The sequence below is a fragment of the Notechis scutatus genome, chromosome 12 (assembly GCF_049901735.1).
Source record: "Notechis scutatus isolate UNSWTSFEM ecotype Mainland chromosome 12, rNotScu1.2, whole genome shotgun sequence".
Taxonomy (NCBI): Eukaryota; Metazoa; Chordata; class Lepidosauria; order Squamata; family Elapidae; genus Notechis; species Notechis scutatus.
The window spans coordinates 13,468,150-13,529,373 of record NC_142020.1 but is presented as its reverse complement, the minus strand read 5'-3'; the positions used below and the strand labels follow the sequence as shown (position 1 = coordinate 13,529,373).

At 43.3% G+C, this 61,224-nt stretch overlaps 2 protein-coding genes across 3 annotated transcripts; both read right to left on the bottom strand.

The window, feature by feature from the left end:
• Positions 1-2,957: 2,957 nt before the first annotated feature.
• BHLHA15 (basic helix-loop-helix family member a15) lies at positions 2,958-7,993 on the bottom strand. Of its 2 annotated transcripts, none has more exons than XM_026687372.2 (2): positions 7,873-7,993; positions 2,958-4,787 (listed from the first exon to the last, which is right to left on the bottom strand). In XM_026687372.2, exon 2 carries the CDS (start codon positions 4,585-4,587, stop codon positions 4,075-4,077), a length of 513 nt encoding a protein of 170 aa, XP_026543157.1. In that variant the 5' UTR covers positions 4,588-4,787; positions 7,873-7,993; the 3' UTR covers positions 2,958-4,074. The 2 variants fall into 2 exon arrangements, with proteins under 2 accessions (XP_026543157.1, XP_087798316.1); XM_087942190.1 differs by lacking the exon at positions 7,873-7,993 and adding an exon at positions 6,653-6,717.
• Positions 7,994-9,044: 1,051 nt separating this feature from the next.
• LMTK2 (lemur tail kinase 2) lies at positions 9,045-42,607 on the bottom strand. The gene is made up of 14 exons (XM_026687371.2): positions 42,218-42,607; positions 32,129-32,253; positions 30,494-30,638; positions 29,061-29,134; positions 28,657-28,775; positions 28,190-28,277; positions 23,365-23,498; positions 22,839-22,923; positions 21,738-21,859; positions 21,126-21,275; positions 17,891-20,654; positions 16,002-16,128; positions 15,224-15,472; positions 9,045-13,555 (listed from the first exon to the last, which is right to left on the bottom strand). The coding sequence occupies exons 1-14, from the start codon at positions 42,321-42,323 to the stop codon at positions 13,527-13,529; spliced, it is 4,317 nt and encodes a 1,438-aa protein (XP_026543156.2). The 5' UTR covers positions 42,324-42,607; the 3' UTR covers positions 9,045-13,526.
• Between the last annotated feature and the right edge of the window lie 18,617 nt (positions 42,608-61,224).

The window sequence follows — 61,224 nt, the reverse complement described above, 5'->3', positions numbered from 1 at the left end:
TTACCCCAAGGAACATCTTAAGTGTGTCCCTTAAGTCCTACAGAAAGCTACAGAAAAGGGGTCTTCTAGAGATATACAGATACAGATAATCAGAGTTGGAAGGGACCTTGTAGGTCATCCAGTCCAAGCCCCCCGCCCAAGCGGGAGACCCTACACCATTTCTGACAAATGGTGATTTGTCAACTGGATGCCACCTCTGATGGCTCCACACACCACAGATCCAGACTTCAACTCTGCCTTGAACCCCATCCAGCAGATTGTCGTGGCCCTGCCCAGTGTGACATCTGCGCTCGAAACGGCCAACCGAGAACAATTCCAGGTCTCTGTTAAGTGGGTGAACTTAAAACAATGGCCATTGGAAGCGTGATCAAACTCCGGAGAACAGATTCAAGTTCTCCGCAGCCACCTCCCTTAAATCATCTTGTTCTTGGCAAAGAGGGCATTGTTTTGTGTTGAATAAGTCTTCTCTTCTTCGTCCCAAGTGATGCAGAAGATTCGACTCTGATCAAGGGCACCTCTGCCAAAAGCGGTAAACAACGGTGACCTTTTCCAACCATTCTTTTGTGTACCTTTTCCAGGGCTTTGATCTCCTGCAACGGAGGGGACGTTTTGAATGCCACCAAAGGCAAACCTGGGAGTCTGCACAACCGCTGGGCTGTTGAAATGATCTCACTGGCATCTCACTCCCAGCAATAATACCGGTAGTTCTGCAGAATTTTTAATATATATATTTTTTTTAATGTTAAAAAAAAATGCCGACTGGTTTAGGAGTGTGGCCGATTCAGGACATCCGATTAAAGGCAGCTATTGTTTTTATGTTCCCTCCCCAGAAGGAAACAGAAAAGACCTGACTTGAAATAAAATGTTCTTTAGTCTTAAAAAGAAAAAGAAAAGGGGAGGCAGGGGAAGCACAAACAACTGGTTCCTAAGTAGCTAGTGCAGAGGTCCCCACACTTGGCAACTTTAAGACTTGTGGACTTAAAATTAATTGGCGATGCTGGCTGGAGAATTCTGGGAGTTGAAGTCCACAAGTCTTAAAGTTGCCAAGTTTGGAGACCCCTGAAGTAGTGCTTTGGATTGCAAGAAGAAAAGACACACTATAAAAAATGTTCTTTTTTCAATAATGGAGTCTTTTCTTGTCTAGTTTTTGGCATGGACAGAGTTTGGATCTTGGTGATTTTATCATAGCAGTCACTTTTCACTTTTGTACGTTGCAAAGATAGATTCCCAGGTTTGTGTGTGTGTGTGTGTGTGTGTGTGTTTTGTTTTTACTCAAACTGCTCCAAATCCATGTGCCCATGAATTGGACCGCCTGCTTGCACAAAACAGGCACATCTTAAGTTGCTTCCTCTCTTTTTTGTTGCCCCCAGAATGATGTCTGGTTCGTTGGGCGCCAGCTTTTGATGTTCCTAGGTGCATCTCCACCACTATGGAACTGGATCAGATGTTGATGAGTGTTAGAAGACAGCCATCAATTCACAACCATTGTAGAATAGAATAGAATAGAATAGAATAACAGAGTTGGAAGGGACCTTGGAGGTCTTCTAGTCCAACCCTCTGCCTAGGCAGAAAAGCCTACATCACTTCAGACAAATGGTTATCCAACATTGCTTTAAAAACTTCCAGTGTTGGAGCATTCACAACTTCTGGAGGGCAAGTCGTTCTATTGATTAATTGCTCTAACTATCAGGAAATTTGTCCCTAGTTCTAGGTTGCTTCTCTCCTTGATTAGTTTCCATCCGTTGCTTCTTGTCCTGCCTTCAGGGGCTTTGGAAAATAAATGGACTCCCTCTTCTTTGGGGCAGCTCCTTATATCTTGGAAGACTGCTATCATGCCTCCCCTAGTCCTTCTTTTCATTAGACTACGACATACTCAGTTCCTGCAACCGTTCTTCAAGAGGTCTTCTCTTTTCTCCTACACAGGAGTCACAACTTCCTCTAACACAAGAGATGCTTTTTCTTCTTTCAGGATAGTAGTTGAACTCGGTGTTTGTCAACCGTAGCAACTTTAAAATGTGTGGACTTCCACTCCCAGCATTCTGTGCTGGGTGGGGAATTCTGCGAGGCCCACAGGTCTTAAAGTCGTCAAGGTTGAGAAACTCTGCTTGACCTCTGCTGCAAATAGAGCGCAGCTGACAAGGCTGAAGGACCTCAGGGAGCAGATGACCTCACAGAAATGGATGAAAGAGAACACTGGTGAAAGAGGACATGGTTATCCCGTCTGCCATTACTTCTGCTATGAAGTAATGGAATGGCCTGTCCATCTCCAGCTAGGCTGGGAAGGATTTCATGGTTTATCTTACAGCTAGGGGGTCTTCAAGTGGAGAAGTGTGAGTTCTTGAAAGCCATGGCTGGCTGGGGAATTCTGGAAATTGAAGTCTACCTCTTCCATTTGCCAAGAGATGAAGTCCACCTCTTCAATTTGTCTAGAACATGGCCTAATGAGATGCACAAAGACCCTTTATCCTCCTTTTACAGTGTCTGATCACCTGACATAGTTTGGCAGTGGGGCAAGGGTGGCAGGGGAAGCTGGGAATTGTAGTCCAGCTTATGGGGAGGGATAATCTTCGAGTTAAACATCCAGCCATCTCCAAATGGCCAAGTTTGAGAAACGCTATTCTTGTGGATAGAGCGATTTAACGTAAACAAGTGGGACTCCCTGCTAAACATGGCCAGAGGTGGGCTTTCTGTTGTCATCTCAACATTCTAGAAGAACAAAGGTGTGTTTTCCTTTGGATGTTTCAAGCTAAGGGTAGATCTAGACCCTGTTTCAGTCTTTAGAGTTCCCACCTCCACAAAGAACCCAACTTTGCCAACTCTGTACGTGGAAGTTAGAGAGCTCCAGAGGACTTCCAGAAAGAGGTCAAGGGTTCTGCAATGAACAGCTTGGAAAAATATCTGATGTTTCGTACCAACAGCAGAACTTGAGTCCCAGAATATGGAAATGAAGACCAAAACACTCTTGACTATTTAATTCATTGATTGAAAACATAAATCTTCCTTCAGCATGCAAAATACAGACAGCTAAATGAGAGGGTATTTATGGTTTTTTTTAAAAAATATTAAAACACGAAATGTAGACCTTGTAGATCAAAACACTAAAAACAGGGACAAGGGAATCTTTATTCTCTATCCATAACTGTGGTTCTATCCTGAAGCGCCTATTTCTATTGGAATAAAAACATTATTTTGTCCTGATCCCAAAGGAGTTTATGGTGTTAAAGCCCCTTTTTTGAACAACGCTTAAATGTCATCTAGAGTCTTGCATGCTGATTTATCAATTAAAAACACGTATACAACCGTCATACAAATTCCAACAACTAACATGAGTTTGTCTAGTTTGAGCTTAAAGTCAGAAATGTGGGATCTATCGATCTCCAGATGTGGAGGAGCTAACACTAACATCCCTCCTCAAGGGCTACAACGAATAGGAATTGAAAAACACCCGGGGATCTTCCTGGCATGGGACACCTAACAGCTCGCAACATTTACATTCATTCTAGGAATATTGGATTTTTTCTTTTTTTTAAGATTAAAAAATGCTTACTTTTTAAGAAACTAAACTATTTAAAAAAAACCTGGATGGATTATAACAGAATATCAGCATTGGAAGGGATCTTGGATGTCTTCTAATTCAATCCCCTGCACAATCAGGAGACCCTATATGACCTATAAGACTCTATATACCGTGTTTCCCCGAAAATAGGACTGGGTCTTATATTAATTTTTGCTCCAAAAGATGCATTAGGGCTTATTTTGGGGGGGAAAACAGTACTAAATGTGTCTGTCTGGCTGACAATCTTAACTGGGGCTTATTTTCAGGGTAGGGTTTACATTACGAGCATCCTGAAAAATCATGCTAGGGCTTATTTTCCAGTTGGATCTTATTTTCAAGGAAAAACAGGGTACTTGTGAACCTAAGTTGGGTTCATGCCCAGGTCCTCTCCTAAATCAGAAGTTCAAAACTGGATTTCCATTTTGCAAAACTACGGGGAAAAGTCAGACACGTCCACTTGATGGTTGGGATGTCTTCTTCTTGGGTCCTGGAAGACAACGGCAGATGGACAGCCAGCTTTAGCTGCCTTGTCGGAAGCTATGAATTTGGGTGGAGTACTTCTGAAGCTGCTCCTTCGGTTCATCTCCTTCCTCACACTGCTGTTGATAGTGTTCATAGAGCTTGCACTTGCCTTCAGAGCCCGTGCCTTCAACCACTGGGTGGTGTCCATTGGACATCCTGAGAATGGTGGATGTGAGGGACTTAATGTAGTTCTTGGCCAACGTGAGGGTCTCGATTTTGGAGAGCTTGTTCTCAGCTCGGACGTGGGGGATGACTTCTCTCAACGCTTGGAAGGCATTGTTGAGTTTGTGCATGCGTTGACGCTCGCGTTCGTTGCTCTCCAGCCTCCGCAAGCGCCGATCCTTGCTACTCCAAGGAAGTTTGGAGGTTACCTTTGGGCTTTCCTTGTTCCTCTTTTCCTTGCGCCGTGAATATTTTAGAAGATCATCTCGGCTCTGGGTAGATTCTTGTCCTAAAGTCTCTTCACTGACTGCGTTCCGACACTTGGTTCCTTTGCTCTTGGCCTTCATGGTTGGTAGAACCCAAGATCTAGGAACTAGACTTTCGTCTCCTAGCAGAAGGAATGCCCAACATCAACCCAAGGACGGATCCTTTATTGAACAAAGACATCAACTGGAGGGTTCATCTAGTTACATCTTCATCTTCCTCAGCTGTCAGCTCAACAGGGTCTTGATCTAGACATGCCAGGATCCATGGAAGTTGGGGAATCCTGTGCATAATAATAATAAAAAAGACTAGATCACTTTTGAGAGATTTCTTCAATGAAAAATTCTCTAGAGGTGAAAGACCCACCTAGAACGTTTTCACTCTCAAGCTATATTTTGATTTTTCAAGGAATTTCAAGGAGTTTTACGATAGTTTAAACACAAGAAGACATGACAAGTCTTCTTGTGTTTAAAAGTGGCAATTCACCCAACCACCTTGTTTGACTACATATTTCCATTTATTCTTAAGGGGCACTTATAGATAGTGTGAAAACCTCTTCATCAAACCTACTTCTCTCACATATTAAAATCGCCCAGAAGGATCAGCTTCTGAGATACGTTGAACTTCTACAGAACTTCTACAACAGTATTTCCCAACCTTGGTGACTTGAAGAGGTCTGGACTTCAACTCCCAGAATTCCACAGTCAGCACGTTGCCAACATTGAGAAACACTTGGCACTCAAATAAGAATGAAAACAAATGTACGAAAAAGGGGTGGTCTTTTTTTTCCCCTTCATTTATACACTCCCAGAATTGTGGGTGCTCCATCCTAGTGGTTTTCAAAAATAGGCTGGACAACCATTTGATTGGGATGGTGTAAGATGGAGCAAAGGGTTGGAGTAGAAGACCTCAAATTCCATGTTTATCTTTTGCACCCAAAATTTCAATGTTGTTTCTAAATGGACATGCACACAGCACAGCAAAGGAGAAAAAGAAGCATTCACAGATCCAAATGGTCTGTGTTCTCCCTTTTTGACGACCACGTAGTCCCTAGTAATAATAATTATCTGCTGCTAACTCCACATAGGTGTCAGGAAGGGCACCTGGCCAGTAAATGCTCCGTTCCATCCAGTCACCCCGATTCTACCCCGAATTAAGGGATTACAGGGTGGTAAGAAAAGGGTGTTCCTAGTCATGCCAACATCTTCTATGGGTTAATAAGATCAACAAGGCGTGGGCCACACATTTTGTTGAACTGAACTCCTATCATCAACCTTTATAATTGTGTTACTCTCTTATGCATTGTGGCGGAGAAACCCTTTAAGGCAGAGGTCTCCAACCTTGGCAACTTTAAGCCTGGAGGACTTCAACTCCCAGTATTCCCTTTGCTGGCTGGGGAATTCTGGGAATTGAAGTCCACCAGGTTTAAAGTGGCCAAGATTGGACACCCCTGCTTTAAAGAGAACACAACCCCTGCTTTGACTCCACTGCAAAGAAAGGCCACCCAGAAGTTATTATTCCCAAATGAAGAGAGGAGGTTTGCATGGCAGGCCATCCACCAAAGCCCATTTTCTTGCAAAGCTTTTCCAATCCATATATTTCAAGGCTGGACCTACCTTTAAAAACTCCTCGTTGTTCCTACCGCCCTGCTTTCGAAGGGCGAAATGCCTTAGATATAGAACTTTATCAGGGGTAATTTAGCCAAGGCAGCCAAAATTTGCAAATTCTTGGACGGGATTCAAAGAGGTCTGCAGAGCTGAGAAAACTCCCCAGAACAAAGACCCAAATTAAAAAACAAATCTCAGATGGAAACAAGTTGAATGAAGAAAAAAAAATGTTGAGTGAAACCCACAGCCCACGGGTTGTGTTCACGGAGCAATGCACAAGCTCTGGTGTTCACGGAGCAACGCACAACCTTCCCTCCCCAGCCAAGTGTTGTTATAAGGTAAAGCAATGTACAATGTACCACACAGAACAATCTAATCGCTTGTCCTTGCAACAAAGGTTAATCAGGTGTTCACATCCAAAAAAGAAAAGAGGGGGAGGGGAAGGGAAGGGAATTTGGACGTCATGTAAACTTCTCGGTCCTTTGGATGGAACGGGGGGGGGGGAGAGACATTGAATTATTATTTTCCATTTGCAGCTCACCTTTTGTTGGTGCAAAATGTATTTGGTTCGACACAGGATTCTCCTACGTGGGCCTAAGACATGGGCTCGTCCATTGTAATAAACCCTTTGGTTGGGGTGGTGTAAGATCTCCAACCTGGAGCAAAGGGTTGGACTAAAAGACCTCAAATTCTAGGTTTATCTTTTGCACCCCAAATTTCAATGTTATTTCTACATGGACATACACGCAACACAGCAAAGGAGAGAAGGAAGTCCTGTGTTCTCCCTTTTTTACGACCCTGAAGTCCCTAGTAATAATAATTATCTGCTGCTAACCATTTGCACATCTTTGGGTTGGGCAACCTAGGTCTGTGCCCAGGTATGTGAACTGGTCTTTGAATAATATTCACACTGGGGTGATTTTCTCATCTAGGACTAAAGATCTCAGTTTTCCCAATTTTTTTTTGTTTTTTTTTGTTTTTGGGGGAGGTTCAGAAATCGGTTCCTTGGTGTGCTTTCCCCATATTTGAGACCCAGAAGACGGTGAATGAAAAGGACTAGAGGTGACAAAATAGCGGTGTACCAAAATCTCAGGGGCTGCCCCAAAGAAGAGGGAGTCAAGCTATTCTCCAAAGCACAAGAAGGCAGGACAAGAAGCAACGGGGGGAAACTCATCAAGGAGAGAAAAAGCAACCTGGAATTAAGGAGAAGCTTAATATAGCTGGTTGGACTAGAAGACCTCCAAGGTCCCTTCCAACTCTTGTTATACTGCTACCCTCTTCTTTAAAGCCCCTGAAGGCAGGACAAGAAGCAATGGGTGGAAACTAATCAAGGAGAGAAGCAACCTAGAACTAAGGAGAAATTTCCTGACAGGGAAAACAATTTCGTGGAACAATTTGCCTCCAGGAATTATGGATGTTCCAACATTGGAAGTTTTTAAGAAGAGATTGGACAAAGCTTTGTCTGAAATGATATAAGGTTTCCTGCCTTAGGAGGAGGTTGGACTAGAAGACCTCCAAGGTACCCTTCAAACTCTGTTATTGTTAAGTTAACCATGCAAAGAAAAGTTCCCAACTTTTCCATTTAGGGAAAGAGGATTTTAAGAGACATTTCAAGAGAGATTGGTTGTCGGCCTTGCAGAGTTTTTGTAGACCACCGTGCAAGAGCCACCTATTCAATTTGATAACCCCTTCTTTCAATTCCCCAAATATTTGCCCAGGATGGGTCTGAATTGAAGAGGCCAGAAACGATTCCATGCCTACCTGGAGCAGGGGCCAACAGCATCATCCTTCAACTGTTCCAACCTGGCATGGATCATGAAAGACGCAGACCCGGCCTCAGAAGGAGACGGTGACCATCATCGCCCAGGAAGCAAAGCCGTCTGCCTATCCCCACCTGCTACAGGCTGTTCACCTGGGCTAGGACACGTCACTTTAATGCACTAACAGGTAAGGAGGCGGAGTCTGGCATGGCCAAGTCTATTGCAAATAAGCCAAGAACGACAAAATTACAAGCAGAATGTTTTTCCTGTGTGGTTGCAGCTCAGCTTGGATTCTGGGACCGAGGCCCAGAACTTGGGGTGTTCTTCTTCTGGAATGGTGCAAGGCAGAAAGTTGGGGGTGCTGATGGCCAACGTTGGAGGTCTTAAGCCCTTCAGTCAACTGCAGCTTTTGGTCTCTGTCTCCGGTTGCGCACGTTTCTTTGAGCATGGAAAGGGGAAGTGGCCACTAAAAGCAACCATCATTTCTGAACTTCCTCAGCCTTCCTTAAGCTGCTTGCGTTTCCTAGATGCATTCGCTTACAACTCTGGGACCCTCAGGTGGGGCAGCTGTGGTTGGGGACAAGGGCCAACCCGGGACACAGCCGAAACCAGGAGTGCGACATTTGGTCCTCAAAAGCTGATGTTCTGATCTATATTTTTGTGGTGGCAAAAGCCCTCTGGCTCGAATAAGAAGAACTATGGAAGATCCAAGAGAAAAATCAAGAGATTGAAAGAAAGGGAGGACTGTACTTTAATGTTCTCTTTGGGTGCAGGCCAAGCTACAAACTGGTTCACCTAGTTGCTTATTTCTGATTCCCCCCCCCCCCCACCAGCACACACAGACACACAACCACACACACACACACACTCTGGCCAATATCAGATATCATATCTACTTAAGAATTCATTTATTCAACCTCCAAACGTTATGCTTTTTTAACTTTGGCAAACATTATTGTAGAACAAAGTTATCACAGATCTTCTCAGGCCAAGAAGCCAAAGTTGAAGAAGACGATACAGTCTACAGGGATATTTTGCCCTCTTTAAATGGCAGCTTTTAGGGAGAAAATCTATCTATGTGGTCGCTAGGAAAGAGACCTGATGACACATAATCAATCAATCAATCAATCAATCAATCAATGTCATGTGCATCAAAACAGAAGGAACATCAGATTCCAGGCTTATAAATATATAGCTTTATTTTTATTTTGAATATTAAATAAGGTTCTTTAAATTACAAGCAGCCTTGGATCACACTATGCATGATCAATATACAGTAGAAATCTTAACAGATTTAAAATTTACACACAGTTTAAAGATAAATTCGACCTGGAATTTAATTAGCTAGCATATTGCCACGAACCTCATAGCTGTATTAAACCCCCAATCGGAAAATTTCTCCCCTATGATTTTTGTTACATAAATTTCCTGATGTACAAATAGAATAAAACGTCGTATATACACAGAATTGAAACGGCTTTACCATTATACCCACCACTGTGCAAGTTCAGACAAATGGCTAAACAGAACCGGACGTCTTAAATTCATTCAAGTTTTAACTGAATAATAATAATAAAATAAGATAAAAACCAGGCTGTGGAACAGAACATTTTGTTACCTGCTCTTCATGAAATGTTTCTCCTCTAGCATATTTCCTGAAAGACATTTTAATTTTCTTTTCTTTTTCTTCAGAAGTGAGTATTTTATACAGATTAATGCTGAGGCTATATGCTCTCTCTGTTTTTATTATTCGGGCTATTCCTTCCAAAGCAGTCTACATTTTCTACTTCCAACCTAAATAGCCCCTTTGCCCCCCGTAAAATATTAGCCAATTGTTTTTCTCTACCAAAACCCCCAGAGTTCTCTCTCTCTCTCTCTCTCTCTGTCTCAAACAAGGAAAAACAAAATCTGCATACAAATTAAGCTAAAACAGTGTTTAAAATGTACACACAGGCAGCTTTCATTAGTGTCATTTTTTTTTTAAAAAGAAAACTTTCATTTCCTCCCTCCTCCAAAAAAAGAAAAAGAAAAAAAGGCAGCAGCGTTTCATTTATAAAGGACGGAACTCGGAAAGGATTTAGCCATTAAAAGCCTAACTACAAATATTACTACTACTGGTCTATTTCCCCCCCGCCAACCCCAACAAAGGTTGACAGACTGGCTTATCTTGGGAGCTTATGAGGCTTCCTGAAATTGCGTTCTTAGGGATCGTTCTAAGAGCAGCTCCACCGTAAACAAGGCATTCTCCTATATAAGAGAACTGTGTCAAGACACCCAGGTCTGACGTATCTTCTTTTCAAGTTACTCCAACTAAAAACCTGGTTGCAATGCTTCTGGGCTCCTCATCCCATCTACATTGTAGTGCAAACAGCCTCCATCAGCACCTGCTCCCTGAATAACCTCTTAGTTATCCTGCAGAACCTCAGAAACTAGAAGAGGATGGTTGGGGCTACTGAAAACATCTGGCGAGGCTCAGCTGCCTTCAAAAGCTCCACCATGGGTTGGATGACCCAACTGAAAGTTTCCTTGGTCAATCATCTCCACACTGGCACAATGTACACGGATATATGTAGATGCTCAGGGGATTTCTGCTAAGTTGTTTCAAAGGAACAGGTCACAGGCTGAAGGTGGGCTGAGGCTGGGGTGACAGGGAGAGGACAGAGAAGTAACCACTCTTAAGACCAGAACAGGAGGACGACCCTGGTTGACCAAACAGGAGGACCCTCGCGGTCACTTCTGGACATCTGCTAGCTTTGATGTCCTGCAGAAAACAGAAATAATGCTAAACGGAACTGCTTCTTCTAACCAAATACACCAAACTCGAACCTGCTCCAATTCTCCAAACATGGCCAGATCATCAGGGAAATTATAGTGCAAAATAACAATAATAATAATAATAATTCAGGAGCCTCAACTCAAGGAAAAAGATATAATCTGGCCATGATGATATGTAAGTCGATCTTTCAGAGATCTATTAAGGAACTTGGACAAGCTGGGATGGATTTGGGAAGCTGAGGATACCACCTCAGCTAAAAAAAACAACGAAAAGCTAATGTCGGATGTTTAATGGTTCATACTTTAATTTTAAAGGCTCGAAAACCTAAAGAGATGCATGTATATTTCAACCAGAAGGAAAGGATTTCTGGCGCAGCCCAGGGCACAGTATACCTGGAACTCTACCTTTCCAAGGAAATAGAATTGCCCTGGGCTTATCCAAATATGGGCATTTGCCATCGGTGTTAAAATTTAGACTTGGAATTAAAGTGAAGTGAAGTGGAGGTGATGTGAAGTGAGGGGCAAGGCAACAAAGAAAGACACTCCAAGAATCTGGAGAAAACCCCTGTGATGGAGGATGCGTGTTTGGCCCAAGTCGGATTCCAATACTCAACTGAAAGACTCCAAAATGAAGGGAATGCTGCTAACATCCACTTCACTCAACTTTACCAAATGGTGTTACACCATGAAGGTGTTACACCTTCTGCACTGAAGGGTGTTGATCTAAGGTGTTTGAAGGGTGTCCATGAGGACAGCTGCCACAAACAACGTCCCAATTCCTACCACACAAGGCCAAGGCAGCTCTGGGACCCATCACAGAGTCGAGAAGGCTCACTTTTGAGTTCCCTACGTATCATCGTCTAACAGAAGAGGTCTCACTTCAGGCTGCAACTTCCTCAAAGGGTGGAGAAGGCCAGATCCAAGGCTGTCAGTTAAGGGGGAATTCAGTGCCTGGAGAGGTTGGATCTGTCAAGGACCACCATGTCAACAGCAGAGCTCTCTAAGGCAGGGGTCTCCAACCTTGGCAACTTTAAGACTTCTGGGAGTTGAAGTCCACAAGTCTTAAATTGGCCAAGGTGGGAGACCCCTGATCTAAGGCATGTTGGCAAGTGCTGAAGTTAAACCCAAGAAACAAAAACATTTCTCAAAGTGCTGCTGTTGTTTTTTTTTTTTTTTTGGGGGAGTTCTTTAGATGCTTACACACGTCAACACTCTACCACTCCCTGGCATGTTTCACGCATGACCGTTTCTACCCTTCACATAGCTTCCAAGAATTAAGACAGGTGAAGGGTTAAAAGCACGCGTGTTTCTTTCCAATCCTTCCCACGTTATTTTTTTTTTTCCACTCTATCTAGTTCTTCTCAAAAATTCATCCTTTCAGCAGCTCATTTTGTCGGACGACCCAACAGCTTTACAAATGGGAAGCAAGCATGTTCTTCCCCTACCAAACTATGGGTGCAAATTATACAAAACAGCACATATGCTTCTTTTTAGAATGAGAAATACATTTTAAGATGAGAGAGAACTGTTCTACTGAGAATCAAAGCTGCTTGCCCACATAAGGTGTAACTAAAGCTGTGCTTGTCACCATCAGGGCCTTCTCCTGTTTTGGGAATGTTCAGGATACATCTATACAAAGTGGCCTGGAGCTCAGAAAAGATCCTTTAAGCCGAGGCAGAACCTCTGGGTTGAATGCTGCCTGTTAGCCCATAGGTTGCAACTTGCACCCTGAAAGACCTTGTGACAATTAAGTTTCAGGGACTCATGCGTCAGTCATGGAACAGCCAATGACCTACTGAAGATTGTTGTGATCCATGCTCAGGATCAAGACCCAACAAGCCCAAATTTATTAAAACTTCCTTTTTTTATTTTTTTACAGGTACTTGACTTCAAAAAAAAGATAACTGATGGTAGAAGGGAAACAATCTTCTATCAGACTGTGACCAGAACCGTGGACGGATCCTTAAAAGTTGACATGGACAATGTCAACAGTTGACATGGACAATGTCAACAGTTGACATGGACAATGTCAACCTAGAAGTTGTCCAGTAACCAAGAAGATCATTTGGACACACACACACACACACATCCAACAAAAACGCAGACAATTTGCCTTACGAAAAACCAAGGAAAACCCCAAAACCAGTTCACCATCACCATTTTTAGCCAACCACAAATAAGTCAACCCACTGCCCCCCATTAATTGCAAGTGAGAATTATCTTCCTGTCTGTTTCCAAGTGAGTGACCCTTTCAGAAAGACGAGCAGCATGTAAAAGTGGCAGAAATCCTTTAAAAAGAAAACAATGGGACAACTCAAGTTCTGAGACACAGGAATAAAATAAAACCGATTTAAATATGCCAGTACTACAATTCCCATTGGTCCAGAATGCTTTTGTACAGTGCAAAGGGACTTGGCAAGGACACAACTAGCACGCCTACAGCTAAGCAATGAGTGAAACCTGCAAAATATGGCTTGCTACACAACAGCTCTCAGCTTGATCAAGGAATGTAGTATATCTGCAGCTCAACTATATACAATTTTACACGTTCATACAGATAATACAACATGGCTCTACCCCCCTCAAAAAAAAAAGTATATTACAATCCTATATATAAACCAGAACGTCACTGTGGTACAAATCATCTGGAGGATTATTTCAAGTACTGGGAGAGAGCTAGCATAGGGAGGTCTGTTTTTGATATATATATATATTAAAGAGGAAATGCCAAATGCACCGCTTTTCAAAAATAGTAGGCTGTGAAATACATCCATTCCAAATTCTGCTCCCGACTCTCTTTTTTTTCTTTTAAATGGCTCTTAGTCCAAACCGGAGGTATTCCCCACAATCACGAGAACAGACCGAGAGAAGCTTCAGTTCTTAATCTTTTTCTCCATCTTCACTGCTCCCTGTTGAAGAAACAAAGTTATTACAATTACAAGTAACTTGGGAGTGTCTGCTTGTGGAAAGACCCCTCTAAGTTAGTGTTTCTCAACCGTGGCCACTTTAAGGTGCATGGACTTCAACTCCCAGAATTCCCCAGCCAGCCATGGCTGGCTGGGGAATTCTGGGAGTTGGAAGCCCACGCATCTTAAAGTGGCCACGGTTGAAAAACATTGCCTTAAACTCTGCAGATTTGTTTAGGCCTAATTTGTTGTGGTAATTTCTAGCAGGCTAACTGAATCGAAATGAAAGTCGGAGAATCTTAAAAACTACCTGCGCAAAAGGTGTGTGGTAGGTACCCGGCTCCATAGGGATGTTATAACGATTTCCCCCAAGAGTTAGAATCAAGTCCCCCCTTCTTTGTAAGGGACATTCTGATGTACAAGGCAGTGTTCTCCACCCCCTATTACAAAATCCACAAAAGTGGACACACCTGCAAGCCTCCCCAAGCACAACTGTCTACATCGCACACTTCAATGTCACTGCTGGGGAACATCAAAGGAAGCTGCCCGTTGAGTTACCAGCTAAAGCAAGCAATGTGGCTTATCTAATCAGCATTTTGGCCAAGTGCAAACAGTGTTTCTCGAGGCAATCAGAGAGCAGACTGAGTGTCAGCCCATTTACACAATAACACACACACATACACTGTGTGTGTGTGTGTGTGTGTGCAAGCACGGCCGAAAGCACTGAGCCTGAGGATGGCGAGTGGGACCTCGCCAAACGTCACCAAGATACTCTTAATCTTACATGGGAAAAGACCCGAACACACCTAGACCTACACACACACACACACACACATATGTTTTCATATATGTTTTCATTATATATATATATATATATATATATATATGTATGTATGTATGTATGTATGTATGTATGGCATTCAGCTTTGTTCGGGTATTTTCCCACGTCATTGTAGTTGTTCTTTTAAAGTTGTAGCTTTAAACTACAATGTAACTACAATGACTGGGAAAATACCCGAACAAAGCTGAATGCCATACATGTAAGTACCTGCGAAAACTTAAGAAAACACACACACACACACACACACACACATATACATATACATATATACATACATACATACATACATACATACATACATATATATACCCTGTTTCTCCAACAATACGGCCTCCCCCAATAGGAAGTCCCAGCATGTTTTATAGGCATGAAATGAAATTAAGCCCCTCCCCCCAAAATTAAGGCCTATATTAAACCATGCGAAATGGGGGAATGGTGGGGGCTTGCCGTTAGGAAGCACTTTTGTTGCACACCCGGATATGGTGCTGCCTGCGTTGACCCCGATACGAAGTGCCCCACCAACGCCGAGGTCAACATCCAAGCCGTCGCCGTCCGCCCGAAGATGCAAGGGGGGAATTAAGTCACCCCCGAAAAGACGGCCTAGCCATTTTTTCGGGGCTCAAAAAAAAAAATAAGACCCGGCCTTATTATATGAGAAACACGGTATATATATATAATGTTTTCATCTTCAGAACTGAAGAAGCTTCTTGGATGAGAAGGGAAACACCCCTTCAGGGAAAAACAAAAGTCCAGCTGCCTTCTTTAAAAAGCACCTTGGGGACTTCTGCTTGTAAGAGCGGCCAAGCCATGGGCTGGAGGAAAATACTCACCTCCCTGTTCGATATCCGAGTCGGTCAGGTGAGTGAGCGAAAAGCTTGCAATGTTTGCCGGTGAGATGGAGAACCTGGAGTAAGGGGACGGGCGGAACCAGTCCTGCTCAGGGCTTCGGGGCGGCGGCGGCGGAGAGAGGTACTTGGAGGTCTGAAGGGAAGAAGACTTGGAGCTGATGAGAGTGCTGGCGGCCTTCAAGGCCACGGAGGGCCCAGGAGCAGGGAAGTCATCGTCCCACTCAAAACCTCCTGGAACAAGCAGAAAACCACCAAGCTCAGAGAGCACCAAGGGCCTCAAAGTCTTCCTCCTTCTCCTCTCCACAAGTCCCCCACCCCTTCTAGCCCTGATGATGTCCCCTAGCTGGGTCATGAAACGTCTGCAAGAAAACCACCAAGCTCAGAGAGCACCAAGGACCCCTCGTGTCAACCCTGAGCTACAAATAGTCTCCTTTATTGGTAACATGGCTTTTAAAAATGCCCCGATAAAGATCTTCCCAGCCACCATTTAGCCTTCTGTGTGCAAAGTACACTAACATTGTTTGTGTCACCATCCTAGAGGGTGATGGGATTTTGGAATTGTCAGATAAGGAGGCAAGCATGGATGGGATAAAAGCGAGATCGACTTGCCTAGAAAATTGACGTTTGGAGAAGTTTAACTGGAAAATAAAGCTTTTGCGGATATTAAGAGGAACGGGGTTAGCTGGCAATTCCAAAATTTAGGTTTTCTCGTAGGGGAACCTATTTTTGTATTCATGACCAATAGAGAGATAATGTATACCTTCTTCATCCGTAGAACTTTCTGAACTGGTGAATTTATTCAAGTAACCAAAACTGGCAGCCAGGGCAGGAGTGTGATTAGAGTTTGATTCAGCAATATGCTTTCCAAGTTCTTTGGTTGGTGTTTCCTAAAAAAAAAAGGATCACAAGAAATGCAACTAGCTTCTCACAGGGAGTCCTTGACTTACAACAGCTCCTTTAGTGACCCTTCAAAGTTACAACGGCACTGAAAAAAGGTGACCTTTGACCCTTTTCCACCCAGCTGTGGCAGCATCCCCATGGTCACATGATCAAAATCCAAACGCTTGGCAACTGGCATGTACTTATGACTGTTGCAGTGCCCCGGGATCATGTTTTGTGACCTCCTAACAAGCAAAGTCAATGGGGAAGCCAGATTTACTGAACAAGCGTCTTACTAATTTAATAAGTGCAGAGATTCACTTAACAATGATGGCAAGAAAACTCACTTAACAACTGCCTCGCTTAGCAACAGAAATGTTGGGCTTAATTGTGGTTGGAAGTCGAGGACTACCTGTATAATTCTGTCACCCAGCTAGACGTGGTTTTTCAAGCGCCTTTGGGAATTGTGGGAGCTTCATCACTGGACGCTTTCAAAAAGATTGGACTGCCATTTGTCAGAAGTCATATAAGGCTCCCCTGCTTGGGTGGGTGGGTGGGGGGTTGGACTAGATGACCTATAAGGTCCCTTCCAACTCTGTTAATCTGCCTGTGTTTTTCCTCAACCCTAGCAACTTTAAGGCGTGTGGACTTCAACTCCCAGAATTCCCCATTGCTGGTTGGGCTATTCTGAGAATTGTAGTCCACACATCCTAAGTCGCAAAGTTGAGAAACAACCGTCTGAACACATATCTCTCTTTTTTTTTTTGTGTAGAAAATACTGGAATCCTTCTCCAAGATGAGATTTTGCTGCTGCTTTGATCCAGAGGTGATATTCAGCTGGTTCAGCCCGGTTCTGGAGTACCAGTAGCAAAAATTTTGAGCAGTCCGGAGAACCGGCAAATTTAGGGGATATCACCCACCTTCCCCCTGCCATTACCTCTCGACTCTATTCCCTTGATTTTTTTAGCTGAGCTGATGCACAGTGGCAGAGCGGACGGCCTCGCCTCAGCTGAGCTAAAAGAAACAGCTCACCAGCGTTGATACAGAGGATGGTATCAACTAAAAAATACCCCTTTGGTCTTTTTAGTTGCCAGCAGAGAGAGAGTGGGGGAAAGCAGTGCATTCCTTAAATGCCTCAGATAATCGCCTTGGCAGCCCAAAGCAGTTGGCGCGCAAGAATATTACTAGAGAGCATGATTGATGACTCTTGGCTATGGATGTGTCCCATTGGAGAATATACGTCCAGGGGTTGGGGGGAAGGCCAGGGTCAATGGGGAAATGAATGAGGTGTCAAAAGTTGGCTGCAACCAGGAAACGCCGACATGTCAATTCCTAATAAATCAATCTTTTTTACTCTTGAGAGACGCGGCTAGAGACTTGTGATTTGAATGGGGGTGCATGATGGAGTCCTGACAGGCGGCCTTTGAGCCCTGCAAGCAGCTCCTAGAATCAGTAGGAAAAAAACCACTGTTTTGACCTCTCCGCTCCTTCGATCACTTTTGAGGGACATGAACCCTGTCACTGGCTGGACTTGAGTGTCACGCCAAGCCAGGCTAATAATGTGGTGCCGAGTGTGTCCCTCTACAACCAACTGCCATAGGAACAGACAATGGCTGCCAGCATTGGGTAGAGTCTCACCTGTCTTTCGTTACTTAGGACATATGCTTCCTTCTTCCTTACCTGGGCAGGGAAGGAAACAGCCTTTTTTTTTTTTAGAAAAGAAGAGCCTCTTCTGAAATCCAAGAATTAAAAAAAACAAAGGGAAGATACCTGATCAAAAAGATACAAGGTGACGTCATTGAAGAACGTTACTGCTTTTTTCCCATTCTTCTGAAAGGCTTCGGCCGAGTGGTTCTCCTGGGGTTGCTTTGTCTGTTTCAGCAAGCTCCTTAGATGCCTCCCATCGCTTCCATCGCTGATGATCTCCGGCACGGGGTGCACCACCATGTCCTCGTCGCTGTCCGAGCTAAGCCCGTGGAGGTGGAAACTCTTCAGGTCGTCCTCCGAATCGTCGCTGTTCCCATCCTCCTCGTCGGCGTCCTCTTCGTCTAAGGAGAGATCCAGCATCCCAGAAACACCAAGTTTCCCCAGGTACTTTCCTTCGATGTCTGGTTCTTTCAACTTATGGCCTTCAAGCTGACTCAAGGTGGATTTTTCAAAGAGTTCGGGAGCAACGTACAAGGCGGGCGCGAGCTTCGGATCGCCCTGGGGGAAAAAATCTGCCGTACTGGTGCCCATGCAAGATACACTTTTAGGGAAGTCCTCATAGATGTCACCTTCATCCGTACGTTCTAGGTCAGGGACGGGGCGGGGCGGCGAAGGTGTATCTTTGGCTTTATGAAGCCACTCCTGCTTTGTTTCATCAGACTCATGGTCTTCTCCTCCTCCTTCCACCTCCAGCTGTGAGGTCAAGTCCCCGACGAACTGATAATTAGCTATTTCACTGCCCCTGGAAGGATCTTTTGTATTCCCAGCATTTTCCATTTCAAAGAAATCGGCGTGGTCCTTGGCTAATACTGTTGGCTTTTTCGATAGATTCATGACCTCGGATTTCTTGTCAATCTCCGAATCGTTGTCAGAGAAATAGGCCGAATCTCTGTATGAATTATGGATGCCCTCCAAGGCTGTCTGAGGAGTGGTTTCAAAATTGCCCACGTTTGTCGGGTCGGCGTAAGAATTTACATCCGCTGACACGATGATCGTGGGGTTCTCCTGCACCAGCTCTCCAGGTGATTCACTAGAATCGCTGCCAACCTGGTGGGACGTCCATTCAGGAGATTCTAGGTTTTCCGTTTCGTAGCCGCTATCGGCGGGTTTATCGGGGGGTAAACATTTCCGGGGACTCTCTGGTTCAAAGGATTCCAAAACTTCGTGAATGTCTAATGTCTCAAACGAGTCTGGCGTGTCTACCAGTTGCCCCAGGCTTGGGGTTGAACCTGATGAACTGTCTTCTAGTAGGCTATCATGGCTGATGCGATCTGTGGGAAGGCAACCCCCCTCTGGGTTGTACCTTTCACCTTGAAAAGTTCTATCGCTTTCCTTCAGAACGTAGGCGTTATCTCGCTCAAGTTCCTCGGCGTTTAAGTGGTGGGTCAACTCCCAGGAGTTACTGCTGCGCTGAAGTTCCTGTTTGTTTTCTTCTCTGTCTTCTTGAGCATTGAGGGAGACACCAGGGCAGGAGCTGATGCCAGGGCTCTGGTTTTTGACATGTGTGGAATGGATATCTGTTGAACCGAGTTTGGAGGCTTGTTCCATTCCAAGGAGAGAAGCATTGTTGGTAGAGTTATCTCCAACTTCTCTGTTAGGAGGGTTTTTCTCCGGGCTGGAAAAGGAGAACAGGAGATGCTTATCAACCCTAGGGGAACCAGAAAGTGTCCCTGGTGGCTCAAGAAGGTCCTTTTTAGTGTCATGAACTTTTCCACTCATGTTACATTCAACTCCCAAAGAGTTCGTATTTGGTGGGTCTGGTTTATCCGTTGGGTCTCTATGGAAATCGCCACCACTTTCGTTCCTCGTTGTCCCCTTTAATAAATTCTTCTCCTGAAGAAAAAGGAAGTTATCAGATAGCTCCTCTAAAGTCAGTTGGCTAAATTTAGATTCCTGTGAGGTATCTTCTTGCAAGTAATCCACTTCGTTTTGAGAAGTGGGTGGGGAGCTTTCCTTCTTGGGCAAGCCATGGGTAGATTCCTCAAGATCTGAGCATGCAATTGCTTCCAGCTCCAGATGGATCTCGTTTATGTCAGCTAAATCAAGTCTATTGACCCCATTTGCCAGCTGTTCATTTTTGGTGATACCACCGTTTTGGGAAGGGCTAACCAGACCAACACAGTGTAAATTCTCTTCCTTGGGATCTGTACTATTACAGAAAATATCCCCGTCTGTACTGGATTCAGCAGCAAAGTGTTCCAGAACCACGACGTGACAATTTTTGTCTTTCAGAACTTCAGGGTTGTCCACTTCTGTTGTCAACTCATCAACCTGGTGATCAAAGTTGATGCTCCCAAGGCCTCCAATTTTTTCTTCTAACTGGATGTAATAATCGCTTCCCATTGAAGGTTTACGGGCGTTAAACACGGGAAGTTCTCCAGGCACCAGTAAGGAAACTTCCTGTCCACTTTCAACCTGAGCTCCAGGCCCTTGGTCGGTCAGCGTGTTCTCAAACACCTCCACCGGGAAGAAGATGTTTGTGTAAGTCTTCGTGTCAATGGGGTTTGACTGGTTACATTCAAAGTGGTCGTGTTTGGCTGCCTCCCAGATGTATTCAAAGTTGAGTCCTCGGCTTGTTTCGGTTACGGTGAGAACCTCTTCCATCTCGCGGCCAAATCGGCTGCCGGTGAAATGATCCAGGATCGGAAAAGCGGAACTCCCCAAGGGTTCTCGGTTTGAAATGTTCGGCTTGAGATCGTCCCACTGTTCCTGATCAATGACAGAATCCCTTTGGCTTTGCATGCAGAGATAGACTAAAAGCTTATGGACTTCCTCCGCTGTGGCTCGCTTTTCCGGAGACAGCCAGCAGAACTGCAGGATTTCATACCTGGGAGGATGAGATTTCAAATATACTGTTTTTTAACAAGGGAAGGATACTATTTCAGGTCAAGAGTTCTTGCAAGAGTTTTCTAAAGTAACCTTGCTTTTCGAAGTGATTTTACCTGGCAAGTTTTTATTCTGTAATTTTCAAAATTACAAATTGGAGAGCAATTTGAACTCTGGGACGGACACTCCACAAATGGCCTTGATCTCAGCTTCCTCCCCATTCTCCTTTCCTTTCCTCTCTCCCACCCTTTCCCCTTCCCCTCTTCCATTTTTCTTCCTCCTTCCCTTTTCCCTTTCTCCTTTCCTTCTTCCCTTCCCCATTCTCCTTTCTTTTCCTTCCCTTCCCTTCTTTCCTCCCATCCACCCATCCATCCTTTGTAGGCTAAGAAACTGCCTGAAGCTTTCTGAACCACTCTGAAACTCTTATTGTATAACAGAGCCTGCGTGAAAGCCAAAAACGTGGTGTTTTTACCATCGATCAGAAGAGGGCTGCTCGAGGGGTGGTTGCGACAGCTTGGTCTGTTTTTCTTTGATGACTTGTGTCAAAACCTCCTCATCAGAGAGCTCAGAGTAAGGCTTCGCGGCGCCACTGAAAAGCTCCCACAGTGTCACTCCCAAGGCCCTGCCAAAAGAGGAGACTTCAGTAAGAGGTCAGTTCACAAAAGGGCTAATGGAATGCTGGCTTTTTTGCCCCTCACAGTTCAGATTTTATGGGGATTTACTACCTGAGAGCAGGCTGGAAGAAATATTAGGAGTGGACTCATGTTGTTACCTCTCTGTATCACAAAAAAACTGCAGCGTAGAGGGTCTTAAGTTTTAAAATACAGCTGGGGTGGGAGACTTAATTTATAGGACTGGATGAAAACAATGCCCTTATGAGGGGGATTTTGTTTAGAGTGGCAGTTTAGTTTGGTTTACCAGTATTTAGAATTCAGGAAATTTTTTCATCGTCAGATAAGTGTGACAAATGTTAGAGCTATTGGGGTTTCATGAACATCAAGTTATGGAATCATCTAGTTGATTTTGGGATCTATGAAGCCACTCTTCCTCCCCGCCCCTCCCTATAACTTTGGCATTTTCCTACCAGACGTTGCTGTACTTCGTCTGTTCTGCTGTTAACAGCCGGTCCTGAAAGCTGGTCACCAGTTCTGGAGCAGTCCACCGGAGGGGTACGAATTTATTTTCATCCGTTTCGATGTAATCTTCCTAGACATTCAAAAGCCACGTCTTAAATGGAAGGCCATATCAAATGCCTTTCCATTTGTTTAGATGAACCACCCTTGGATCTATTAGACAAGAGACTTTTCCACTATTGGAAAGTGGAATTAGAAATCCCTCCCCCTTCCTGGCTTTTTGCAAAACTGAAAAAAATATTATAAACAGTTAAAAAAAAATCAGAAAGAACATGTGGGTTCCTTAGTGCTCTCTGGGCTTGGTTGTTGTCTTGCAGATGTTTCATGACCCAACTAGGTAACATCATCAGTACTAGAAGGGAGTGAGATTTGCAGAGTGAAGGAGGAGGAGGAGGAGGACTGTGGGATCCATGGTGCTCTTTGAGCTTGGTTGTTTTCTTGCAGACCTTTCATGACCCAACTAGGTAACATCATCAGTGCTAAAAAAGAGTGGGGTTTGCTCTCTGTCTTCCTTCTAGCACTGATGATGTTCCCTAGTTGGGTCATGAAAGGTCTGCAAGAAAACAACCAAGCTCACACAATACCAAGGACCCCCACAGTTCAACCCTGAGCTACACACATTCTCTTCTATCGGTCAGAAAAATGTTATTGGGCATACCGTATTCTTGTAGCATTTTCTGGAATATGGCCTTCGTAGATTAAGCAATAAGGGAAATCTTTCTTCCCTGAAGGAAAATGCACCAGCCTCATTAAGCTACATCCAGACAGGATTAGAAAGGGGGGGGGATATATTTGCACACCTTACTTAGCGTTGCCCTGAGTCAACACGGACCCAAAAGATACACCAATGTCAGCAAACCAGTTAGGAAGGGAAGAACGGGGATACTTTAGAGCAGCATGGCAATATCTAATAATCATTTGCAAATCAATATCAGTACACATATAAATGTATTGGCTGCTACATGAAATATCCCAACAACTGAGCAACAGGGTTTTAAATAAAAATGGAAATCGGGTTTTTAATCTGAGCACTTCTACGTGTGTTGACTTACCTTGTACCTACTGAATCCTATTCCATAATCTCCAATTTTTACATTTAAATCCGACGTGAGGAAGCAATTCCTTAAAGCTAAATCTCTGTAAAAAAAAAAAAAAAAAATAACCCAGAATATTGCAATGAGAAAAAAAGCAAAAGTTCAACACAAGATGAAACGAGAAAATTCAAGAACGTAACTAATGCTACTAAACCTATCTTTGAGATCACAATGCTAAATTTCAGCTTTAAATTCAGCTTGGTTCTGAAGTGCCATAGCAACAGCCATTCAACAGTTATGTTTGCCTCACTATTTTAAACCTGAAGGATCCGCATTGTGTTGCAAATGGACTTTTAGTATCCTTTGAGTCAGAGACCTCAGGTCAATCTTAGCAAACAGCACCATCTGGAGCAATGTTCCCCAATCTTAGCATCTCTGAGAAGCCTGGACTTCAACTCCCAGAATTCCCCAGCTCTCCATGACACTAGACTTCACTAAGTCTAATATATAAGTCTACAGGGTATTCAGGGTTTTAAAGACTCACCCATGCACAAAATTGTGTTTGTGCATCGTGACAAGCCCCGCCACAATCTCACAGGCCATCCTCTGTAGCAGCATTATTTGAGAGTCTCCTTTAATGTTATCCTGCTCGTTGCCAAGATAGGTTTTTACGTCACCCTGTAAAACCAATTTGAGAATGGTTATAAACAGCCTCTCCTGCCAATGGCAGTTAACGGGTATTTAAGAAAACAGCAACTAAACACATAGCTTAGTACCTGCCCATCAACAACATCACTAGTAGTAGTTATAAATAAACTGGTACTTAAGAGAGCACTGTCATTAAATTTCAAGTCCCTTAAGGTACCATGCAGGAGACACACGAAAACATGCTGGCTTCAAGCCACCCAGCAGTTAAAACTGCACAGTTAGATATGAACCACATGGCTTAAGATTATGGGAAGATGAAAAAGTATATCCACCGCTTTTCTTTGGAAGGAAAAAAGATTAGGAATTAAGAGAGGAAAAAATTGTAAGTTGGAAAGGTAGCAGTTGTGATCGCTGGGCAAAGAGAGCTTATATTGGGGCTCTGCAGTTCCACAATAATAGTTCAAGTCTTCTGAAAGCTTTTGAAATGGGAATATTAGATTCAGAAACATAACATGATGAAATCAGAATTTGCTCCAGAGAAATAAGTTTCAACCCAGACACATAAACAGCATGTTGCAGCCACAAAAGCACTTCAAACAATATTTTAATTGTCTGAAGACTTAAAATGTTACCAGGTTCGGAATAACGTTAAAATATTTCCTAGGAGCCAAAAAGCCATTAGTAAGATATTAGGCTGGCTACCAAAGTGAAAGAAACACTGAACGGAACTGACTAGGGGGCAGTGCAACACTAGATTAAAAAAAAAGACAATTTTCCAGAAGGAAGAGGGAAAAAAGAAAGGACTTGCTACGGATTTGCAAATTAAGGACCATCGTGTTGTGAAGTCTAAAGTCCATTTATTCATTTTTAAAAACCAGTTACTTTTCTTAGAGGCCTTGACTCTAAATGCATCAAAATCAAAATGTACAGCAGGTTTTTTTTTTTTCCTACAAGCTGTAGAAGCTAAGAATCACACAAAGATGTGGCTTGCAAAAAGGGCTTCGGAGCATGAACAAAGTGCTTCTCTGCAACCCCTCCAAGCAAGCACATGCAACTCCAGAAAAAGACTCAACTGCTTTAAGGTCAACGGAGGTCATGGTTTGTCCCGGAGGCGCTTTTCCAAAAGGTGAAGTGGACTTTTTTCCCCCTTTTTTCCCTTCAAGTCGTTTTGCTTCTCATCCAACAAGCTTCTTCAGTTCCACCGTTCAGTCAGAGCCAAAGAAGCTCCTTGGACGAGAAGCGAAACATCTTCAAGGAAAACAAAAATGAAGAAAGTCCTCTTGGACCTTTTGGAAAAGTACCTTTGGGACAACTGCTTTAAGGGGCTACAGACGCGTGCGTCCTTGCACCTTCCAAAGCAATTTTTGGAGACTGAATTTGAAGCTTTGCCGGGCCTTGTAATGTGCCTTTCCTTGCCTCTGTATGTTGAGAGAGCAGGCGGTCTGATTTGCTAAAGGTGAATTCCCGGTGAAAGGCATAGCCTTCAGACATCACTGCTCAAGGCACAGCAGGCAGGGACATCCCTGCTTTTCGATTTAATTACAGGCTTTCTTTCTCATTAGCAAACAGAGAGGCAGGCGGGCAGGGCAAGGATGTATTTGCTTCGCATACTGGCGTCCCAGAGGACGTAAGGCCTCCCTTGGGAACAGCTCCAGAGCAATCCTTGTTAATTAGCTACGGAGGGCCTGAAGGGACATCTTTCTAATCTTTGACAACTCCATGCATGGCATCTTCAGTGTCAAGGTCTCATCGGGGCATCTCGGGAAGGCATTTCATTTAGCCTCATATTTCATTTAGCGACTACGTGAAGTTATAGGACGGTGCTTTTCAGATCTTTTGAGACAGCACTAATTGCTCCAGCCAAAACTGGCACTGTTACAACTTCCTTTTTTCCACATTTGTTTGATCTTTTATTTGAACGTCTTTTTATTTCTCTAATTTTTTTTAGTTTGTTTTTCTTTCTCTCATCGGTAGTAACAGAAATAGGACACCAGCACAGACCAAAAAGCTAATTTTCCGCCTTCCGTACCAGGTTACTAAAACCAGAAACTTCCTCCACAAGCCAGACTGGCTTGCCAAGCAAGCTAACCTGGCAATAGAAACAGCAGCATCACTTTATATAATACAAATCTCGGCTCATCATTCGTCATTCTATCAACAAGGAATTTGGTGTGGCGACTGGCCACATATCATCAGCTAATTTATTACTGCTGTTAAACTAGTTACTACCCTATTTTTAACCCAGGGTAACCTGGATGACAGACAGGAAACAAAACACCCTCAGTTAATTATAGATGAAGTGGTTCCATGTAAGCTTACTACACAATCATCCTAGACAAAAGGAGAGTAGAGAGCAATTGCTCATTTAGAAAAGGCCAGAAACTCTAATTTAGGCATAGCTAAACAAGAGGTGACTAACAAGGTGATTGGCTATTGCATGGCAATAGCAATAGCATTTAAGACTTATATACCACTTCACAGGGCTTTCCAGCCCTCTCTAAGCGATTCACAGAGTCAGCCTCTTGTCCCCAACAATCTAATCTGGGTCCTCATTTTACTGAACTCGGAAGGATGGAAGGCTGAATCAACCTGGGGTCAGTCAGGATCGAATTTCTGCCAGTGGGCAGAGTCAGCCCTGCAATACTGCATGGATGGATGGATGGATGGATGGAAGGAATGAAGGAAGGAAGGAAGGAAGGAAGGAAGGAAGGGAGCAATAGACATATATCGCTTCACAGTGCTTTACAGCCCTCTCTAAGTGGTTTACAGAGTCAGCCTCTTGCCCCCAACAATCTGGGTCCTCATTTGACCCACCTCGGAAGGAGGGAAGGCTGAGTCAACCTTGAGCCTGGTGAGATTCGAACTGCTAAACTGCTGGCACTCGACAGTCAGCAGAATTAGTCTGCAATACTGCATTCTAACCACTGTGCCACCATGGCTCATAACACCAGACATGTCTCTAGAAAGTTTAGTTCAGTTTACTTTATTGTCATTGCACCTGTACAACGAAATTAAATTCCATCTTCAGTGTACATTATGACTATGAAAATAAACATAAACACATGGTCCTTCACATTCTATACATTGAATTGAAAATCCCTGGTATTGCATTAAAGCAAAATCACAAAACTGCATCTCACTTATTTTGGCCATATCATAGGGGGGGAATTCACTGGGGAAAATAGTAATGTTTGGAAGAGGAGTTAGCAGTAAAAGGAAATCAGGCAATCAAAGAACATTGGTGACAACTCAAAGAAGCAGTGCAAGACTGGAAGATGTGGTGAGACCTGATCCACAGAATCACCCAAGAGTCCGACACAACCAAATGGGTAATCACATCATCACCAGATATCTAGATAAATTAATGAGACCCAGATAAATCAGAACATCCCACTAATGATGACAAAGCAGGCCGTGTTTACCACTCCGAAATTCTGTTTCAACCACTCTACAAGGCCAACACCAACTGCCACGTGGGAATATGATTGTATAGCCAAGTAACCAGGACTCATCTGCTTAAGTCAGAGGAATATTTTACCACCTCATTTTACGAATGTTCTTGCGTGTAGCTGCAGCTATAAATGTATGTGTTCGTAGGGCTGAGGGGCACAAATGCAAATTAACACTACCATCACCTCCCACTCCTTTTATCACTTCAAAAGCTACACCCTTCTCACATATGTGCAACGAGCTAAGTGTTTTCGCAGCTGCTGTATATTATGTTCTTCCGCTTCCAAGCTTGAATTTGACTAAAACAGACAGCACCACAGCAATTTCTTCCAATGGCCATAATTAAAAGAGCAGGTGTGCTTATGGGACTCCAGCCCCTTCGTATGCAAAGTTTATTGCATCACATTATGTCCTGAGAAGCAAAGTCCTTGTATGAATCACGTGCACAGAATCAAAGTCCAGGATCACTGTGGTTTCTGCTGCTATTTAACATTAAGAACATTAAGAAAGTGCTTTCTTTTAGGTTTAATACGCCAAAGCTTCTTGCGAACGAGCTGAATTATCAGAACCGTATTTTGCAAATAAAGTATCTCCAAGCAGTAGGCATTTTTCACCAGAAGGGGATTAAAAAAAAAAAAGATAATGCCAGTTTATTTTACACAATCTCTGTCACCCTCCCTCAGAGGCCAGGAAATTAAATGAAAAATAATTAGTACTGTATATCTCCAGAGATGCAAGAAATTATTACAGAATTAGTATAAAGAGGGCAGAGCGACCTAGATTTGTGTATTTCAGACAGAGGTCTGGAGAGGGGAGGGAGAGAGAGAGAGAGAGATGAATCTGGAATGGAGGTAGCTTTGCTAGGAAATGCAACTGCCCTATCATGTCGCTGAATAATGATTGTAATACATTCTGTTTGCATGCAAATGTATTGAAACATTAAAAAGATGTTAGAAGACCAATCTGCCTTGCAAAATAACCTCTACCTTAGCAGATCTCCAACTGACCTTTATTCTTTTTTATCAGACCAGTTAATTGTTTCTATTGTTGACTTGTCTTGTTTATTCTAGCTACCTGAAATGCAAGCCAGGGTTCAGATGAAGCCATGGACAAGAGCAACAGGTCATTTGGCATTCCTCTCACCTAAGGCTATCACCCAATGGTGCTTCCTTCCCCAGCTCACTGCTCCAGGAGAAGAAAATAAAAAAAAGGACCTTCCTCAAATTTGCAGAATTTCTAACGGTTCTTGAACTGAGGTTTCATTTACTCACCAGGTCACAAAATTCAAATACCAACAGATAAGGAATGGCTTCCACATATTGGCCGGTACAGTGGAGAATATTGGGATGCTGAAGGATACTGTAAAGAAAAGTCCAGACAAGAAAAATTAAGATCAGGAACAATTTGTTTGTATTTGTGGCTCGTGACATTGAAACTTGGGTGGAGGGGTGAGGGAGAGAAAGGAGTATGATTCTCAGTCTGCTGATGTATTGGAAAACATTTGAAACTGAACACAATGAAACATTTTGCAGGTGTGAATGCCGTTAGCAAACATCTATACGTCCTCCTATTCCCAAATGTTAACTAACCAGAACTCTTGGCTCATCTTCCCACAATTAAACCTGGCTTGAGATTTTTTGGGAATGGAAGAAGTGCCAGGTTGGGGAGGCCAAGGTTCATTGCCGCAGTCCTACTCGCTCCAAATGTATCCTTAGCAAAGGCCCAAGGGGCTACTCACAAATATGGCTCCCCATGTCTCAAAAACCGCTCCTGCTCCTTGGGGCTGGCACTGGCTTTTAACTCCTTCACGATGACTCTGGTTACACTAGTGCCAGTGTAAACTTCCCCCAGCAGAACCTGAAAAGCGAAAGAATCAAACCTCAGTTCCGCTTCAAAGAGAAGAACAATCCTGGCATGCATGGCTGGCTGGGGAATTCTGGGAGTTGAAGTCCACAGGTGTTAAAGGTTGCCAAGCTTGGATTATCCCTCCTCTAAAGCTTCTTATGGCGAAGATGGCCAGCTTATACTTCAAAACTGATTCAAGAGATTTGTTGCGGTGGGCTCACTTTTACCACTAAAAATATTTTAAGTGACAGATAAATGAACAGAAGCATTGTAATACTCAGGGCACAGATTTCTTACCTTTCCAAACCAGCCATTTCCTATTTCTTGGATATAATTTAAATTCTGACGAGCAACCTGAGATTTCAGGTCTTCTGTGATAGAAAGAAAGAAAACACATTAAAAGAAGTATTAAAATTTTATCTGGCTAGATAAACAATTTTTCAGAGAAACCCAATGTAGCTCTTATGTTACAATACAGCAGGACAAAATCATATTTGTCCTGTCATGTCCTATCCTACCCTATCCAGTAATTTGAAGCCACACTGAATGTTGTTTGAACAGACTTCCTGGCATTCTCCATGTCTCCTTTCCAACATCTGCTTTGAGATATGTAGTGAGATTAGAAATTGTTCTGTTGAGGTAACAGCATCTGCCAGTGAAATGAGGCCACTGGATACAACCCAATATTTGTATTCCTTCTGTGTACAGTAAGCAGCTCTACCAATGACATTCTGAATCAAACCATTCTGATTCCACCGAGTAGGAAAAGAGGGAGTCAAGCTATTCTATTCTATTCTATTCTATTCTATTCTATTCTATTCTATTCTATTCTATTCTATTCTATTCTATTCCATTCCATTCCACTCCATTCCATTCTATATTTACTGAGACTGACGTGATGTAGCACATTGAACTCTAAATTCTAATTAAACAGTTAACGTAACATAATAATTGTAATTATATAATGCTCAAATATTCTATATTATGGTGTAGCACAATGGCCTGTTTCATACAATATACTGAGATCATAGCGGGGTCCTACACCGCTTTACTTTAGCTATCCTTGCATGTTCTGCAAATGCAAAGACAATGGTCCTCAGCTTCTTTTTCCTGTGTTAGAAAGACCTCCCCACCATTCCAAACGCCCTTTGTGTAGTTATGAACATGGCGTCCAGCTTCATGAACATTTCCAGGAGAGATCAAGTGATTTCAGTAGCTGAGGCACACCTCCTCACTGTGACTTTCATCAAGGTATAAAATCCCAAACAAAATAGAGGCAAATTTCCTATCCGCCAAACCTGATCTCATTCAGGCTTAGAAAAAAAGCAACTTCCGCTTCTGTCTCCACCACCCAACAGGGTATACTGGAGGGTAAAACCACACTGAACTCAAGCAGATTTAACGACCATCCTTTCAAGTTAAATGAGATTTCTTAAAAGGCACATCCACAATGTTTAAGTATTAGACATCCACAGTGTTTAACTAACTGTTTGATCAAGTCATCCTCCACGTTGTATCCGCGCCAATGATTGTAACAAGACCCTGTGCTGGGGGCACAACAGCCTCAAAACCTCAAAAGTAAGCATGCCTCCCTCTCGCGAGCATACCCAAGATGGAATCTGTGCCTCGAATAGCAAAAAGAAATATCGGAGAACCAACCGGTGCCATGATGGCATACCGGAGGGAACAGGAGAGGAAAGGCAATTATCGGATTGGGACAATGTTCATACCTGTTGGAAGTTGGAATTGGGATGGAGCTGGGAGAGAAACACTGGGTACCCTAAGGGTAAACACTTCCGCTGGAGACTGAATTGTCGGGGTGTCTTCTGCGGGTGGGGTGAAGTCTAGTTCATCATCAAAATTGTCTTCAAATTCCTACGAAGACAGAGAGATTAGCAGACTAACAGAGACATGCCCTACGCAAAGAGCTTGATTTGCATATGACAAGCCAAACCCAGTTTATACTGCAAACCCAGTTGCAACACTACATAGATCTCAGACATCAAATGCTCCTAAGCCAATTACTAATGCTATAATGCCATGTTTTATAGAAGAATTACACATTATTCTTTTGTTAAGAAAAAGATTAGTCAACTTTGGGTTTGCTTAGGGCAGTGTTTCTCAACCTCAGCAATTTTAAGACAAGTAGACTTCAGCTCCCAGAATTTTCCAGCCAGCCCTGAAGTTCACACATTTTAAGATTGCTAAGGTTGAGAACCTTGATGTAGAGTGTTTCATTCAACACATCATGATGTATTTCTTGAATACAGTGGCCTCCCAGATGCTGGTAAACATCAACGGTTCACCTCCCGCACTAGTTAGGACTACTAGAAACAGATGTTCAGCCATCCAGAGATACCTTATCCTTTGTGAGGTTAGTACCTATAAAGGAGAATATTTGTAGCTCAGGGTTGACATGAGGGGTCCTTGGTGTTCTCTGAGCTTGGCTGTTTTCTTGCAGGCATTTCATTACCCAGACTAGGTAACATCATCAGTGCTAGAAAGGAGTGGGGTTTGCTCTCTGTCTCCCTTCAAGAACTGATGATGTTACCTGGTTTGGGTAATGAAACATCTGCAAGAAAACAACCAGGCTCAGAGAGTACCAAGGACCCCTCATGTCAGTACCTATATTTGCAGAGGCAGCAGATCTTATAATTTCAATACATTTGTTTATTTTTTATTTATTATGAAATTTATTTGTTGACAGTCCTGTGTCAAATGAATCTGGGGGCTTACAGCATAGCATAATAGACACAGGATCAAAATCACCGTGAAACACATTTATCTGAGATAAGATAAATGTGTTTCCTTTGCTAAAAGAATGATTTTTAACTGCCGTATAATTTCCAAAGGTTCTTACACATTTTAAGATACAAGAATAGCAATGAACGGCTAAAACACAGCATTGAGATGCAAAGCACGCCTCACCATAGCACAAAAATAACTCCAAACCAACCATAAGTTAACACTAAAAATATATGCATAGCCTAAGTGGTACATGGGTATGGCTGTCAAAAAGATTTTGCTTTGCTTTTTCCCCCTACATGAATGTACACAGGTTCATTGAGTGACCGTTCAAAGTTATGACGCCACTGACTCACATTTACGATGGTTGCGGGGGGGGGGGGGTCCCTTGCGACCTTCTGAGGAGCAAAGTCAATGGGGAAAGCCACTTAATAAGCGTGTTACTAATTTAACGATGGCAATGGTTCGCTTAACATCCGAGACAAGGAAGGTTGTAAAACGAGGCAAAACTCACTCACTTAATAAGTGTCTTGCTTAGGAACAGAAAGTTTTGGGCTCAGTCAATTTGTGGTTCAGGACTACCTGTACAATGAACAAAAGGAGTTCTTGATACTACTCACCTTGAAGTTAATCTCTTGATCCTTACAGCAGGAGATACAGTTTACAAGAAGTAGTATCAAAACTAAGAGGCCGCCGGCAGAAAGAACCACCAAGGAGTAGGAAATTTCAAAGGCTGTCTCTTCTCCTGGAAGATAAATGGGACTTAACATTAATGTGGTTTAGGGCACTATATAGCACAGCAAACACTGCAGGCTTTAGGGGAAAAATAATTTAAACATTTCTCATAATTTACTTGGGTAATAAATCCCCACTTGCTGGCATATTTAAGGAATCTTTTTGTAAGGAAGACAGCATAAATAATAAGCGATCAGGTTTTAAGGATCAGTGAACCTCAATTTACGGCTTTTGATTTGTGACAATTCTCCTTCCTATGCACACTTCTAATTTAACACAATAATTAGCACTTGGATTTCTTCATTGTTCCTTCTTGCAGCCCGTCAACTAGATTATCGCTAGCAGACAAAATTTTGCGTGGATATCCTTTTACTGTTTGTTTGTTGTCCTGGGCATAAAATGGGTTATATGCTTTAAATCAACCATAGAATATCTTGCACTAGAAGCAAGTTATTACACGTGAACGGCTTTCAAATTATCTAAATTAGACATGTGGTATAACCACAACGGGATCTCCACATTCAGTAGCAGGATGTCTCCAGCTGTTCAGAGGTTGGGAAAAGACAGATTTCTCCATGAACGTCTAGCAGCATCTGACTGGACACACCTTAAACCAAAGGTTAGATGAAGATGGGATTTTGTCCAAGATTATTACATCTTTCTCTCAACTAACAGAAGTTATAAGTCTTCCACATATAACACCTGCAGAGACTAAAAAGATTCTTAATTATTATGTCTTGGAGGGATCCACTGATGGCATGCATTGGCAATTATTTTTAAATTACTGCCTAAAGCTTCTTTGCCAAGCTGTTAGCTAAGTATTATAATTTGTTTTGATTAGAACAAAAGCTATTTTGAAATGTAATAGGAGCACTATGAGATGAATACGATAAGTATAAAAATGTATTCATATTTTGCTACAGAATTTTAATCCCACTCCAATAGGTCAAAGTCTTTGAGTAGTACCTACGATCAATAAGAATCTCTAAAAGAAATTATACAGAAGATAGAGGAGACTGAGAGGGATGAAATGACTCTAAATCAAGCTGTAAAGACTAAATTCTGAGGTTACATTCCAGTTTTTAAATAACTATCAGCCAGATACAATGGGCAATAAATAAATAAATAGTTCAGTAATAGCTTTGTATCCACCTAGGAAGAATCAAAATTATATTTTGGTGGAAAACAGTGCTTTGAAAATTCAACAAAATGAGCAGTGGAGCCTTGTGATACACACAGCATCTCCTAAGAACAATATCAACCTAAAAAATAATAATAATGTACAGGTATCCTTGCCTTACAACCACAACTAAGCCCAGAATACAGGTTGCTGAGAAATTTGCTGAGTTTGCCCCATTTTACAACCTTTCTTGCCACATTTGTTAAGCGAATCACGGCAATTGTTAAAATTAGTCAGATGGTCGTTAAGTGGAGCTGGCTTCCCTACGGACTTCGCTTGCCAGAAGGTCGCAAAAGGGGATCACGTGACCCCGAGGCACTGCAACCGTCATAAATATGAGTCAGTTGCCAAGAATCTGAATGTAAATCACCATGGGGATGCCTCATAGGTCGTTAAGTGTGAAAAATGGTCATAAGTCCATTTTTTCAGTGGTGTTGTAACTTTGAACTGTCACTAAGTGAACTGTTGTAAGTCGAGGACTACAACAGTAAGGACTACTACAATAAATGCCAATGAAGTTGTCTGAACTTTATGTATTTTTCTTCAAAAACCAGTTCAACATTTTAATATAGCAATTTAAAAAAAAATCTACACTTTAGGCTGGCCATAAAGGCTCACAACATACAGGCAGTCCTCGATTTATAGCAGTTCATTTAGTGACTGTTCAAAGTTACACAGTGCTGAAAAAAGTGACTTATGACTGTTTTTCACACTTACGACCGTTGCAGCAACCCCTGTGGTCACATGATCAAAATTTGCCCACTTGGGAACTGACTCAAATTTCACACGATCCCCATTTGGGACCTTCGGACAAGCAACGTCGATGGGGAAGGAAGCCAGATTTACTTAACCACTGTGATATTCATGTAAAAACTTCAGGGACTCACTTAACAACTGTGGCAAGAATGGTCATAAAATGGGGGCAAAATTCAGTTAATGAATGTTTCGCTTAGCAGCAGGAATCTGGGATTCAACTGTGGTCGTATGTCGAGGATAATCTGTACAGGGAGACACACACACACACACACACACACACACACACACCATGCTGGGTAAGAAACCTCACCAAGAATAAAACGACAGCCCTGACTTGACAGAAGGGAGGTGGGAATCTCAAAAGCAGAAGAATTGAACTACTGAACAATCACAGCGGAGGGCTAAGATGTTCTCCTGAAAACTGGGAGAGAACAAGGGCGTACAGCTCCCTTCTAAAGCGGTTGAGTTGGAGATCACCCCCAAAAGATCAAAGAGCAAGTCTTTAACCTCTACTTCATCTGCATACTGTATTGGCCTTGAGGGTCTCTGAGAGACATGCTTATACAGGCATGCCTCATGGGGCGCTAGAAGCCATCCCAAAACACAAGCAAAGTCATGAATGTAAATTAATTTTTAAGCGAGCGTGCCTGAACCTGAGAAGGACCGGCTTTCTTTATCTTGGTTACCTTTCTGGCTACTGGGAGAAAGACGTTCCCGCTGCAATTTTATCCAGGCTGCTTGGACAGGAGGCCATGAGGATGCTTGACCTCGCTTGTTAAGAGTTGGCTTACGGAGTTTGACTCAAAAAAAGGAGACATCAAAGGGGCTGTTCTTGAAGACTTCCTTCATCATGGTGGCTTGGATCTTCGTGGAGCTAAACATTAAGGTGCCAGAAGGCTATGGAGATTCTTAGTCATACAGGTCACCTGTTGTCACCAAAGATGCTTTTTTAGGAGGCATCTGGGCTTTCTGGTTTTTTTTCTCTGAAGACGTTTCGCTCTGACCAGCTGTCTGCAAGGAATATATATCCTTCCATTCCCCACCCATCCGGTCAGAGCTGAAGAAGCTTCTTGGATGAGAAGCAAAATGTCTTCAAAAAACAACAACAAGAAGAAGAAAGTCCAGTTGCCTCCTGAAAAATCATTTTTGGGACATTAAAGTGCCAGGGTCCTTGAAAGATGGATGGCAGTTTCCAATTTAATTCCTAAGATCCAAGGCCTAGCTAAGGGTTTTCTCTTTCAATATACTTAAGTGAGATGAACTGTCTGTCACAGATCGTCCTCATTTAGCAACCACAACTGGGGCTGGCAAATTGAACTTAAAGAGAACTGGCTGCTAAGCGAAACAGTGCATTTGTTTATTATCTCACTTCAGCTTCTTTGCTTTATAAAGCAATTTGAAGATTAGTCACAAAATTACTCTTTTCATCAACGTCATAACTGTGAGTGGTTGTTGTACAGTCACTCCAGGAGGCCTACCTATGATACCCACTCGTTTTTTTTTAAAGTGTCCCAGCTCCAAATTCCTCTTGGGCTTGTTTTCTTGGGCTTTTCATTGGTTAGAAATATATGCTTTTTTCCTATTAATGAATAAATTCACTTTTAGCAAATAATGCACACTCTGAAAAATGGATTGTTACATGCAATACTTTTTATGATTGCCAATGCCATTTCAACCTGGACGTATCCAAAATGAACGTTCTTCTCTATCTCTAAGAATTATTCTGAGTCTTCATCTTGGAAATACTTCTTTAAATGTTAGCCAGGTAAGTTTTAATATAGTGCCAATGTTACTCTTGCACAGAGACAAAATAATAATTTGAAAAGTGGCGTCCTGAAAGAGAGAAGGAGCTCTGTACACAGGCACAACATATGATCATCATGCAACTGTACAATCAGAAGTTAAACAAATGGTTATTTGAGGCCTATTTGTAGGAGTACCAGCAAAGCCGGAAATTAACTAGCTAGAAGAACAGGGAAAGAGTGTGCCACAATTACATCACACCCAATCTGAAATTGCTAAGTCACCTTGCCTCTCCCTTAACAAACAAAATAATCGCAGCTATTAATCCCGCTTTCAACTCAGAAAGCAGTACATGTAAAAAGATGTGTTAATTCCAATCAGAGCCTCCAATATTGAAGGTGATCAGCCAGTCAAGTCCAGTAGGGTTATTCAAGCCAAGGGAATTTGCTCATCACCACCAGATTTATTCTATTAAAAAAAAAAAAAAAAACTACAGACATACATGCCCTCAAAATCTCTTATATACAGCTTTTATAACCTGGCATGTTTCAATGTGTTCAGATTCCCCATCTCCCACCCTTGAATGAGGAAGTACCCCAGTTTCACAAAGATTCAAGTCTGGAAATTGAACTTCAAATGCAAATCAATCCCAGCTCTAAAGCAGCTTTTTGACCTCTCCTGGAATAACCAAGACATATTCCACACTGCTGGAAAGATTTTGCTCATCACAAAAACTATTTTATCAAATCAACTCACTTTCCCTAATGAACATGATTATTGCATCAATGATCCAAACAGAATCGGAGCCAATTTGCATAAAGTCAGGATAGCCAAATCACTGTTTAACATGATACCAAAGACAGCTCCCTTAAAAAAAAAAAAAAAAAAGGCAACTCCTGCATCATAATCCCGAAGAAGCCACAGACACAATTCCTGGTCTGTTTAACTTCTGTCATAATCTCAGGGGCAATCAGGCAAACCTCCCTATCCCCTTTCCATGCTCCAGATAATCTTGAATTCTAAATCTCTCAGTAATATAGCAAACTCAAAATAGCAAATCCGTGGAGGATGCTTCTCAACTATCTTCTAGGCTAATATAAGCAACCTATTATCTGCAGGACAGTTAAATGTTTCTAATCGTTAAGCACAAGAAAACCACAAAAGGCAGCTGTGCAAACCTCCGAAAAGCTGGAGATGAGTTTTCACTTCTGCGTTTCCAGATTCCCATGAAACGGGCAGGAAATCTGGTCAATTATTTTTCAGTGCACTGTGACAGAACATTTTACCAGCCCTTCAACAACACTGCCAAGGACAAAAGGAGAGAAGATGGGAAAAATAAACAGATTCCAAGTAGTAGCCAAAAAAGGGAGGAAGGAGGAGATATTTGTTCCTGTTGGGTACAGGATAGATACCTGCAGTGTAATTTGTACATAACCTATGAAGCAAAAGGTAGGTGCCAATCCATCAAAAGATTTGTGGCTGGTTATATATATTACTTTCCTGATTTAATTCAAAAATTAAGACTTGCTGTTTTCAGTTAACTCTATGAGATTCACTGTTTGCACAGGCATTTAATGATTGGGGTTAAACAAAGGAGGGCCTTCTCATTCATTCTTACAACGGCAATAATATAACACTTCATTTTACTGGAAGTTGCATTTTCCATTTCAAACGTTGCCCCGGCATGGGGGAAAACAGAACTGTAAAATGTTTTAAGAAAAGAGAGAACTCTGAACCATGAAGATTACACTAAAACCTAACCAAAAAGACATCTGGTAAGTTCAATGATGCAGGGCAGTGAGAACCCAGGGAGGTATGTAACAAAACTGGAGTAGCAAGAAACAAAATCCTTGTGTACAGAAAGCAGGAAGAAATTGTCTGCATACTGAAGACCAAACCCCCAAAGAAAGCACAATAAAAGAGGAGGAAAAATATATATGAAAACAACAGTTGGAACAGCTCAGAAAGAAAAGGTGGGTCATTGTAATTCCGTAAAGACCTGGAATTGAACTAAAAGTACCCCAAATTTTAGGACTTTCAATTGAAGGGGCAAAGTTACTCCTACCACACAGTATGTGTATTTTGTGCTCACAATGTTCAATCTATACACAAGATCTACACAGAGTCAGGCAAGCTTGCTAATCTTATGTTTGGCAGATGGGGGTGCTTTAATTGTCACTCTGTGAAGTTGGCCAAAACATCTGGATTCCACCACTTTGAGAAGACTTAAGAAGGGCAACACAATTGCAGTAGTTTCATCTTATATCAGTGTCTTTCAAACTTGGCAAATGTGAACTTCCAAGTCCCAGAATTCCCTAGTCAGCCTGGCTGGCTGGGGAAGTCTGGGAGTTCAATTCTGCAGATCTTAAAGTTGCCAAGATTGAGAAACGCTGATTCAGACCATCAAGCAGGTATACTTGGAAAGCAAAACGAAGATCTTTACATTTTAAAATAGTAATTAATTCCTTGCCAAATGTAAAACTTGTGTCTCATGGCATGAGATCAAAGGTCAAAGGTGCTTTGCTTTCACACCTGAATGTACACTTTGACCACACATTCACTGACTTTCTAAAAAAAAAAAAAAGCAGATATCTTCACTCAATTCTGAGATTGCAAGGACAGACTCTGATAAATCAGTTACTAGGAAGAACAAATTTCCTTAGCTTTTATTAATAGCATAGCCAAGGGGCATGGCACCAAAACTGACAAAAAAAGTCTGCTTAAATTCTTCCTTCAGTGTTTTGCTGGTTTATGCATTTCATCATCCAGTTCTGAACAGGACTACAGCCCTTGTCCCAGTTTAAATAATGGAAATGTAAGGCTGTAAATCTTTATATATTAAGGACGATTACTCTTGAAACCTATCTATTTTAACACTGGAATTTTTTAAGGAGAGATTGGGCAACCATTTGTCGGGAGTGGTATAGGGTTTCCTGCCTGAGCAGAAGGTTGGACTAGAAGGCCTCTACTCTTAGTTTGTTCTGTTATTCTGTTATTTACTTTGAAAGCTGTTATGTTCAACAACGGAGCTGGCATCTAGCAAGGGTGCACAGAACCAAAGTCTTAGTACAGTATGTGGGAATTTTGTTACAAATAAGATGACGCTCTACTTTAAAAGCAGAAGGAAATTTATCAAGGGATAGGAACACCAGTCAGTTTCAAGGTAGCCACACTTCCTGTTTCAACACAGAAACTGTGAAAGTGCGAGAGCGAAAATATGCACTTCAGGTATTGCACATCATGGCTCCCATGTCTACCATTACAAACCAAAATACAATATATTTACCCTATATACACACACTATATTTTGAAAGCTCCTCCCAACAATATCAAGAACTCTTTCAAATGTTGCCATTTGGTTATTTTAAAATCCCCTTTTGCCCCTGCTGAATTTATACTTCATGAACCGCATTCTAATAGTTTCCCAATTTGAGGGAAAAATATGGAAGACGAAAGGTTGCATCAGTTGCAGCAAAAGATAGATGGGAAAATATTAGGATAAGCTTACTTTTGATCTCTACCAAACTTCAGACAACAACAATAATCTCCTCAGGGCAATTATAATTTATTCAAGAGCTGAGATTTACAGAGATTAGAGATTAATAAAACAAAGATGACTCAATTAATCAAGCTAACAGATTCAATTGTATTACTTCCCTTAAGACTGGTTAGCATCTGAATCACTATGGGGAACCATTTCATAAAATGTTTGAAATCTAAAAGCATGTTAATAACCAATAAGTTGTTTGTAAAAACATTCAGAATGGTTATGTCTGGTTATTTGTCACAACTTGTCACAGACTGAATATCTAGGTTTAGACACAAAAAGACACTGAATGATTTGTGGGGTTCTTAAATACCTGAGAACAAATAGAATCAAGACAGGATAGTGATAAGATAGTGATTCTTATCCATTCTAGTTCCTTTTTTTATGTTGTGCTACTAAATGTTTGTGTCCTTTGCCTACACAATAGGCTTGCTCCAGTGAAGGAAAGCCTTTACGCATGTGTAAGAGAAGATTTGAAGATGATAGCCCATAAGTACCTATATTTATCTCTCTTGTATTCTCAGAGGTCAAGAATTTCATGGCATTTTAAAAATTAACCTGCTTAACATAGCTCTTTTCACAAACTAAAGCATACCATCACTATTGGCATGAAGCATTTTTGTTATCTGGGTAATTTTTAGACATCAACACACAAATACATAAAAGCAGGTCAAAATGCAAAAAGAATCTTAAGGCTGTGATATTTCTACCCAAAATTCAGGTTTGTTTAGAAAATATGCGAAGTGTCATTTATAACAGCAGAGCTGAACAATCTTTCTTTTATCCTCACTTCCCCTCCCCCTTCCGTGTAAGGTGAGACTCTTTCTTTCTCACATCAACACACACATCTGCAAATATATAACATCGGAGAGATAGAAAGATAGAGAGATATTACACCTACATTCTTTGCTGTTTCCATGTCCCTTTTTTTTCTACCAAAGCCCCTTGCAAGCTGTGCACTTCCTAGGATGTACCCCAATGGAAGATACAAATAAAGAATTGTAATCACTTATTGTGGTCAGCAAATGGATGTTAATGATGAAGAAGTGCCATAAGAAAAGGATCAGACGAATGGATCAGGGAGGACATGAAAGCAGGTTAAGAGGCCAAGGACTTAAAACAGAAAGTTGAACATCTGGAAGAATGTCATGACGGTCAGCTATTTCATAATGGAAAAGACTACCTTGGGAAATACAGATGTTTAAACAGAGACTAGCCAGACACTTGTTAAGCAAAGGGCAGGGGTGGGACTTGATGATCACCTTTCCCTATTATTTTAGATTGGAAGAATTTCCTAAGCCTGTGAGACTAACCATGAACTAGGCTGCCTCAGGAGACAGTGAAGTCTCCTTCAGTCCAGATGTTTAAACAGAAATGCTTCAATATGATGGCAGCGGTCCATATTTGAGGGGTTGCCACAAGGAAGAGTTGGTCAACCTATTTCCCAAAGCACCTGAAGGCAGAACAAGCAGCAGTGGATCTTGAAATGAAACTAATCAAACCAAGCCAGATTATTATTATTAATTATAATTATTATTGCATTCCAGCCCTCTCCAGAGATATTGGCCTACCAGGGCAACACTTAACAGTGGGGAGGATGGATGCTGGAGCCTTGGGGAAAGGGTCAGTGCAAGGTTCCAAGCTGGTGGAGAAGGAGGAGATCCATAATAGGAATGGCAACCAGAGAAAGAAAAAACACCCCCCTCCCCCAAATGAACTATATCTTTCTTTCTTTTTTCCTTCCTTCCTTCCTTCCTTCCTTCCCTTCCCTTCCCTGGATTTATATGGCTATATTTATTTATTTACTTACTTATTGGATTGATATGGCAATAATATTTATTTATTGGATTTATAGGGCTATATTTATTGATTTGGATTTATTGATTGGCTGGACTTATTGACTGGATTCCTCTGGCCGTTCAGTCATTTTCAGTGACCGTGGGCAGCTTACACACCATAAAACTCCCTTTGGATGACCGTATATAATCCCAGTATAAAAAGAATACAAGTAATAACACCACTACCACCACCCCCACACACTGACACACACACACACCCAACCCCGTGACAACCACCAATCAAATGAGCCCCTTTGAAGGTCTCCATCCCCCTCTGGGGTCATTTCCCCCCCCCTCCCCAGGCCCAGAATGGTTGAATCCACGAATCCCAGAGAGACAGAATAGAGAATAGAATAAGGAATAGAATAGAATATAGAATAGAATATAGAATAGAATGGAATGGAATAGAACAGAACAGAATAAAATAATGGAAATAAGAGAACAGAACAGGAATAGAATATAGAATATAGAATAGAACAGAATATTCTTTATTGGCCAAGTGTGATTGGCCACAGAAGAGATTTGTCTTATAATAAATAAATATAAATAAGGATAAACTGGGGGAAAAAACCGAATTCAAAGAAAAGCTGCTGATGTCACCCACCCCCTCGACTGAAACCACCCACCCCCTCGCCGGTTTCCTTGCAGGGCTTCAGACCCCCGCCTCACTTCCCCCGGCCTTTGAGGGCTCACAACAACCCTGCCAGGTAGGCCAGGCTGAGCGGGGGGAGAAAGGGGGTCATGGCTGCGGGGGCAACCCAATCCCCGCCCCTCCTCAAACGCGCTTTCCACCCCCCGCCCTGCCTCTCTCCCTGAGGAGGGGGTTTTTCCGCCCCTCCCGGCTTTAGGGGTTGGACTAGAAGACCTCCAGGGTCCCTTCCAGCTCTATTTTTGATTGATCGATTCTCACCTGGCCCTGCCGGGGGCAGCGGAGCCGCCTGCCCGCTGCCCAGCCACAAGCAGAAGAGTCTGAGGCCCCCCCAGCCGAGCCCGGGGAGCAGCAGCTGGCCCGACATCCCTCCGCCGCCTCAGAGGAGGCTCCAGCCGAGTCCTCAGCGCGGCCAGGCCTGTCTCGCCTCAGCCCGCGGGGCTCCTCGGAGGGGCCGGCATGGGTTCCCGCCGGAGAACGACGGCGCAAAGCAGCAGCAGCAGCAGCAGGAGGAGGAGGAGGAGAAGGCCGAGGAGGGAGGCCCGCTGGAGACGCCGCCGTTTCCCTCACGCGGCACGGCCGGCAACGGCACCTCGCCTCGTCCCCGCCGTCGCCGCCGCCGCCGCCGCCATCTTCCGGGTTACCTGAGAGAGGGCGACGCGGGGATTGGTCGCCAGAGACGGATTGGCTGGCCGGCGCGCCAATCGGCGCGGGATCCGCTCCCCGAGGAGGCGGGGGCGCCCCAGCGCGGCGGGGGTGGGAGTCCGCCGTGGAGTGACAGCCGCGTCGCAGCCAACCGGAGGCGTGGGCCCGCCTCCTCCGCGTTAAGACAGCAGCGCGTGAGGGGGGGGAAGAAGGTGAAGCTTCAAGAGGCGGGCTTTGGTTGCCCAGATTGGCAGGAGAAGCGAGCAATTAAGATGTTGCACCTTTTTTTTTTTTTTATCTTCACTCCAAGGAGGGAGGGGACAGTATAGAGTTGGCGGCTGAGATTTATAATTGGCAGGAGGCGCCACCAATCGGATAAGAGCGAGGGCGGGCCTGGAACAGGAAAAAAAAAAGGCTTTTTGAGACTGCCCTGATTCAAACCTTCCAAATGCGCTCTGTGCATGCTCAGGGGTGTGTGTGGTGTTTTATTTCTGCACTTTATTCTACGGCTATTTCCTTAATAACCTTGATTTTTAAAATAAATAAATAAAGCAACTGATAAGTCAAGGGAGATTTGCAGACCGGAAAACATAACACAGAAGGAAAGGATGTGGGAAGGATAAAGGGAAAAATGCAAAACACCCATTCTTATCATTTAACTCTTTTTCCTTATCTTAACTGGTGCCTGCAAGAGCTTGGAGTTAAGGGTAAATGAATGACTGGTGTTCTTTTAGTCACAGCCCCTGTCCCAATTTCTATCTTGGGCAACCTGACATATAAATAAGATGATAAATTAAATTAATAATCAAATAAAATAGAGCAACTAAGATGATCAAAGGCCTGGAGACTAAACCATATGAGGAACAGCTGCAGGTTTTTGGGTCTGCCTAGTCTAAAGAAAAGAAGAATTAGGGGTGACATAATAGTAGTGTTGCAGTATTTGAGAGGCTGCCACAAAGAGGAGGGGGTCAATTTATTTTCCAAAGCACCAGGAGGCAAGACAAGAAACAATAAATGGAAACTAATCAAAGAGAGAAGCGACCTGGAATTAAGGAGAAACTCCCTAAGAGGGAGAGCAATTAACCGGTGGAACAATTTGCCTTCAGAAATTGTGGGTGCTCCATCACTGGAGGTTTGTAAGAAGAGACTAAACAGTCACTTATCTGAAATATTATAGGTTCTTCTGCTTGAGAAGGGGGCTGGACTAGAAGACCTTCAAGATCCCTTCCAGCTCTATTCTATTCTAATTAAATATTAGTATGTGAATATGATTCTTGAGTACAGTACTCAATTTGGCTAATTCTGCATATATTTGCCCAGGAGGAAAAAAAACTGTTACATAAGCTGCACTGTAATGGATTTAATATTTCTTGGGGGGATGGGGGAATAGTTTTCTCTTTGTGAAATCAATTGGAGGCACAACCCTGCGTACCTTTCCAAGACCAGCCAAACCCAGCTAAATGCAAATTAAACTTGCTCAAATTATACAGCAGCGCAAGTTAAACTGGTTACTGAACAGAGCCTTCTTATTGTAAAAGAGCAAATGACCATATTCCTTGGTATTTGTGTGGTAAACATCCTAGGAAGTGGTTTGAACCCGTTGCTATGAAGCTCCAAACCCTTTATTTTAAATTACAGATAGTCCTTGACTTACAACAGTTTTGTTTAATGACTGCTCAAAGTTACAACAGCACTGAAAAAAGTGACTTAGGACTGTTTTTCACGCTTATGACCACTGAGGCATCTCCTCGGTCACATGATTAGAATAGAATAGAATACAATAGAATAGAATAGAATAGAATAGAATAGAATAGAATAGAATAGAATAGAATAGAATAGAAAATAGAATAGAATAGAATATAGAAGAGATGAGAAAATAGAAGAGAAGAGAAGAGGGAATAGAACAGAAATAGAAATAGAAATAGAAATAGAAATAGAAATAGAAATAGAATAGAATAGAATAGAATAGAATAGAATAGAATAGAATAGAATAGAATAGAATAGAATAGAATAGAATAGAATAGAATAGAATAGAATAGAATTCTTTATTGGCCAAGTGTGATTGGACACACAAGGAATTTGTCTTGGTGCAAATGTACCTAAAAGAAAAGATACATTCGTCAAGAGTCAAGAATCATCAGGTACAACACTTAATAATAGTCATATGGTGCAATAAGCAATCAAATCATACTAGGAAACAGTCAATATAAATCTTTAGGATGCAAGCGATGTTACAGTCATACAGTCACAAGTGGGCGGAGATGGGTGATAAGGAATGATGAGAAGATTAATAGTAATAGTAAGGCAGACTTTGTAAATAGTTGGACAGTGTTGAGGGAATTATTTGTTTAGCAGAGTGATGGCATTTGGGGGGAAAAATGTCCTTGTGTCAAGTTGTTCTGGTGTGCAGTGCTCTATAGCGTTGTTTTGGGGGTAGGAGTTGAAACAGTTTATGTCCAGGATGTGAGGGGCCTGTAGGTATTTTCACAGCCCTCTTTTTGATTCGTGCAGTATAAAGGTCCTCCATGGAAGGCAGGTTGGTAGCCATTGTTTTTCCTGCAGTCCTAATTACTCTCTGAAGTCCGTGCCTGTCCTGTTGGGTTGCAGAGCCAAACCAGATAGTTACAGAGGTGCAGATGATAGACTCGATAATCAAAATTCAGACCCTTGGCAACTGACCCACAGTTATGATGGTTGCAATGTCCCAGGGTTTTGTCATTCCGTTTTGCGGCCTTCCGACAAGCGGAATCAATAGGAAAGCCAGATTCACTTAACAACCGTGTTAATAATTTTAACGACTGCATTGCTTCCCTTAACAAAGGTGGCAAGAAAAGTCTCAACACGGGGCAGAAGTCACTTAACAAATTTGTCCCTTAACAACATACATTTTGGGCTCAATTGTGGTTGTAAGCCGAGAACTAGCTCTACTCAAGGACTGAACTGAGTCCTTAGCAGTTTAACAAGAGGCATTTTTCCTGGAAGCTCCATTGCTTATTTCCCCTTTCCTTCTCTGTATTTCAGGTAGACTCAGCCAGGCTCTCTGCAACTTAAAAAAAAACACAAGCAGAAAAAGAGAGGGGGAAAAAAAGAGAGAGAAAAACATCCCGCCTCTTGTTCATGATCCAATTAACATCCTCTAAAAAAAGATTTTTTTTCCCCAACACTTCCCACGCCAAGCAATTTGCGTAAGCCCTGCTGGTGACAATAGCGGTGCATAATTAAGAAACCTGCAGCTGTTTGGGTTAGATAACCCAATTTTTGGTACGAAGGGGGAAAAAAAAATAATTCCGATTATTTTTTCAATACGAAAGCGACTTGTTTGAAAAGCTTTCTATGGGTTAAAGCACCAGTTTAAATCTGTTTTCGTCTCTCACTTTTTTTAAAAAAAAAATTATGTTTATTTACACTTTTCCTTCCACAGCATACATATTTTGTGGACACTGCGTTGACTGGGCCAATGTCCTTTTTAAACAATGCTAACAATGACAATACAAATAAGTATATATAATCCTAATCTTCCAACTTCAACAATACCATTCTCTCTTGATAGTTCTTTCTCATTTTTTCCATTACTTCATTTAAACATTTCTTTTCACCATCCCCTATTAAGTCACTTATATTTAATATTTTAAAAATTACTCATTATTACACCATACTTTCAATATCCTCATATAACCCAAACTACTAATCAGACCAAATATTAACCAAAGTCAGTCAATCCTGGGATTATATCACAAAATCCCCGCAATTTCTAATCCTTAAAAGTTTTAAATTCAACAATATATTTTAATGCACTGTTAATATTAATAATACAACCCACTTTTAATCATGCTGGTGTTCCGCTACTATTACTACAGAGGTTCAACCTGGAAATAAGGAGAAACTTTCTGACAGTGAGGACAATCGACCCATGGAACAGAAGTTGCCTTCAGAAGTTGTGGGAGCTTCATCCCTGGAAACTTTTAAGAAGAGATCGGACTCCCATCTGTCAGAAATGGTGTAGGGTCTCCTGCATGGGCAGGGGGTTGGACTAGATGACCTACAAGGTCCCTTCCAACTCTGGTTATCTGTTATCTGTTATCTGATTCACTTAACAACCGTGGCAAGACAGGTCATAAAATGGAGCAAAATTGACTGGACTAATGTTTCGCTTAGCAATAGAAATTTCGGGTTCAATGGTGGTCCTAAGTCGAGAATTACCTGTATGGATGCTTTGTCTGAAGGCGCAATCGTTTCTTTTAATTTTATGCAGGAATAAATTGCACTGATTATCAGCAGAGTAATGAAATTTTGGCTCTGCCTTAGTCTGTTGAATTGCTTTTATTCTTCAGCAATGCTCCAGGGCCACAAGGCAGACATTTTAGGAGGGAGGGAGGGAGAGAGAGAGAGAGAGAGAGAGAATTAATTAAAATAATGACCTTTAATGGCTAGGAAAGGGTTCATATAATTTAGTTCTCCAATGATTTCGCCTGCCTCAGAATTGGCTTTTTATCTAGGGATGAGTCAGTGCAATGGTTGGATTCAAAAAAATTTTACTACTGGTTCTGTGGGCCTGGCTTGGTGGGCATGACGTGGCTTGGTGAGCGTGACAGGGGAAGATTACTGCAAAATCCCCATTCCCTTCCCACCCCACTAACCTGCTTTCCAGCTCCGTTCTCCTGTGCAGGGCAACCAAAGGAGACCCAGCCGATCAGCTGGGACTCGATGGGAGGCAGAGAACAGATAGGGTTGGCGGGGCCAGTCAGAGGTGGGATTTGCCAGTTCTCCAAAGTACTCAAAATTTCCACTACCGGTTCTCCAAAACGGGTCAGAACCAGCTGAATCCCACCTCTGAGTCAATGCCCGGCCTGATTAACTGCCATAGGAGCATGAGTGTATGCTAGAAGCCATAATGATGCCATCTTTGTCGTGACATCATCATGCACGCGACGCCCCATTGACACAGTAATATCTTACCGCGTGAGAGATCCTTCCTCCTTCTAAGACAACGTTTTTCAACCTTGACCAAGTTTTTTAAGAGGGGTGTACTTCCAGATTTTCAATAGGGTCCTTGGGGCTCTCTGAGCTTGGCTGGTCTCTTGCAGACGTTGCAGGACCCAACTAGGTAACAGTATCAGTGTGAAGGGGTGTAAGGTTTGTTCCCCCCCCTCCATAGTTTATGTACAATAGCTTGTCCTGCCAATGTCGATGAGGGTGTGGTTTTCTCCTTGGTAATTCCTTGATTAGGTTATTGTTTTCTGCTTAATTGTTTCTCTGGTGTTAATCCCTTCTTATCTAGGGTATTGTTTTCTACTTGATCGTTTGTCTGGTATTAATCCCTGCTTATCTGGATGTTGATTGCTAGAGTTGGGGTTTTGTTTGTTTGTTTCCTTAAGGAGTCTAGCAATCTAGCTAGATATGTTTTTTTTTCTTCATTATGCCATGCAAACCCAGGACATTATTTTGAGATGTAAGCGAAGGCAGCAGAAATTATAGAGAAGAGAGCTGGTGAGTAAAATATAAATAAGCCACCTTATCTGGGTTTGGAAGCTAAGCAAGATTGGATTGGGTTAATATGTAGATGGAAAACGGGGCTCGGTCAAGAAAATCATTTGGCAGAACGGAAAGAAACTTCTTTTTCTCGGAGACGATGGATCGAGACAGATTGATGGATATATGTCATGATATCTGGTGTGCTGGCGAATTTCCCTGGGCCGGCCCGCAGACGAGGGAGACCAAGGGTGTTTTTGCCAGCTGCAAATTAGTGAGAGCCCGGAGCCCTCCTCCCAAACTCCCCGAGAACTTCTCAAACGGCAAAAACCTGGTTTCCCACCAGATCGCCACAAGATGGCGCCCTGTTGCAAGAGGTCTAAGCTGGGGCCATGATGTCTCCAGTGAAGAGTCTTCAAGAGGTCCTTCTACAGAGCAAATGAACCTTGAACGGGTGCTCAGGACAACAAGGCCCATCATTCTGGAAGAAACCAGGATGGGGCATCTCTGCCCTCATCGACATGGAGAGGCAATAGAAGAGGAGCATCCTTATGGTCCATGGATGGACCTTCTCTCTCTAGGAGAACCAGCTGGGCACATCCTTGAAACCTTACAGGGGTGTAAAACCTCGGAGAAGCTGAAGGAAGACTGGTTTGTTCTCCAGCATGACATACCATTCATTGTTTGTTCTCCTTCAATGAGTGTTCCAGGAACTAACCTTGGTGTCGACCGTCTCTATGGTGTTGACGTTCTTCAAATTTCTCTGGGCTTCCCTGTAAGTGCCAGCAGCATCTGTGGAATCCGAGCAAGGGCTCTAAATCTTCAAATGCCACCTGTATGGCCTGCAGATTCTTTCCCACGTCCTCGCCCCATCCCGAAGGGCTGTCCCTTCTTCTGTTACAAGGCCAGATAATTGGAGTAACGAGTCTTTCCGGGGCTGTGGAAGGAGGTTGGCTATTAGGAGGGGTGGGGTGTCACCCTCACCCCCCCACACACACACGGCATTTGGGGAGCCCTAAGTGGAGGGGAGGGAGGGAGAAAGGGAAGGAGAGATAAAGAGAACAGGAAGGAAATAGAGATGGGGAAAAGGAAAGAAGGGAGGGAGGGAGGAAGGAAGAGATGGAAAGAGGAAGGAAGGGACTGATAGAAAAAGGGAGGGAGGGAAGAAGGGAGGGAAAGGGAAGGAGGGAGGAAGAGATGGAAAGATGATGGAAGGGACTGATAGAAAAAGGGAGGAAAGGAGGGAGGGTGCAAGGGAGGGAGGGAAGGAGGAAGAAAGGGACTGAGAAAAAGGAAGGACGGAATACCCTACACCACCAGGCTTGAAATTTGGGGCTTGGACAACCTTGAACTACGGTGCCTACAGTTAGACTTAAGCGTAGTACACAAAATTATCTGCTACAATGTCCTACCAGTCAGTGACTACTTCAGCTTCAACTGCAACAACACAAGAGCACACAACAAACTCAATGTAAACCACTCCAAACTCGATTGCAGAAAGTACGACTTCAGCAACAGAGTGGTCAATGCCTGGAATGCACTACCTGACTCTGTTGTTACATCCTCTAACCCCCACTCCTTTAACCTCAAGCTATCCACTACTGACCTCACCCCATTCCTAACAGGTCTGTAACAGGGTGTGCATAAGCGCACCATCGTGTCTACCGTCCCTGTTCTACTGTCCCTATTTATTCGAACCTATTTCCTGTATTCTTACTCGTGTTTATACTTATACCTCTTATCTTGTAAGCGATTGACAAATCAAATAAAGAAATAAAATAAAATAAATAAAAGAAGGAAGGAAAGAAGGAAGGAAGGAAAGAAGGAAGGAAGGAAGGAGAGAAAAGATTGGAGGGAAGAGAGAAAGGGAGAGAATACCCATTCCTAAGAGATCCGTAAGGGGCATGTATAAGTGCCCCATCGTGCCTACCGTCCCTGTCCTATTGTCCCCATTTATTCGTACCTATTTCCTGTATTCTTACTCCTGCTTATACTTATACCTATTATCTTGTAAGCGATTGACAAATCAAATAAATAAATAAAATAAAATAAAATAAATAAAAGAAAGAAGGAAGGAAGGAAGGAAGGAAGGAAGGAAGGAGAGAAAAGAATGGAGGGAGGAGAGAAAGGAAGGGAGAGAATACCCATTCCTAAGATGTCTGTAAGGGGCGTGCATAAGTGCACCATCTTGCCTATCGTCCCTGCCCTCTTATCCCCATTTATTTGTACCTATTTCCTGTATTCTCACACCTGTTTAGACTTATTCCTATTGTCTCGTAAGCGACTGATAAATCCAATCCAATCAAAATAAAATATGCTAAGTAAACCAAGAAAGGGACAGGTGAGGTGGGAAGCCTGGATCCCAAAGGCAGCGGTAAGCAGCCTTCCCCCCAAGCTGCCCCATATAAGTCCCGAAGTCAGAGACAGTCCGGCCGGTGCTTCCTTGAACGTCCCAGGCCTCCAGCTGCCTCCAAGAATGACATCATCCCCCAAGAATGTGGGGGCACCGGATCCAGGGACCCCTTGTTTAGGGGCTAGGGGATCTTGCCGATCTTCACCAACACCCAGTCATGGGGGGAGGGGGAGGAGGAGGAGAAGGGCCCAGGGGAGCCAGGCAGTCCCACACCTCCCTCCCTCCCGTGGTGTCTGGACCCCATCCAGGTCCTCCCCTTACCATTATGCAACCCGGGCCAAGGGGAACCCAACACCCGGACAAATTTAGCCTGGTCCGAAGGCGTCTGTGCAGAGTTGGGTACCTGGGGATATACGGGCACAAATAATAGACCTAGAGGTTGTGTGTCATTAAGTGTATGGCGTGTGGATCTGTGTGTGAATATGTATACACGCTATATATAGTAAATAGATGATAGATAGATATGAGAGGGGGAGAGGGAAGAGAGAGAGGGAGGAGGCAGGAAGAGAGGGAGGGAGAGGAGAGAGGAGAAAGGAGAGAGGGAGGGAGAGGAAGGGAGGAGAGGAAGAGAGGGAGAGGGAGGGAGAGAGATAGGGAGGAGAGGAAGGGAGGGAGAGAGAGGGTGGGAGAGAGAGGGAGAGAGGGAGGGAGAGGAGAGAGAGAGGAGAGAGAGAGGGAGGGAGAGGAAGGGTGGGAGAGAGGAAGGAGAGAGAGGGATGGGAAGAAGGGAGGGAGGGAGAGAGGAAGAAAGTGAGAGAGGAGAGGGGGAGGGAGAGGGAGGGAGGGAGGGGAAGGGAGGAAGGAGAGGAGAGGAGAGAGAGGGAGGGAGAGGAGGAGGAGGAGGGAGGGAGGGAGGAAGAGAGGGAGGAGAGAGAGAGAGAGAGGAGAGAGGGAAGGGAGGGAGAGGGAAGAGAGGGAGGAAGGGAGGGAGAGAGAGAGGAAGGGAAGGAAAGAGGCAGAGGAAGGTTCTCCGAACTACTCAAAATTTCCGCTACCGGTTCTGCAGAACCGGTCAGAACTGGCTGAATACCCACCTCTGCTATGGGCGTATTCAGGGGTGGGCTTCAATTTTATTAGTAACTCTGCCCAGTTGCTGGGTGGGTGTGGCCATGGTGGGCATGGCCTAGTCGTCCTCTTGCACCACGGTGCCGGCGAGGGGAGGGTGTTTTTGCCCTCCCCAGGCTCCAGGGCCTCTCTGGAAGCTGGAAACAGGCCCATTTCCGGCCTTCCCGAACTTTCGGGAGGCCCGTTTTTCGCCCTCATGGAGTGTCTGTGTGTGCCCTGCATTTACCTGCATCCAAAACGGGCCACCTGGGGACTCCTGGGAGGGGAGGGGAGCAATGGGTCGGGGGCCAGCCAGGAGTGGGATTTGGGGGGTTCTCCCAGCTGCGCAGAATCTTAGCTAGGGGCTCTCCTGAATCCCTGAAAAAACCATCCAGTAGCCAACCCCTGGGCCTATTACTTGGGAGAACCCTGACATTAGAAATCTTCCAGGTTGCCTGGACTTCCGAAGAAGCAGAGGCGTTTAAGGGATTTGCTCGAGATCCGACGGGAATGTGGGAAGCCAAAAGTCTTTACACCGCTGGCGAGATGACGGTGCAGTGAAAGATAGAAATCCCAAGTGTAGGTCATGCTTCATCCAGCCAGGAGGACACACAAATCGTTCTCGCTGGACAGCCAAAGGTCCATCTTAGCCCCCAGCCTCTTGCAATGGCCAAAGAGATGGCCGTCCGCCCCAGATACCCTGCACGGACCAGAGGATCCAACTAGATGGCTTCTTAAGTTCCCTCCTAAATCTGTGAGGCTAATTCCCAAACATGGGGGTAGAAGAGACATGCTAGAGAAATATAAAATACAAGAGAGAATAGAATTAGAATTAGAATTAGAATTAGAATTAGAATTAGAATTAGAATAGAATAGAATAGAATAGAATAGAATAGAATAGAATAGGAATAGAATAGAATTAGAATTAGAATAGGAATAGAATAGAATAAAAGAATAGAATTAGAATAGAATAATAGAATAGAATTAGAATAAAATAGTGAAATGGAATGGAAATGGAAATGGAAATGGAAATGGAAATGGAAATAGAATAGAATAGAATAGAAGAGAAGAGAAGAGAAGAGAAGAGAAGAGAATAGGAATAGAATAATAGAATAGAATTAGAATAGAATAGAATTAGAATGGAATGGAATAAAAGAATAGAATTAGAATACAATAGAAGAATAGAATAGAATTAGAATAGAATAAAAGAATAGAATTAGAATAGAATAATAGAATAGAATAATAGAATAAAAGAATAGAATTAGATTAGATTAGATTAGAATAGAATAGAATAGAATAGAATAGAATAGAATAGAATAGAATAGAATAGAATAGAATAGAATAGAATACAATAGGAATAGGAATAGAATAGAATTCTTTATTGGCCAAGTATGATTGGACGCACAAGGAATTTGTCTTGGTGCAAATGCTCTCAGTAGACATAAAAGAAAAGATACATTTGTCAAGAGTCAAGAATCATAAGGTACAACACTTAATGATAGTCCTAGGGTACAATAATAGAATCTAGAATAGAATAGAATAGAATAGAATAGAATGGAATAGAATAGAATGGAATGGAATGGAATGGAATGGAATGGAATGGAATAGAATAGAATAGAATAGAATAGAATAGAATAGAATAGAATAGAATAGAATAGAATAGAATAGAATAGAATAGAATAGAATAGGACAACAGTATATGGAGTGGAGTAGGAGCAGAATAGGAGTAGAGGGGAAGGGAAGGGAAGAGCTTTATTGTCCAATTGTGATCGGACACACAAGGAACTTGTCTTTGGTGCATAAGCTCTCAGTGTACATAAAGATACAAGATGGCATAAACTACAATATATTTAAGGGACATCTCCAATCAGTGAAGCAGGAAAACCAGCGAGGTTTCATGACGTGACCTTCGATGCCCCGATCCAAAGAGTGGAGTTTGCATCTTTTACTCTCCTGGGGGAGGAGGAGAGAAAAAAAACACCCCGCGGCACTGAATTGCAGCTTTTTTGGGTTAAATATAGCCCTAATCTAGCGCTATGCCTGAAGCGGCGCATCAGCGTTGCAGGGCCTCGGCAAGGCGGTAACCTTATAGCTCCGTCCGAGATCTGCAGGCTGCTCTCAGAGGATTTAGGCTTCTTTGGAGGAGCCCGGATATTTCATCCAACGCTCTTCGTGGTTGGGTGTCGCCACCCGGGAGCGGTTGCCACATCCCTCAGTGCGTCCTTATGACCTTGTCCCCCGAAGCCCCAAGGGAAACGGCTTTCGGACGTCCTGACAGGCAGTCCTTGGCTTACAACGGCTTCGCTTACTGGCCGTGGGAAGTTACGATGGACCCGCTAAAAAAAAACAGGACTGTTCTTTCACAGACACAACCTCTGCGGTAGTCCCAGGATCACGTGATCCAAATTGAGACGCCCAGCAAGCGGCTTGTCTTTACGACCGTTGTAGAGTCGAGGGGTCACGCAATTTCCCCCTTTTTGCAGCCTTCTGATGAGCCAAGTCCATGGGGCAAGCCTGATTCACTTAACAACCGTGTTAGTAACTTCGACACTGCAATGATTCGCTTAACAACTGTGGCAAGAGAGGTCGTGAAAGGGGGCAAAACTCGCGTGAAAACTGTCTCGCTTAGCAACAGAAATGTTGGGAAGGAAGGAAGGAAGGAAGGAAGGAAGAGCAATAGCACATAGACTTATATTCTACTTTATAGTGCTTTTACTGCCCTCTCTAAGCACTTTACAGAGTCAGCCTATCATCCCCAACAATCTGGGTCCTCATTTTACCCACTTTGGAAGGATGGAAGGCTGAATCAACCTTGACTGAACTCCTGGCAGTGGGCAGAGTTAGCCTGCAACACTGCATTGTAACAAATGCGCCACTAGGGCTTCCTTCCTCCCTTCCTTCCTCCCTCCCTCCCTCCCTCCCTCCTTCCTTCCTTCCTTCCTTCCTTCCTTCCTTCCTTCCTTCCTTCCTTCCTTCCTTCCCCTCACAAAATTTTCCTTCCCAAGCAATAGCGGACTTATATACCACTTTACAGTGCTTTAAATCCCTCTCTAAGCGATTCACCAAGTCAGCCTCTTGCACCCAACAATCTGGGTCCTCATTTTACCCACCCTGGAAAGGATGGAAGGCTGAGTCAACCTTGAGCCGGTCAGGATCGAACTCCTGGCAGTGGGCAGAGTTAGCCTGCAACACTGCATTGTAACAAGTGCGCCACTAGGGCTTCCTTCCTTCCTTCCTCCCTCCCTCCCTCCTTCCTTCCTTCCTTCCCAAGCTTCCCAGTGCTTTCCAGCCCTCTCTAAGCGGTTTACAGAGTCAGCCTCTTGCCCTCAACAATCTGGCTCCTCATTTTACCCACCTTGGAAGGATGGATGGCTGAGTCAACTTTGAGCCGGTCAGGATCGAACGGCTGGCAGTGGGCAGAGATAGCTTGCCATGCTGCATTCTCCCCACCGCGCCACCATGGCTCTTAATCAACCATGCGCTTGTTAAGTAAATCCAGCTTCCCCATGAATTTTGCTTCTTGGAAGCCAGTTGTGAAGCTCGCAAATGTCCATCACGTGGATGCTGTAACTATCATAAATACATGTTCGTTGCTAAGTGCCAAAACTTTGGTCACATGCTGCAATGGCCATAAGTGCGAGATCCGGGCATGTAATTCACTTTTCCCCAATGCTGTTGACACCTTGAACTGTCTCTAAATCCATAATTGTAAATCAAGGACCACTTTTACTTTAAGAATGAGAACATATTCCTTCTCCTGAGTGGGAATAAAGCACCGAAAAATTAGTTCAAGTGCGCTAAGCAAATTTCAGTTCCAGTCCAATGTTTGGTGGCAAGCTGTTCCACTGGTTAATTGTCCTCTCTGTTAGGAAGTAATTCCAGGCTGCTTCCTTCCTTGATTAGTTTCCATCCATTGTTTCTTATCCTGCCCCCTAATGCTTGGGAAAACAAATTGACCCCCCTTTTCTTTGTTGGCAGCCCCTCAAAATACTGGAATATTGCTATCATCTTCCCTCTCGTCCTTCCTTTCTCTAGACTGGCCATACCCAAATCCTGCAACTGTTTTTCGTATGTTTTAGTCTCCAGGCTTTTAATCATCTGAGTTGTTCTTCTTGGCACTTTTTCCAAAGTCTCAACATCTTTTTTGTAATGCGATGACCAAATCTGGATGCAGAATATCCCAGGTGGTGGCCTTACTCGGGCTTTATAATTCATAAATTATAAATATAATTTAGAAGGCTTTATCATTTATAAATATAATTTAGAAGCCCTTATAAATTATAAATATAATTTAGAAGCCCTTATAATTCATAAATTTATAATGCATAAATTTACGATTTAGGCATCGTGGACTGCACCAACCCGTTAGCCAGTGATGGTTTACGCAATCCACCGTGAGTAAATGGCTTAGTAGAGTCTACCCCATCTCTTAAATAGCTGGGGGCACTTAATGAGGAAGTCTGCCAGAAGCGTTGTGTAGGAACTTGCACGAAACCCAACATGGTACAGAGTGAAGGGCTGGGAAGAGCATTTTTTGTGTGTGTGTGTGCGAGTGTTCCCAAATCAGGACAAAATAATGTTCAAGGCTTGTAAGTTTGTCATAGCAAAGCTGCAAAACAGCTTCTTCCAGGCAAGCCTGTGATATTCCTTAAGAATGGTGTGAAAGCAGGCCCCATGGGGGGATTTGGGTCAAGCAGAGATATCTGATCTGCACAAACCAAGATGGAATTTCCTTACTGGCTGAAACCGTAGAACTCGGGCTAAACCGTTCCCCGCAAAAAAATGAGCTTAAATTAAGCCATGGCGTGAAACTTGGTAAAATCGTGGTCGGGAGAGGTGGGGGCAAGGGGATCTTTGAAAGAGATCATTTTGGGAAAGCCTCCCTCTCTCTCTCTCTCTCTCTCCTTCCAAGTCAGCAGATCTTACGTAAACAGAATCCCCCGAAAATAGCTCAAAGGCCCTCAGCAAAATCCTTTTTAGTGACTTAAGGACAAACCTTTCAGGTTGTTTGGCTTTTTTCAGGAGCAGAAACTACTTTTCAGCCTTCAGCGTTGGGAGGAACAGAGGACTCAGCTTAGAACCTGGGCAATCTAGAACCCGCTTAGTCAAGAGCTTCTGCCAAGTAGTCAACCTCATGTCAGCCTTGTACATATGTTGCATGCATCCAGCGTGTATGGTTAGTCGGTAGTGATGAGCTTTTAAAAGGGGATTCTTTGAGTAAACCACAGTAGAGTCAACTAAGAGTGTCATCATGGGAACTGAAGTCACGGTGCCACCTTAGATCCAGGTGCAATGTCCTCTGTTGGCGTTTGTAGGACATCACGATGGCTTCACATTGCATCGTGAGGTCATCATGTACATGATGCAATGGGCTGCTCTCTGAGCTTGGTTGCTTTCTTGCAGACATTTCATGACCCAACTAGGTAACATCATCAGTGCTGGAAGGCAGTGGGCTTTGTGGAGTGGAAGAGAAGTGGGAGGAGTAGAAGAGGACAACGACAACAAGGATAACAACTGGGGGGTCTTTGGTACTCTCTGAGCTTGGTTGCTTTCTTGCAGACATTTCATGACCCAACTTGGTAACATCATCAGGGCTAGATGCAGCGCGCATTCACCACGTTATTCAATTTAGTCTCAGGTAAAGCAAGATCATAACCTGAGGTTGGGTAGCAGAAATAAGGGTGCTCATTTGCAGCTCAAGATATCTTTCAGGCCTTGATATACCCACGCAACATGGGCACTTATGAACCTCAAAGTTATGGTTGGAAGAAATATCCTTCTGGGTTCAGTTCCAAGTGGGGGGAAAAAGACACTGGATTCATGGAGGCTGTTTGGAAAGATGGTTTAATGGTGGATAGGATCACATGCCTTGGAGCTCCTGGGCGAAGAAAAGGGAAGAGATGCTGTGAGTCCCTGGGTTTTATACCCTCTGTTGCAGAGGTGGGTATTCAGCAGGTTCTGACCAGTTCTGGAGAACTGCTAGCAGACATTTTGAGTAGTTCGGAGAACCGGCAAATCCCACCTCTGACTGGCCCCGCCCCAATCTATTCTCCGCCTCCCATGGAGTCCCAGCTGATCAGCTGGGTCTTCTTTGGTTGCCCTGCACAGGAGAATGGAGCTGGAAAGCAGGTTAGTGGGGTGGGCAGGGAATGGGGATTTTGCAGTATCCTCCCCCTGTCATGCCTACCAAGCCACACCCACCAAGCCACACCCACAGGACCGGTAGTAAAAAAACTTTGAATCCCACCACTGCTCTGTTGGGATTTGAACTTGAGCTTGTATTCTGATTGGTTGTCAGACTCCCATGGGGCCATGCAGGGGCAACTCTGTAGGCTGTCCTGAGTCCCAGGCTTGGTTGAGCCTTGCTGGATGATGATGATGTCATGAAAGGGCTTTGGGCAATTCTTATTGTAGCTCTGCTTGAAGGAGGTAGGTCTTTGTTATGTAGAATAGACTGGCCCAGGCCTTAGTGGGCCATTCACAAAGGTGGCGGGGGCGGGGCTGAGTTTCTACTTCTCCTTTAGGGGAAATATTCTGCCTTTTTAAATATATCTTAAAATATTTCATTTTCCTAGGAGAGGTGTGGGTGCTAACTTCCAACATTATATTTGCCCAACCTGCAAAATTAGATCGGCTTTAATATTAGTTAGGTGTGAAAAACATTGCATGGGTGCATGATTCATGGGTGAGTCATTGTATGTGAACAAACTTCAAACACGGATTAATTAATAAACCCGCTTAAACATGCTGGAAGAAGAGAGCCAACCGATAAGTGCCATAAGGAAAAATAAAATTCCTTGGAAAATGAAACACCCCCACCCCAAATAAACAGGAAAAGCCCCTTGTTCCATGTTGTAGCTCTCTAAAGCTCCACCAGAGAGCGCTTCATCTGCTGAAGAATTCTACCCCAGCTCACCTGAGATCACCTTTAGAGGGATGACAAAGAAAACAGGTTTATAACCTCTTATTATTAGGTGGAAGGAGTGAAACAACCTGGCTTCCCAATTTTTGGAAGTCTTTCACAACCCAACGGGATGTTGGATCACATCCTGGTGTCGTTTTTGGTTTGAAGCAGGAATGTGGCCGCGAGAGAGCGGCAAACATATGTAATAAATGAAATAAAATAAAATATATTGCTTAAGATTGATTTCTCATCTGCTCCCTTGAGGATTTGATATATTCTTTCCTCTTTCTTTAAGAAAAAACATATTCAGCCTGTTTGTTTCAAGAGAGAGAGAAAGAAACAGGCTTATGACACAGAGCACCAGATGATTTCAAGGGGCTGGATAATCCCTGTATCTTAGTTTAGCATCTATCTTAAATTGCAGTGGGTTTGTTTATCTGTGGCATCGTGCAAACTCCCAGTCAGTTCGATCAACCCTGTGAAACATGCTGGGAATAAGCAGGCTGTGTGAACACAGTATGGTAAAGCCACTGTTGGCAATTTAAAAATTATCTTTGAAAGACATTGGGGGAAGAGAGAAGAGCAAGAGAGAATGGTTGCGGGTTTAAAAATCTTTTTTTTTTTTTTTTTGCAGTGGGGGATTAATGCCGGCCAACAGACATGTGAAGGATGCAAAGAAAAGATATATATATCATATTGATACCCGTGCTTCGCTATGAAACTATGTGGTTAGGCTTAGTTTTGGGGGAGGAAAATAAGCTACCAGCATCCATAGGTATTCATCTGGCTAGTGTCCTGTCGGTTTGTGTGACAGAGTTGAGGGCTGTTTGGAAACTGAAATGGTAGTTGCTGTGTAAGCAAGAAGGAGACAGCAAGGAGCCTGGGCATGGCTTAGCTCAACTGTTCTGTACTAAAACCGGTTGCTGCTGTGAAACTGAAACTGAAAACTCCTCTGCTTGTGTTTTGCCTTTGGAACAGATTTCTTTTCAGGTGGGGAGGGGGAGTAGAACTCCTTAGCATCAGAGCGTGTTAATAATAATTATAAATGAAATACGAATGCTCTGATGGTCATTTCGAAAAATCCTTTCTTAGTGAGCCCTTAGAATCCAAGAGGAACACATGCGCCAAATTTCAAGTTTGTAGGCTTTATGGTTCTGGAGATTTTGTGATGATGCATGAGTGGTATTTTGCTTTTATAGATAAAGATAATAACAACAACACAATACTGCTCTAACAATGGAGGTTTTGGATAAGAGATTCGCCAACCATCTGTCAGAAAGGATATAAAATTTCCTGCTTGAGTAGCACGAGTAGATCTCCAGGGTTCCTTCCAAATTCTGTTATTCTTTTATTCAATATCAGAGTTGATACTAAGATGTTGAGACTCTACAGAAGAGCAACAAAGATGATTAGGGGACTGGAGGCTAAAACATATAAAGAACGATTGCTGGAACTGGGTATGTCTAGTTTGATGGAAGGTGACATAATAGCCGTATTCCAATATTTGAGGGGCTGCCATAAAGAAGAGGGGGGTCAAGCTATTTTCCAAGGCACCTGAAGGCAGGACAAGGAACAATGGATGGAAACTCATCAAGGAGAGAAGCAACCTGGAATTAACTTCCTAACAGTGAGGACAATTTAACCGGTGGAACCATTTGCCTTCAGAAATGGTGGGTGCTCCATCACTGGAAGTTTGTAAGAAGAGTCACTTATCCGAAACAGTATAGATTGTATATGGGTTCTCCTGCTTGAGAAGGGGGCTGGACTAGAGGACCCCCAAGGTCCCTCCTATCTCTGTTTTATTCTAGCTCAGGGAGGGTCCCAGGCTCCAACCCAGCCTTACCCCAGGGTGAGGATGGAGGAGTTATTTTAATGACTAAATTGGTTATCTCACTAATGCATACTCAATGCCACGAATGTAATTCCTGCAAATGTTTTTTGAGCCTCTCTCTCTCTCTCTCCCCGTCTCTCTCTCTCCCCGTCTCTCTCTCTCCCCGTCTCTCTCTCTCTGTCTCTCTCTCTCTCCAATTCTCTCTCTCTCTCTCTCTCTCTCTTTCTCTCTCTCTCTCTCTGTCTCTCTCTCTCTCTCTCTCTCTCTCTCTCTCTCTCTCTCTCTCTGTCTCTGTCTCTCTCCATCTCTCTCTCTCTCTCTCTCTCTCTCTCTCTGTCTCTGTCTCTCTCTCCATCTCTCTCTCTCTCTCTCTCTCTCTCTCTCTCTCTCTCTCTCCATCTCTCCTCTCCATCTCTCTCTCTCTCTCTCTGTCTCTCTCTCTCTCTCTCTCTCTTCTCTGTCTCTGCTCTCTCCTCTCTCTCTCTCTCTCCCGTCTCTCTCTCTCTCTCTCTCTCTCTGTCTCTCTCTCATCTCTCTCTCTCTCCCTCGTCTCTCTCTCTCTCTCTCCATCTCTCTTCTCTCTCTCTGTCTCTCTGTCTCTGTCTCCATCTCTCTCTCTCTCTCTCTCTCTCTCTCTGTCTCTCTCTCTCTCTCTCTCTCTGTCTCTGTCTCTGTCTCTCTCTCTCTTCTCTCCCCTCTCTCTCTCTCTCTCTCTCTCTCTCTCTCCATCTCTCTCTCTCTCCCCTTTCCAGCTGCCAGAGCGAAGGAGTGATGTTACAATGCCAATCGGCTTTCTTTCTTCTTTTTCTAGCAGATGGACATGCTCATCCTCATTCCATGCGATCACAATTCGGAAATGCTCCTCTGGATGGCGGGAAAGCTCTTTTTACCGGCTCCGCTTCTCAGGCAAAACTCTCAGCAGAGGAAGGAGGAGAATTTGGAGGGTTTTTCCTGCATTTTTT

Excerpts from the sequence above, each read along its gene's own strand:
- BHLHA15 (XM_026687372.2), bottom strand. The coding sequence starts at position 4,587 with ATGAAGGCCAAGAGCAAAGGAACCAAGTGTCGGAACGCAGTCAGTGAA.
- LMTK2 (XM_026687371.2), bottom strand. The coding sequence starts at position 42,323 with ATGTCGGGCCAGCTGCTGCTCCCCGGGCTCGGCTGGGGGGGCCTCAGA. Across the intron at positions 20,655-21,125 it reads CAGCCCTCTTCTGATCGATG|GTATGAAATCCTGCAGTTCT; the intron begins GTAAAAACACCA and ends TCATCCTCCCAG. Across the intron at positions 15,473-16,001 it reads AAGTTCTACGGATGAAGAAG|GAGGTTTTGAGTGGGACGAT; the intron begins GTATACATTATC and ends TGCTTGTTCCAG.